This window comes from Sinohyriopsis cumingii, chromosome 2 (assembly GCF_028554795.1).
Source record: "Sinohyriopsis cumingii isolate HCF-2022 chromosome 2, ASM2855479v2, whole genome shotgun sequence".
NCBI classification, from domain to species: Eukaryota; Metazoa; Mollusca; class Bivalvia; order Unionida; family Unionidae; genus Sinohyriopsis; species Sinohyriopsis cumingii.
The window spans coordinates 42,657,296-42,729,384 of record NC_142962.1 but is presented as its reverse complement, the minus strand read 5'-3'; the positions used below and the strand labels follow the sequence as shown (position 1 = coordinate 42,729,384).

Sequence of the window (72,089 nt, the reverse complement as noted above, 5' to 3'; positions counted from 1 at the left end):
AACAAGCCATCACTGATAAGAAAAAAGCCCTCAATAAATTCAAACGCACTAAAAACTCTATTGATTTCACTATATATAAACAAAAGGAGAAAAACCTTAAAAACATAATTAAACAGGCAAAGGAATCGACTTGGCATAATTACTGCACGAATATCAATATCACAACTAGTACCAAACAAGTCTGGGATAAGATTAGATCAATTAGAGGGAAGATAACTAACACCACCCCAAAAATAGCTGGAGCCATTACTAAAAAAGAAAAAGCTGACCGACTAGCTCATCATTTCTCAGATATGAGTAGCAACACCAACCACACCCCATCATTTCAATTACATAGGGACAAAGTAGAAAGAACCCATAGTAATCTCTTTAAAGACCTCGGTCTCGAAGTCTCGAACCTAAATAAAGCCATCACAATTTACGAATGGGACATAGCATTGAAAACCAAAAACGAAACTAGCCCAGGGGAAGATCAAATAGGATACACAATATACAAAAATATCCCAAATAACATTAAACAAACAATTATTAAATTACTAAACCAAATATGGACCTCAGGCAAACTACCCGATAAATGGAAGCACGCAATAGTAATTCCAATACCCAAGCAAGGAAAAGACCCTAACGATATTAGCTCCTACAGACCCATTTCCCTAACAAACAACATTTGTAAGATCATGGAAACCATAGTCACCAACCGACTCAAACACCACCTAGAGAGTAATAATTTAATCTCCGATAATCAATGCGGATTTAGAAACAAAAGATCCACCACGGATCACCTAATACGGTTGGAAACCGCAATCAAATTAGCGTTCAACTCCATACGCAAAGCTGATAGGAATTTAATTGCAGTATTTATTGACCTCGAAAAGGCATTCGACCTTGTATGGACCAAAGGCTTATTAGCCAAACTCAGCCACTACGCCATCACAGGTCGAATGTTTAAATTCATTGAAAACTTCCTCGCTGACCGTAAAATATCAACCAGAGTCGGCGACACCTACTCTGAACCACACACACTTGAAAACGGTACACCACAAGGGAGCGTACTCAGCCCAACCTTTTTCAACATCACGATTAATGACTGGGACACCAACTTAACATCAAAACTAATTGAACTCTCACAATTTGCTAATGATAGTGGATTATGGAGAGCAGGAAACCCCTCCAACCACAAAGTAATCAGCGATATTCAAACAAGTTTAAAGAAAATAGGGAAATGGGCTGATAAATGGGGTTTCAAATTATCCCATGAAAAAACCATAGCAGTATTATTCACCACCAAACGTAAATTACAAAATCAGTTTCCAAAACTCACCATCCAAAATCAAGAAATTAAATTCGTAAAAGTAGCACGATTTTTAGGAATGCATTATGACTCCAAGCTAAACTGGGGACACCACATAAACAAACTAGTCAAAAGGTGCAATAAAGACCTTAACCTCCTTACAAACCTTAAAGGAATCACCTGGGGATCCAATCAAGAAACCTTACTAGCATTATATAAATCGTTGATTAGATCTAAACTAGATTACAGATGCCAAATTTACAACTCGGCACCCCAAAATAACCTCAAGAAACTAGACAACATACAAAGAAAGGCCCTAATTATTTGCACTGGAGCACTACCATCCACATCACTAGTGGAGCTTCAAATCTTAACTGGAGAACTGCCGCTCCACCTTAGAAGACAAGAACTCACCCTCAGATATGCAGCCAGGCTAACAACACACCCCGACCCCCCCCCCCCCGGCTAGCTATAAATAAATGCAACATACCTTTTAGAACTAAATTAACACAAAACATACCAGCAGGGAAGTTAGTCCATCAATTAGTTGAACAACTTCCTATAGACCTCCAAGCAGAAATTGCAAATCACTATGATAAAGAACCATGGATAAATATCAACCCCTCAGTTAACACCCTCATTACGAAATATGGCAATAAAAACGAACAGGAACTCAAACTAAACACAATCTGTACAGAAGAAATCAACTCAAAATATTGCAACTACATTAAGATTTACACTGATGGATCCAAAATAACAGAACCACCCAGAACAGCAGCAGCTTACGTAATCCCCGAACTTAACATTAAAGTAGGACGAAGACTACTTAACCTCTGCTCCATATACACAGCTGAATTATGGGGCCATACTTGAAGCACTCAAATGGATCAAAGAGAACAAAATACCCCAAGCGGTAATAATAAGTGACTCGCTAAGCGTCATAAACTCAATACTTAATAACAACACCAAATCAAGAGAAAACTATCTTAGGCAAACCAATTTATTGTTAAAAATACTGAACAATAATAACTTACAAGTAGAATTTATGTGGATACCATCTCATATTAACATACCAGGTAACGATATGGCAGATATAACAGCTAAACAAAAACTAAACGAAACCACTCACATCAACCTAGATTATAGCGTATGCGAACTCAATAGCATATCTAAAACCCTCAGTGATAATAAATGGCAGGAATTATGGAACACAAGCACTCAAGGCAGGAAACTAAAAACCATAATTAAAGAAGTCTGTAGAAATAGGAAACCACCCAAGACAAAAGGCAATGAACAAAAATTCATAAATAGAATACTCACGGGCAAAACCAAGCTGGCTAACAGCTTCGGACAGTACATAGGACCACAACCACATAACCCTAACTGCTACCACTGCAGGGTCCCAGAAGACCTAGAGCATATTTTTAACAACTGCCACACACTTGAAAAAGAAAGGGCTAAGTTTAAAGTTAAACAGCATAATATTGGATCCCCTGCAACATACCCAGAATTCTTGATGAACACAAACCCCAATATTAATCTACAATTTGAAAATATCATAAGTTTTATACACGAATCCAATTTAATCAAAAAAAATCTAAGAAAGTAAATCAAAGACCAGTCAAAAATATTACAAATCACTGTTTGGGAATTATGACGGCCGGCTCGGTCTTGTGGGTTCACAGACTGACACAGTCGTTCATAGCCCGAATAATAAAAACCAGTTAAGGACGAATATTACAAAATCACTGTTTGGGAATTATGACGGCCTGCTATGTCTCGTGGGTTCACAGACTGGCACAGCCGTTCATAGCCCGAATAATAAAAACCAATTAAGGCCACAAAAAATTAAGATAGGAAAATAGGAATTAATTAAAACAGGACTACATAATAACATACAAACAACCATAAAACAAGTTTTCACTCCAAACCAATAAGATAAGGAATCAAAATAAATAAGGAATTCAAGACGAAAAAACAATTAAAAGAAAAACAACAAAATATTTGTTTAAAAAAAAACAACAAAATTTTTTTTTTTTTAATTTTTTTATATTTTTTTATCTATACTGCCTTCCTGATCTACTCTTAACCGTCTCCTTGTCTCTTAAACAACATCTGGCATGAAAATTAACACCTCTACGAACTCACTCACGGAGCGAAAGCAGACCCAGTTACCACGTGACTCCAGTATTCCGACTCAGCAAGAGAACAAACTACAACAGTCTACCTCTCACACAACTACATCACAAATGGCCGGGATTGAGAATAAGACTGTCCATACCAATACGGACCAAGATCCGTTAGTAACTCAAGAACAACTGACTCAAATTTTAAATCAAGCTTCCCCAGCTATTTCTACTAACATACTCAGCCAAATCCAGGCAATGTTGGCAGACGACCCAGAAGAATATGAAACTACCACGCTGGCAGCGACCCTGGAAGTATCATCATCCAGCGGCGATGAAGCTGAGGAACCTGCACCACCTAAACAGAGTGGAAAAAAGGAAGGCTCTATCTACCGGAATATGGGACTGGGAAAGGCAATTGATGATATCAAAAAAGCGGGCCACTTCGCCAATGCAATCCAATACATTAATTGGCGCTCTCTTGGTGCACAGAAACCACGACCGGCACAATGGCATTATGGAGTCAGAATTTTGAGCCAATTCTATTATGAAGCTTAATCAGAGTTCTCCTTGCGCCAGCTGACCGAGGCGGCTAAATACATCGCTAAATTTCATGGTTATGCCTTTCCTGGGGAAACTAACGAAGAAAGCAAACAGCCCAGCTATGCAGGGAAGCAGAGGACAGACGGGGAACGTTTGACTAAAAACAAAAGCCCTTCTTAGGGCTACTAAAATTGCCTGTAAATATTTAATAGGGATCCATTTTGGCTTGGTATCCCTCCTAGATCAACTAAGCTTACATCTGAATTGATTTGTTTTGGTACCGCCGTTTAAATTCTTACACCTACTCTTTTACCATGCGTTACTCAATTGCTATAAGTCGTTTAGACTTGACCGATTGGTTTTTATTTTCAATAAGTATGTACACTATGTACGCTAAATTCAAACTTGTTCGGAAAATTTATTCAAAATGTATAACTCTTTATGATTTGATTAATTGCAGAGGTGGCTAACACATTATTGGTGTATTTTGTCCACTAGTAAAACTGGACATGATTTGGAATAAGTACGGGCTGGCGTTTGTTGGAGTACATGACATCCATGGTTGGCTTTCCGAGTACCTTTCCTCCTTTACCACGCTCGGACAACGTACACGTGGCAGTATGTGGAACGATTTCCACCTGCCACAAGACCAGGTGTCCTAATGTGACGTTATCGCTGCCGACCAATCGTAGCGGGCGTCACATACTGCTTGGGTTGACACCTGGGGCATTTCAATCCAACTAAGAAACATGAGTGTGTGGTGTGACTATTCCCACTCATGTTTATTAGCCTTTCAGTCAGGTTGTTAAGGACTAGTTAGTCCTACACCTGAGTGGCTAAATTAAAAAGCACTCTGTGAGTACATAAAAGCTTGGGAATGAGGCTCCTTTTCCTTCCCTCAGGAGTAATTAAAAATCACACAGTGAGTGAATAAACAAGTGGTACATGTTCAAAAGAACGAAAACCACTATAATCCAACTAACCAACCAGTCTAGCCATCCATTATCGACTCATCCTGCTACGAAGATGTACTCCAGACTAGCTAAGCTGAACGAAGCCTACGTGAATTTGCATAGGGTCAGATACAGTCTGATATCGAAGCCAGAAGAGATGGAGAATGTGAGAATGTTAAAAGTCACTGAAGACCTAATAGAAGAGCTCTTCAGAGAAGAAATTAACAGGGAGAAAGAAGAATGGACAGAGAAGTACAGACTTTAGAAACAACAGAGAGAGCAGCAACAGCAGCAGCAGCAGCAACCTGAACCTGACAGAGGCTTTGTCGACTGTCGTATCGATACCAAAGAGTTATTCTTCTCTTTCCGAAGAAGCAGACCTTATCCTGTGAGAAAGCCTATCGTCAGAGGTGGCCACCATCTTAGAACCTAAAAGATTGCCATAGCTTCAAGTTCACACACAAAAAACAGCCCTTTTCAGGGCTACCCCAACCTCTAGAAAAGAAATAACAATCAATTACCTATAATAAGTTAAAAAATAAGAGTGCGTGTATAAGCACATGAATTCTTTATCTTGCTTGGAAAATGGCTTGTCAAATTTTTTTAGAATAGTGATGGGTAGTATAAAAAGTGAGAGTGTTTCTTTTAGGTCCGCGCGTTTTTTGGTCATGATCTAGGTAATATAAGTTTTGGGTCTTAGGGGGATGTTTTCCTTCACGTCAGCGCTTTTCGTATAAATTGAAAAGCGCTCGGCAGTCTAGCTAACCTTGTTGATTGATCAACACTACAAAATGAACAGAAGGCTAGTGAAACATCTTGAACTCCATGTGCACCTGGAATATGCCAGGCTCATACTGAATGAGCTGGCCGCAGAGGCTATAGTGGAAGAAGGAAGGATGAAAGAGGAGGAGAAAAGAAAAAAAAGAAGAGGAGGAAAAGGAGAGAGGAATGGCTGTCCCACAGCCACAACAAGGAAATTTCAGAATCCCAGAGACAGAAGATTGGGATTCTGAAGCCACTCATCCCGCCTATGCACTCCCAGCGAAAAGAGTGAAAGGAGACTGGAGTAGGAGATGCGTTTGCGGTGCCAGGCCGGGGAGGTGCAACCACTAACAGGTGTCTGTGGAGTTAAAAAAAAATAGCCCTTTTCAGGGCTACCCCAACCTCTAGAAAAGAAATAGTAATCGATTTGCCAATGTGTGTATGTGGAGTAGTGTGAATATAAACACTCACTCCTTTCCTAGTGTGAGTGTATGTGTTGTGTTTGTAAGCGCTCACGTACGTTTGTGTGGATAGTAGATTATTGGGTTTTGTAATCGCTGACGTAAGTTTGTGTGAAGAGTATATTAGGGTTTGATTTTGATGCTTAACGTGTGCTGATAGCAGATTTTGATTTGTTTTTTGCTGCTTAGGGTGTGTGTGTGTGTGTGGATAGTAGATTTGGGTTTGATTTTGCTGCTTACGGTGTATGGATAGTAGATTATGGTTAAGTTTTTGCTGTCTCATTAAGTTAGTGTGGATAGTAGATAGTGTAAGAAGAGAAAAGTAGGGGATGTTTTCCTTCACGTCAGCGCTTTTTATATAAGAAACCACAAGGTTTGTCGTTCGCACCATTCCACGGAAGAACCCAAGAAAATGAGTATCGAACTATTAAATGAGCTAAAGGAGAGTTGGTACTGGATGACAGATGCAGCCTATGTGGTGGAAAGACTAGAGAAGGAGTGGATGCATGAAATTACGAAGGACTTTGTCAAAAGTCAAGTGACGAGTCTAAGACTTGCCAGGGATCTGATTAGGGACATGATTGAAGAGGAGGTTAAAAAGTTAAGAGGCTTCATAGAACTTGACTATGTGAAAGTGGGTAAACTGAAAGAGGCCCTTGATTATGCTATTGAAGTCAGGTGTTTTTTAACAGATATTTTGGAGTGGACTGAGTGGTCCTATGTGAAATGGGGTTTAAACCAACTGATGAAAGCAGAGGAGATGATGAGGAAAGTGATGAGAGAACAAGTCAAGAAGATAAAAGACATTTGGACTGTAGAAAGAAAAGAAAAAGAAAACAAAAAGAAAAAGGAAGAGTTTGAGCGGCTTAACAACAATTGGATAAAAATACAGACCAAGTTCAGAGCGTTGGGTCATCCTGATTGGATGCCGGAAAATGATGAGAAGAAGAAGAAGAAAGGAATAGTGGAAAAAGTCAGGAACTGGATAAAGAACTGCAGAAAATAAAAAAGAACAATAAGAAGAAACCCAAAGGCCCTTTTCAGGGCCACTCCCATGCCTCGAAAAGATATTCACTTTCATGCCTCTTTTTTTTATTTATAAAAATGTCTGTTGTCTATTGTTTGTGTTCTATTCCATCTCCCCTGTTAATTTTTCCCTTGACGCTAGACAGTCCCACCATGTTCAATTTTCCTTGACGATAGACAGTCCCACGATCTATTCCCATGTTAAATTCCCCTTGACGCCAGGGTACAAACTCTGTGCTCCCCATGTTAAATTTCCCTTGACGCCAGGGTACAACCCTCCTAAGTAGTGAATGGGGTGAGATTAGCGACAATGGGAATTAGCATTAAAAACACCCCCTGGGTAAGATTAGCGACAATGGAAATTTAACATTAACCACCCTGGGTAAGATTAGCGACAATGGAAATTTAACATGGGCAAAAAACCCTGGGTAAGATTAGCGACAATGGAATTTAACATTGGAGAAAGGAAAAAAAGGAAATATCCATTTTAGCGACAAAGGCATTCGAACAATGGAAAAAAAATATCGATTCTAGGGACAGAGGCAATTGAACATGGGGAATAGAGTTTGGGTCTGTCTAGGGACACGGGGAATTGAACATGGGAATAGAGTTTGGGTTTGTCTAGGGACAAAGGGGAATTGAACATGTTAGAAAAAAAAAACTACTTTAGGGACAAGGGGAATTGAACATGGGATTTTTTTTTAAAAAAAAATTTAAAAAAGGGGTAGGCAATCGAAAGGCTATCTCTTTTCGAGAAATGTGGGTGGCCCTGAAAAGGGCCTTTGGGTTTATGTTAATATTAATATTAACATAGACGGCATCTGTCACATCTTCTTCTTCTTAAACTCCTTCTAACTGCAGGTCCATACACAAGTACCCTCTTGAGGCATCCTTGTCTTTCTATGTAAACTCTTCTCATCCATAGACTAGTATCTATCCTATCAACAACAGTCCACTTGGACCGGACATACATGAGCATGTCCGTCCTAAACATCATTGAAGACACAAGGGTGGATGATTCAACTGTGGTCCACATCGTGAGGCGACGAGAACAGGTGAATCAATGCAGTGAACTGCGCTTATTTATAGGTAGAGGAAGGATTGAAACGGATTGAGTTCATTCACCAATCCGAACACGCGTTACAAAATTCAGTCAGTCCGCATCCAATCCGAAGAGAGCAGTCTGTGACGTCATGTGGTCTATATAGATTCGCTAGCGCCTGTGTGCTGTCAATCTATGCGACAGTGATTCAACATGACGGAAACTCAGAAAACGATCCATTGGGGTGCACCAGCAGTGGAGACCGCCCAAGGGAACCCGGACTTACTTTCAGAGGAGGTACATTGGGATTTTGTGGATTTTCTTACCTCGCAAGAATTTGTTCCGGAACCTTCGTCTCATTCTTCATAACCGCAAGTGGAGAATTTTAGACAGAGACAGAAAGAAGAATTGGAGAAATTTATGCAACGACAAAAGGAAGCGGAACAAGCTTTTTTCCTACAGCAACAGCAACAGCAAGAAGAAGAGGTAAGAAAAAAACAACAACAAGAAGAAGTAGCAGCAAAGAAACAAGAGGGTGAAAATCAAACGGACACGGTACTGTTGGACATTTTAGCGGAGTTAAGAAGTCTGAACAAATGTATCAGACTTCTTTATCACGACCGAAGAGAATACGACCTTCCCGAGCTAAACACGCCAACCCTGTGACTAAGCCTATCGTACCACCCTTAGTGATTTCAACCCAATCATCATCATCAGAAGTAGGCCTCGGCCGTGGCAAAGGCTTAAGGCAGTTAAAGTTGATTGCTTAAACTCACCCCTACACCAAAAAAGGCCCTTTTCAGGGCCACCCACTTCTCTCGAAAAGAGATAGCCTTTCAATTTGCCAATAACTCAAAAATCAACAACAAAAAAACCATTTTACTCTTATAGTACATGTCTGTGTATGAGTGCGTGAGTGTAGCTTCTTATTTAAAATCAAAACTCAAAGACACTTACCTTATATAATTAATGTATTCTTTTCTCCATAGTTACAATCCAATTCACAATTCACAACAGAACACTTTATAAATTACATTCACTTCTTCTGTTTCTTTTTTTACTCTCTCTTTCTTTTCAATTTCTTCACCGTCACAGTCTTTTCCTCCTCTTCCTCCTCACTTTCTTCCCTTCTTCTTTTCTTCTCCTGTTTCTTTTTCTTCACCTGGCTGCTTTCTTCCTCTGAAGAATCTCTCTCTTCTTCTGAAGAATCCCTCTTTTCTTCCGACTCCTCTTGTTTCTTTTTTGGGCAATCTGGAGACCAATGTCCTTTTTCTTTACAATAATAACAGGCATCTTGACTTTTCTCTTTTCTAGCCCCTGTTTTTCTTCTTTTTTGACGGTCTGGACACTCTGAAGACCAATGCCCTTTCTTCTGACAGATATAGCAAGTATCTTGACTTTTATCTCGAAAGGAAGGAGAGTAGTCCGTCGGCTGGTCTGAAGAGAATTTTCTAATGACCCCTCGCAAAGCTCTGATGAAACGTTCCATCTGGGTAGTCTCTTCCATCGTTCTCCTCGGTTTGAGAGTGAAATGAATAGTGAAAGGACAAGACACACACCCTTTTTATATACGCTGGTTTGCCATGACTATAAATTAGTCTATGGTGTTTAAACTTGAGTCATTTGACGTTTTGCACTCAAGATGAAACGATCCTATTCATTCGAGAAGAAAGAAGAAGAAAGTAAGAGGCAGAAACGTGATCTATCGCCTCGTACCAGAGCTGAAGTCTTGGCACAAATTCATGCCAGTGATTTTGAAGAGGACATGAGTGAACCAGAATCCGAACCCTCTAAACAAAGTTCACCACCCTTAGTCAACCCTGAAAAGTACTATTCCATTCGAGAGACGGAAAAGCGCTCCTCTAGAAAATTTAGAACCACGGCTTACACCTACACATTGAAGTTTAAAGATTTCAAGTCCGACGTACCATTGGAGAAAGCAGAAGGGTTTATCACCGAGATGTGGGATTCTTTGCTCACCGCACTCAAGCGACAATGTCAACCCAAAGAAGACGATCGATTGACACTATCCATAGATCACGACAGCTTGAAATCCCCTGTTTGGATCGAGTTTAGCAGACCCGCAGAACTAACCCCTTCCAAAGTCATGGACAAGATTCAACACGTACAACAATCTAATGACCAGTTTGACATCACCGATGGTAAAGCCACACTGAAAATGGCCCACGTCTCTCCTCCTCAAGGGACCGGACAACGCAATAAGGTGTTACTGGTGAACGACCTTCGCAACACCAAAAAGAGTCTCGTCCAAATTCACAATTTTCAAGACCAGATGTGTTTAGCCCGAGCCATCGTTGTGGGACGAACCTATGCCAACAAGAACGACACGGTAGAATGGAAAAGAGCCTGGAAAACTATTCAACGATCCGACCGAGCCAAACAACGAAACGAAGCAGAACTCCTGTTACAACAAGCCGGACTGTCCAAAGACACACCCTGTGGCATTCCTGAGATGCAGAAATTGCAAGATGTCCTAGCTCCACTCTACACCTTGAAAGTGCACCCTCAAGAAATGCGCGGACCTCTGTTGTTTCGAGGGAAAGACTTTAAAGACGGAAAATACATTCATGTCTATTATCACGATGACCATTTCGATACCATTACCACTATCACTGGATTCCTGGGATACAGTTATTACTGTGAGAAATGTGACTATGGCTATAACAATCGAGAGCAACACAAACATTGCTGATGGAAATGCCCAGGATGTTTGGCCTCTCCACCCTGTCTGAGCGAAGAACAAGAAAGAGTACATTGTCCTGCTTGTCTGCGCACGTTTGTCAGCCCTGCCTGTTACCAACAACATCTGAAGACGCAAGGTTCACAGCAGAAATGTGCTTCTCAACTGCTGAGATTGTGCCCTACGTGTCGACAAGGCCTACGTACCAACAGTACCAAGACACACGTATGTTCAGGATGAAAAAAATGTCACATTTGTCACCACATCGTGGACCTGCAACACGAATGCTACGTGCAAAAATACCAACCCCCACCAGCCAAAGAGGACGGTCACAAGAAGAAAGGCAATTTCATCTTTTTCGATTTCGAATGCATGCAAGAGACTGGCATTCACATTCCTAATTTCTGCGTGGCTCATCGAGCGTGCGAGAAGTGCATTCAAGAACCTATCTTCAGTCATTGCCCTCACTGCAGCAAGATTCCCGGAGGGCGTGAAAAAATCTTTCGAGGACCGAACACGTTAGCCGATTTTGCTCAATGGGTCTTAGATCCCATCGACAAGACGTGGAGCCACGAGTACATCGAACGTTACGGAGATTGTCATCGTCATGCCACAGTGATGGCTCACAATTTCTCCGGATACGATGGACAGTTTCTTCTCAGATACTATACGGAACAAGGCACCGAACGTCCAAAAGTCACTTTGAACGGAGCCAAAATCATTTTCATGCAAGTGGGACAAGTGCAGTTTAAAGATTCGATGAGCTATTTGGCCATGCCTTTGAGGCGAATGCCTAAAACGTTTGGAATGACAGAAATGGCTAAAGGGTACTTTCCACACTTTTTCAATACGGAAGCCAATCAACACGCCGTTCTACCCCATTTGCCTGAAGCTCACTATTACGACCCCGACAACATGCGTACCGAACAACAAGAAGCTTTCTACGCTTGGTACCAGACTCACGCCTCCGACCCTTTCGACTTTCAGGAAGAAATGCTAAAGTATTGTCGTTCCGACGTGGACATTTTACAGCGTTGCTGTGGAAAATTTCGAGAACTGTTCATGGAACACGGAGGGGTCGATCCTTTGAAAGAAGCTTGCACCATTGCCAAAGCGTGTTCCTTAGTGTATCGACAACGATTCATGCCTGAAAACACCGTGGCTGTCATCAGTCCTCAAACGACCCACTATGTCAAACGTCAATACTCGGTCAAAGCCCTACGTTGGTTACATTACTTGTGCGACAAGGAAGACAAATGGATTCAGCATGCCCGCAACGGAGGAGGCGAAAAGACAATCGGAACGTATTCGGTCGATGGCTGGGACTTAGAAAGCCCCAAGATCGTGTACGAGTTTAACGGTTGCTTATTTCACGGATGTCCCGTCTGTTACCCTGATCGTAGCACTAAAAATCAGTTTTTACAACGAACCATGGAAGACTTGTACCAGGACACTTGTCAGCGACGCCTAAAGTTAGAACAGCAAGGATACCAAGTGGTGGAAATGTGGGAACACGAGTACGATCACTTTATGAAAACCGATCCCGAGTTTAAACGTGCCGTGGAAAGTTACAAGCTGATGGACCCCTAAACCCGAGGGATAGTTTGTACGGAGGAAGGACCAATGCCACCTGTTTGCTGTACCAAGCCGACGAAGAGAAAGGAGAAGAAATCAAATACTTGGACATGTGTTCGCTGTATCCTTACGTGTGCAAATATTGTCCCTTTCCTGCAGGGCACCCACAATTGTTCACGGAACACATCGACCTGAAAAACATTCGACAATACGAAGGCTTGATCAAGTGTAAAGTTTTGCCTTCCACGAACCCGTACCATCGCGTCTTACCTCACCATTGTCAAGGCAAACTGACGTTTCCATTGTGCCGTACTTGTGCCGAAACGTGCAACCAAGACCAACCTTGTCAGCACACCCAGGAAGAACGGGCCTTGACGGGAACCTGGGTCAGCGTAGAATTGTTCAAAGCTCTGGACATGGGATACCAACTGTTAGAAGTGTACGAAATTTGCCACTTTCCCAAGACACAACAATACCACAAGGGTGACCCCACTCACAAAGGCATTTTCGCCGACTACGTGGATGCCTTTTTGAAACTGAAGCAAGAAGCCAGCGGCTATCCTTCCTCGTGTCACACTTCCGAAGACGAAAAGACATTCAAAGAGAAATACTATGAACAAGAAGGCATCTCTTTAGACCACATCGAGAAAAACGAAGGCAGGCGGTCGTTTGCCAAAGTGATGTTAAATTGCTTGTGGGGTAAAATGGCACAACGACCGTGTTTACCCAAGACGGAATATTTGACAGAACCTTCCCGCTACTTTCAGATGATTCACGACAAAACCAAATACATGAAACACGTGGACGTCGTTCGCGAGGATTTGATCTTGGTCAATTACGAAGAAGATCTGGACTTTGTACAAGACGACCCCTTTGGAAATGTCATCATTGCGGCTTACGTGACAGCTCATGCTCGCTTAAAATTGTACGAAGCTTTAGAACTGTTAGTGTAACGTGTCCTGTACTTTGACACGGACAGTTGCATTTACATCCATCACCCGAGTCAACAGCACCCTGACATCGAAGGAGACCGTTTAGGAGCCTGGACAGACGAACATCCCGACGACAAGATTCTAAGTTTCGTCAGTGGTGGTCCCAAAAATTACGGCTACGAATACCGGGACCCACAAGGAGAATTGCACACGACGTGTAAAGTGAAAGGATTGACTCTGAATTATCGTACCAGTCGTGTGGTGAACTTTGGGGTATTGAAAGAAGCCTTGCAATCGGGAGAGGATGCAAACTTTAAAGTGACCACCTATCAACCGAACAAAATTGTACGTTTACCCACTCACCACATCGTCAGTCGACCCTTGGAAAAAGTCTATCAAATCGTGTACCAGAAGCGAGTGCGACTTCCCAATCATTTCACCTTACCGTATGGACACGTCGGTATTGGTCTGTATATAAAAAGGAACCCTAGGCAAGATCGATAGTTCATTGTGTCTACCAAGACCGAGCGAACAAGATGAATACTTTCAGAGAAACACAAAACAAGTTTAGACAGCCACAATTCAAGTGTGGGGCTTCGGAAGTGGAATGCGATTGTGAGCCTTGCGACTTTTCAACCTGTGTTAGTGACGGTGCCAGAAGAACCCGTCACCCAGGACAGGACTGTCGTGGACAGGCCTGAAAGACCCTTTCGGGAGGACAATTGTGTGACCTTACTACCTATAGAACTGGTCAGAACATTACCCAAAACATGTTGTACAGACACTTGTGTTTATTCCACGTTAATGGTTATCATGTGCCTTTTATCCTTGTACTTAAGCCTTTGGCTTTTATGTATTTTTTTTTGTCTTTCGTATTCATGTTTGAAACATTCAATAAACGTGTTCTGAAAAAAGTATATAAACTCTCGTCTTGTTTGTTTTCGTGTTACAAGTGACATTCCAGACAATATGGCTGCCTCTACTGTCTCTGCTCCCTCTTCCTCTACTGTCAAAGTCATCGACGAACACTTAGATCGTGCCAGTTGGGAGGCTTTGTATCTTCACCATCCCTTTAACATGCTCATTGCTGGACCTAGCGGTTCAGGCAAAACCGAATTCGTCGAACGTTTGATCGAACATAAACATCATTTGATCGATCGACCTCTTCAGCGGATCGTGTGGTGTTACGAAGAGTGGCAATCGGCGTACAGCCTCTTGCGAGAAAGTCAAGGTGATTCCATCGTGTTTGTGGAAGGCATTCCTAAAGAAGACGAAGGCATCGTCTCTGACTCCCGTCAAACCCATTTGGTCATTTTTGACGACATGTTAGGAGAAGACGAAGAAGAAATTAAACTGTGGTTCACGCGCAAAGGGCATCACCGTAATGCCAGTGTCGTTTACATCACCCAAAATTTGTTTCAACAAAGTAAAGCCCATCGCACCATCAGTCTCAATGCGCATTACGTGGTCTTGTTTAAAAGCCCTCGAGATAAATCGCAAGTGCAAGTCTTAGCCAAACAGTTAGGAACGCCTTGGCTGACTCAGGCGTACGACGATGCCACTCAAACTCCACACGCCTATTTACTCGTCGATTTGAAACCTACGACCCCCGATGATTTGCGATTTCGTACCCACTTGTTTCACCACTGGTGCCAAGACGGAGGGCCTGTCCTGTACACGTCTCCGTCCTCGACTTAATTTCACTCCACAAAAAAAATCTATAAAAACCTCAGACCCTTTTTCGTCTGTCTCACACACATTTTGAACATGACGACCCTTCAGTCGCATCTTCCCGTCAAATTGATTCGTGCCTTGTATGACATCAGTCGAGAATAAAATCCACAAATACGAGCTCGTGTCTTAGAAGCTAGTCTCAAAGAAGTCTCACGATGGTTCACGGTGACGGCACGTCAATTACTCCAAGGGATCATTCAGATTCCTCATCAAACCAAACGCTTTTTTGATCGAAACAAAGTCGCTTTGGTCCAACTGGCCGATCCCTGCATCGACACTCAATCCAAAAAACAAATCATTTTGAAACCTGGAGGAAGCGGTACTCTAGGAGGGGTCATCATTCGCTCTCTCTTAAGATGGGATCCTAATGCCCCAAAACTTCTCCCCAAGAAAAAAGTCAAACGAAGCTCCAAGACGAAGAAAAAGACCAGGTCCCCAAGGAGAACTTCTCCAGTGGCGGGACCCTCCTCTTACCAGACACCACCACCCCGGAAAAAGAAAAGAAGCCCCCAGAAAAAGAAAAGTCCACAGAAGAAAACTAGTCGCAAGAGAGGCACTTCTTCGGGTAGGACGCAACTTTACACTCGCAAACCACGACCTGCCACGGCGGTGACTGCGTCTCCGTCAGCCTCACGTTCATCCACTTCTCTGTTGATGACACCAAGAACTGAAGAGTACTTGGAGACGTTGATCACACCAAGAACATCTCCGTTGATGACCACAAAAAGAACTTCCCCAGTGGCAGGACCCTCCAATTTAGTGGCAGTGGCTGCTGCTCACAAAGTACCTTCTCCCAAAATCAAAGTCCATGAAAGATCGGACATGTTACAAAGTTTACTGGATTTGTCCAAGCAAGAACTGGCTCGATTTAGTCCGTTACGTACCCCTGCACGACGTGTCATGCCTGTCCTCAAACTGATACGACGTAAAGACAATCAGTGGCGACGCGTTCCAGTATAAAAAAGGTCTGTGACCAAGTAGGGGTATCAGTGTTTTTGGTGCTGAAGACTCAAAGATGTCACCCTCCAGAAAACATCCCTCTTCTAAACAGCCCCAAGGAAAGAAAAGAAAAGGTCTGCCTCCTCGTTTAGTTAAACATGGGGACATGTTATCTGTCGTGTCCAAAGCTTCTCCACCCCTACGAAAAAAACTCATTCAATCGGCCTCCAAAGAGGTCATCGATAGCGTGTGCGAATGTTGTTTGAGCGTCTTGAAAGGCACGATCCCTTTGTCCAAACACCAGAAACAATGCTTAGGCAAACATCGTCACGTTCTTCGCCAAATGGTTCAAAAGAAAATTCCCATTCGTCAAAAGAAGAAGATGTTGGTCCAAAGTGGAGGCATTTTACCCCTCTTGTTAGGTCCCTTACTGAAAGGAGTCTTGAGAACCATGTTGGGAGGACTGGTGGGAGCAAGATAAAAAGGCCCTCGGAAGTCCCAAGATCTCAGAATCGACCCCTGACAACCCCATGGAAGGACGAAAACTAGCTTTAGTGCCTTACAAACGATGGATGGAATACCATCGTTGGCAAGAACAACGCACCCCGCATTTACCTCCCAATCCCCATTTGAGCGAGATGTCCCAGTTACAACACGAATTGCAGTCCTTGATGGATCACCAAGATTTGTCCGAAACAGAAAAATCGCAAAAGTACGGTCAACTCTTGCAACGACTGCAACTCTTTCACCAGAAAGCTTTAGACGAAACAGCTCTACCCACTCTGAAAGATATTAAGACCTTGATGAAAAGTCCAGCACCATCACCAGTACCAGTACCACCACTACCAGTGACCAAGACAGAAAAAGGAGAAGAAGAAGAAGGGTTTCAAACTCCACCAGAAAAAGTACGCAAGTTAACAACACCACCTACCTCCAGAATTGGATGGATTAAAAAGATGATGGCCACCCCTTTTTCATCACAAGAGAAAAAGAAAGTGAAGACAGAAGTGAAACAAGAACCGATATCCCCCGCTCAGACATCCTCCTCTTCAACACCTATTGCCGGTCGCACACGCAAAGCGTTGCAATCCAAGAAAGTACCCCAAGAGAAAAAGAGTAGCATCCTCCAAGAGTGGGTGTCTTATTAACACACAAACACAAAAAAATGGAAAAGGTCTTAGCCAGCATTTACTACGATCCCTCTCATCCTGCAGGTTACGCAGGAGTTCAAAAATTGTATCGTGCTGCCAAAACTCGATTGAAAAGTCTCCGTTTACCTCAAGTGCAACGATGGTTACAAGAACAAGCTACCTACACTTTACACAAACCCATTCGACGCAAGTTTGCCAGAAGTCGCACCCGAGTGGAAGGCATCGATCATCAATGGCAAGCCGATTTCGCCGATGTCTCTCATTTGGCCAGCTACAATCGTGGCTACAAATATTTGTTTTGTGTCATCAACGTCTTTTCCAAATTTGCCTGGGTCGTGCCCTTGACTTCCAAATCGAGCAGCGAGTTAGTGCGAGCCCTGCAACGAGTGTTGAAACAAAGTGGCCGTCACCCTCTTCGATGGCAAACGGACAAAGGCACCCAATTTCTGAACCAAGCTTTCCAAAAAGAATTAAAGAAACGTGACATTCATTTTTTTACCACCGAGAATCCTGAAACCAAAGCCAGCATCGTGGAACGTTTTCAACGCACTTTGAAAGAACGCATGTGGAAATATTTTACGCATCACCACACTCTGAAGTACATCGACATCTTACCGCACCTGATGCAAGCGTACAACCAATCTTACCATCGAAGCATCGGACGTGCCCCGCAAGAAGTGACTCCCGACAACGAAGTGCTGGTGTTTGAGCGTCTGTTTGGTATGTCCCCGACGAGGGCTGTCCCCAAGAAAAGTGGAGAGTTGGCCGTAGGAGATTGGGTGCGCATTGTCAAAACCAAATGCACTTTCGACAAAGGTTACTTACCTAACTGGACGACCGAACTGTTTCGTGTCACTGGACGAGTGCATGGCCGTCATCCTGTCGTCTATAAATTGGAAGACATGAACGGAGAAGTGCTCAAAGGAACGTTTTATTTGCATGAGTTACAACGTGTCACCAAAAAAGAAGACGACGTGTACGACATCGAAAGCATTCTCGAACGCAGAACCCGTAAAGTGGGCAAACGACGTATCAAAGAAGTCAAAGTACGTTGGAAAGGATATCCACCCAGTTTTGAATCTTGGATCGACGCTTCGCAAGTCATCGACTATAAAAAGAAGTGACCATCATGCCCTTTCACACAGACGCAGCTACGTCGACCACTCCTTCACCTAGTTCTTCTCTGCAAGATTTACAAAAACAACCCTTGTGGGTGTGGTGCGGAGAACGTGTGCCTAAAACGCAAATCGTCTTTTTCTGCCAAAACTTCGTGGTGTATTGTGTCATCGGGGCAGCCATTGCCAATTTGAGTTTGCAACAAGGAGACAAACAATTGTGGACCATTTTATTGAGCAGTTGCATCGGTTACCTGCTTCCCAATCCCTCCCTGAAATTCTCCTCGAACTGAAACCACGGGAACCTTGTGTCCAGGTCCAGTGTCAGTGCCAGTCACCACTCCAACCACAACCAGAACCCCATTTTGAGCGGAGACACGCCTCTGACGTCCAGTAACCCCTTGGACAGCCACAGAACTCTGGAATTATGAGTCACCAAAACCAATTTTACTTAACCTTACCCAGTGACAGTTCCATGGAGGTGTTTCCCCACAACACGTTGTGGTGTTACACGGCCAAATTACCTCAGGCCATCCCCTTAGATCACGAAGCCCATTGGGAAGTGGCTTTGGTAGAAATGATTCACCCAACACAAATCAAAAACATCACTGAAACTCAAAACACTTTTGACGTCGAAATTCTGGACCCAACAGTGCAGCAAACCATGACGACCACTTCTCAACATAAATCACTTCCCAAGACCCCAATACCCCGCAGCAGCAGTGACACTTCTCCTCCTTTTTACATTTATCTCTTTAAAATTAATTCAGGCCATTATTTTAGTGGTCAACATCTGGTGGAGGCCATCGCTGACAAATTCTGTGCAGCCTTTGACAAAGTTCTGACCGGACTAAAAAAACGTGTCACCATTGAGTACCACAAACTGTCTCACCGTCTACTCATCAAATTTGAAAGTGAGGAAAAAAGTATACGTATTAAATTTTGCCCTGAATTGTATGACATTTTGGGTGGAGACCTCAATATGGTCACGGATAAGCAGACCAAAAAGATTCACATAGCAGACATTGACAACAAGGGGCATTTTGCGAGGTATTTTCGTCTCCCGGTAGAACTGAACCAGGGACTGAATTTGATCTTTGTGTACTCCGATGTGGTGGAGTACAACGTGGTGGGACACACCTCCGTGCCGTTATTTCGTGTCATTCCTTTCAAAGTAAATTCTGCCACGGTCACTGACGAGGAAGGTGGAAACACTTATCACGTCCACCGCGAATTTGTCCATCCTCACTATTTGCCTGTCAGCAAGTCGTATTTAGACACGGTCAACATTGCTACAAAAAGGAGATTTGGGACAAAATATTCCATTCACCGAAGGAAAAGTCACGGTGAAACTCCATTTTCGAAAACGGTTCTCTCACGACTCGTAAGTCATGTATCCAGTGTACCGAGGGGTTGCTCGACAGCGAGGACACGGTTTAGGAGATATGTTAAAATCGGCCTTTCGCTCGGTGGCTCCGGTGTTGAAACCGATGGTGACACGCGGATTGCACGCCTTGAAAGATGCGGCACTGACGCAAGGCAAAGAATTACTCCAAAATGTCATCATGGACAAACAAAACCCTAAAGAAGCTTTCATGAGGGCAGGCAAAAATGTCTTGCTGCAAACGGGTAAAGACCTTTTGGGCCAACGAGACACACCTATAAATGCCCTGCACGCTACCGAGTCAGGCATTCAGCAAGGACAAGGCAGAAAGAGACGACGAAGAAAACATCCTTTCACCAGACTTCACACGTCTAAAGCGAGAAAGATCAAGAAAAGAAGAACCGTTCGAGACTTAGACGTTTTCGATTATTGAGACACAGCAACAACAAAAAACTGATGCACCGAGAGTCTTGCGCCTGTTCCAAGTCGGAACTGGGTCTGTTTGCCATGCCCCCCACCATGATGACGATGCAAGAATCCCAGTGGGTGGAATTTCATCCCGTCTCCTCATTGACGGATTCCGCTCCCATCGAGTTTGAAATCAAGGGACAGCCCGAAGATTACATCGATCTGAATAGTAGTTACTTGTACTTGAAAGTCAAAGTTCTAGATAAGGGAGGAGATTCTATAAGCGGCGAAGAGAAAGTAGCTCCCGTCAACAATTTCATGCATTCCTTGTTCAGCTCAGTGGACTTGTACTTGAATAACAAACTGGTCAGCAGCAGCATGGATACTTACCCTTACCGTGCCTACCTGGAAAATCTTTTGACGTACGGAATAGATGCCAAGAACACCCATCTCAATGCTTGCGTGCTATGGGAACCTGACGAAGCGGGCGATTTTGATAAAACAGGTATTAGTGAAGACCCCCCCAGAAAAGCAGACACCAATGAGGGATTTGTAGAACGAAGAAACAAAATATTAAGTGGAAAGAGTTTAGAACTGATGGATCGTTTGCATTTGGACATGTGGTTGCAAGAGAAATATTTGCTGAACGGTGTAAATGTATCGCTTGAGACTGAATCGCAGCAGTGCCGCTTTCCATTTGTTGGCTGATGGTGATGCTACTACTGGTGGCAATCCCAAAAGCAAAATCGAGGAGGCCAAACTCTACGTACGACGCGTGGAGGTGTTACCTAAAGTGGGAAACGACATCAGTCAGACGTTGAGCAGAACGACCGCCAAGTATCCCATACGACGTGTGGAAGTGAAAACGTTCACCATTCCCGCTAACCAACAATCCATAATCGAAGATCATCTGTTTCAAGGACAGTTACCCAAACGTTTAATCCTTGGTATGGTCCTGAATTCAGCCATCAACGGAGCCTTCACTCAAAACCCTTTCAACTTTCAACACTTCGACGTGAAGAAAATCGAAGTCAGTCGCGATGGCAAGACCTTGTGTACCCGACCTTTCGAACCTAACTTTGACAAGAAGAATTACTTGAGGTCGTACTTGTCCCTGTACGAAGCCACCGGACAGTTAGGAACCAACACCAGTCACGGCATTACGTACGAAGATTACGCAGAAGGCTATGCTTTGTGGGCTTTCGATTTCACTCCAGACCAGGGCAGCGACGAGGGACATTTCCACCCTATAAAATCCGGCCAGATTCGTGTGGAACTTCAGTTTACAGAACCACTGAAAGAGACAGTGAACGTCATCCTGTATGCAGAATTCGATAATACCATAGAAATCAACAGTTTGAGAGAAGTCATTCTAGACTATTAGAAGCTATGGAAGACTGTTCTCCCGCTTTACCTAGTGGAGAAGCTTTGAAGATGGAATGTAAGGAGACCGTGGAAGGAGAATCCCAACACAAAGACGAAAAGGACATCGTGATCAAGTCGAGATGTCCAGAACAAGAACAGCAATTGGTCTCCTACTGTGCTACATACCTGGCAGACACAATTACGATATGGATGAATCATGATTACTATGGATGTCAAAACATCAAGCATGAAGAAAAATTCAACGAATATCTGGACGAAGCTTGGAGTCTGTTTAAAAAAGACGTGTTACGTTGGTGGTATAAAGACTTGCGTGAACATTTCTGTCCTCCATTAACGACTCAAGACATCCATTACATCAATGCCCTCTTTGACAAATTCAAAGAGAAAGTCGAGATCGAAATTGATCACTTATTATCAGCAAAAGAACATTTAGTGACTTATTTTGATCGTGATTTTTCTAGAAACGATGAGAAAGTAAATCGTTGATTTTGTGACTAGTATGCTTATTTTGTTGTCTTCGGCTAGGAAACGTAGTGTCCATCCATGACTCAATGACTTGCAACAGTGGAAATCACAATTTCATTCACAACTTGGCCAACCCTGTTTAAAGTAGAGTGTAAATTGAAAAAAAATGTTTGTCATTTGAAAAAAAATGTTTGATGTTATATTGTTGGATTATTGTTAAAAAATGTTAGAGTTGTTGGTTAATGTTAAGTGATTTTGAATAAAAAATGTTGTGTTTTGAAAAAAATGCCTTTGTGGTTTGTTTGGCTATAAGAATGTTGATTCATGCTCTTTGACTTCTTACTATCCCTCTCATGACACTCAATGAACGTTGCGGCTCGAAAACCGTAGAGGGATGTTTTCCTTCACGTCCGCGCTTTGACTTTAAGAACCGGGTTGTTTCCAGTCTAACCATCCATTGTCGACTCATCCTCCTACGAAGATGTGCTCCAGACTAGCTAAGCTAAACGAAGCCTACGTGAATTTGCATAGGGTCAGACACAATCTGATACCGAAGCCAGAAGAGATAGAGAATGTGAGAATGCTAAAAGTCACTGAAGACCTGATAGAAGAGCTCTTCAGAGAAGACGTGAACAGGGAGAAAGAAGAATGGACAGAGAAGTACAGACTTCAGAGACAGCAACAACAGCAACAACAACAACAGCAACAGCAGCAACAGCAGCAGGAACCTGAACCTGAGAGAGGCTTTGTCGATTGGCGTATCGACACCAAAGAGTTCTTCTTCTCTTTCCGAAGAAGCAGACCTATCGCCAGAAAGTCTATCCTCAGAGGACATCGCATTCTTAGAAACTAAAAGATTGCCATAGCAAACAAAAAAAACAAAAAAACAGCCCTTTTCAGGGCTACCCAATACTCTAGAAAAGAAATAACCATCAATTTGCCAATGTGTGTAGGTAGAGTAGTGTGAATATAAACACTAACTCTTTTTTTAATAGTGCGAGTGTATGTGTTTGTGTATAGGATTGTGTGTTTGTAAGTGCTCACGTACGTTGGTGTGGATAGTAGATTAAGATCATGTTTTTGACTGTTTGAGGTGTAGGGAGAGTAGATTTAGGGGTTTGATTGGATTGCTTTGCGTATGTCGATAGTATATTGAAATGATTAATGAATTTTTTTTAGAATAGTAATGGGTAGTATAAAAAAGTGAGTGTTTCTTTTAGGTCCGCGCGTTGTTTGGTCATGATCTAGGTAAGATCAATTTTATGTTTTTAGGGGAATGTTTTCCTTCACGTCCACGCTTTCACTATAAATTGAAACTCGCTGGACAATCTAGCTACCCTTGTTGATTGATCAACAATAAAAATGAGTAGCAGACTTGAAAAACTTTTTGAACTCCAGATGCACCTGGAATATGCCAGATGCGTCCTGAACGAGCTGGCTGCGGAGACCCTTGTGGAAGAAGCCAGGATAGAACAGGAGGAGGAAGAGAGAAAAATGAAAGAAGAGGAGGAAAGAAAGAGAGAGATCAGGTGTCACCCTATGATGAACCCTGTGTGCAAGGTGACACCTAAGGCAAGAACATCTCCCCAACCTGTAGCTACACCACATTTACAACAGGAGGTAAGGATGCCAATTCATCCTAGAATAAGAAATAGAAGAAGAGAAAGGGAAGTCTTCACTATTCCAGAGACAGAAGATTGGAATAGTGAAGCCACTCAACCCGCCTCTGCGCTTACAGCAACAAGGGTGAATTGGCAAGGAGACTGGATTCGAAGATGTGTGTGTGGTGCCAGACCAGGAAGGTGCCAGCATTAGATAGGTGCATCTGGAGTTAAAAAACAGCCCTTTTCAGGGCTACCCCAATCTCTAGAAAAGATATAACAATCGATTTGCCAATGTGTGTAGGTAGAGTAGTGTGAATATAAACACTGACTCTTTTTTTCTTTTGTGTGTGTGTGTGTGTGTGTGTGTGTTTGTAAGCGCTCACGTATGTTTGTGTGGATAGTAGATTTGGGTTTGTTTATTGTTTCTTAGCGTATGTGGAGAGTATAGTTTGGGTTTTGTAACCGCTCACGTACGATTGTGTGGATAGTAGATTATGGATTTTGTTTATTGTTTCTTAGCGTATGTGGAGAGTATAGTTTGGGTTTTGTAACCGATCAAGTACGATTGTGTGGATAGTAGATTTGGGGTTAGTTTATTGCTGATTCACTTATGTGAATAGTATATTATATGAAATGAGAAAGTAGGGGGATGTTTTCCTTCACGTCCGCGCTTTCACTATAAGAATCCACAGTATCCGTCGTTCAAACCATTCTACAAAGAATAAAAAAAGAAGATGGCTTCGAACCAGCTCGAAAACATTGCAAGACGTCCTGGACAATTTAGGTATGATGGAGCAAATGTTAGTGAGGTTAAAAGAGGATCACTATTCTTATAGCCCACAGAGAGTGAAGATGGAGATTAACAACTTAAGAAAAGTAAAGGAAATGATAAGTGCTGTGATGAAAGAAATAAAGGAGGAGAAGGAGGATGAAGAGGAAAGGATAAGGATGAGAGTATGGAACGAGAAAATTGAAAAGGAAGAAGAAAATGAGAAGAGGAAGAAAGAAGAGGAGGAGAAGCAGAAAGAAGATAAAAAGAAGGAAGAAAAGAAAGAAAAGAAGAGAAAGAGTGTAGGAGAGAAAATAAGAAGTTGGTGGAGAAATAGAAGAAATTAGAAGAAGAAGAAAACCAAAGGCCCTTTTCAGGGCCACCCACATTTCTCGAAAAGAGATAGCCCTTCGATTGCCTACCCCTTTTTTAATTTTTTTTTTTAAAAAAAATCCCTTGTTCAATTCCCCTTGTCCCTAAAGTAGTTTTTTTTTTTTTTCTAACATGTTCAATTCCCCTTTGTCGCTAGACAAACCCAAACTCTATTCCCATGTTCAATGCCCCTTGTCCCTAGACAGACCCAAACTCTATTCCCCATGTTCAATTGCCTTTGTCCCTAGAATCGATATTTTTTTTCTATTGTTCGAATGCCTTTGTCGCTAAAATGGATATTTCTTTTTTTTTTCCTTTCTCCAATGTTAAATTCCATTGTCGCTAATCTTACCCAGGGTTTTTTGCCCATGTTAAATTTCCATTGTCGCTAATCTTACCCAGGGTGGTTAATGTTAAATTTCCATTGTCGCTAATCTCACCCAGGGGGTGTTTTTAATGCTAATTCCCATTGTCGCTAATCTCACCCCATTCACTACTCTCCTATTTTAACATTAAAATCCCCTTGACGCTAGGGTATCCCACATAACTACTTACCAGTCCTAATAAAACCCTCTTAATCGTGAGTGCCAAGCGAGGCAGCACATCTGGTGCCATTTGTATTAGTCTTTGGAATGACTCGGTCGGGGTTCAAACCCGCTAAGTCCCGAATCCCAGGCGGACGCTCAAACCACTTGGACAAACTGTGCGGTAGCGAGCAAAGTAAAGGTGTCCAGATTGTTGAACTACTTTGTTATACCTTGACATGCATATGTGTCCGCTGAGCTGGTTGGCGTAGGTAGAATGTACAAATAACATGAAGAATCACCAGACAGCAGCGGCCCTTATAGTGGCAGTGATGCAGAATAGATTACTGACTGACTACAAAACCGGGATGAGGAGTGATTTACAATCTTATGTGTTTTTTCCAAATCTACGGGGTATTCATTCCCGCAGCTCATGCCATGTGATACATTGGGAAGATAAACATTGAACTGATATACAATCACAAGAGACGACCTCTAAGATTACTCAACCTTTAATTGATATACAGGACTCTAAACTACAACAAGGTTTATTATGATTCTTATGAACACTATTAAATCGTGCATGCAAAGCTCAGGCAATAAAAAATGAATCGCAGAAAATCCTTTAAATGACACAGCTATTTCAGGAATGAACAACAATTACCACGTTTCTAGTAAATGTTGGTCTGATATTTACAATACGAAATAGATATATCACAATAGATTACAAGCTTCACTCTGCAAAAGTTCTAAAAACTCAGCTGATATGCTGAAAACTATATATTTGTTTGAACGTAGGAATGGTCTGAAAATAATTGATGTTGTTGTTATTGTGGGATTTAACGCCATTTTTCAGCACACGATAGGCTATACATGGCGGCCAGAATTAATAGTGGAAGAAGAACCAGGGAAAACCCCCGGAAAGAACCACCGACCCACGAGAAGCTACTGGCAGGCTTTCTCACATACCCACATTGGCCGAATCTGGGACTCGAACCTACGCAGACAGAGGTGAGATGGGACTGATCCGTAACGGAGAGCGCTTTAGACCACTTGGCCACTCGGGGCCCCGAAAATAATTGAAACACCGGCACGGATGTATTTGGATAAATCAGGTATTGATATAATGCACCCAGCTTTTTATGGCATTAGATTTTTCAAAATGTCTAAGGTTTAGATTTCTAAGGCAGCTGTGGTACAGCTTTGGTTAGATAACGTTTTGTTCACACTTGGATCAATTTATCAGATCAGCTCAGGTTAAATAAGTCACAAAAGAGTGCGCAATCCGCAACGTCTAAGATATTTTTCGTCACGAAATAATGTAATTTGAATATATTATATTTTTTTTATTACAAATACACATAACGACATGTACCTTTTCCTATATCAACCTTTATCAGATTAGAATTTCGTAATGCATTCACACTGACGGCATTATGATTGCATTTAATCAAAACAATCTTCAACTGAAGTCCAGTTTAAACATAAAATCTCATTGCTCCAAGAAATTATGTTCAATTTAATTTTAAAAGTCTTACCGATCAATTTAAAAAAGTAGCATATTAGTTTTAATATATGTCTTTATTCATTCAATCAAGGATTGCATGAATAATGTAATTATGTATTTGAGTTTTAAACGCTTTATGAAATCAGTTTCATAATTATGAATATAATATCGCGAATAATTATAATCCTTACTTAATACTTTTCTCCTCCCATTCCCATTAGCAGTAATTTGTAATATTCATGTTGCCTCTAATTAAAATTATATTATATTCATCAGAATCTTATTGTTTACTGATCAATATTTTTTTTTAAAAATTGCATTTTATTCATGACTGGCTGATTTCTTTAACGGCAGCTAGCAGCCGATGCTTGACTTCCTCCAGCGTCCATTAGTGCTTCATACAAATGTCTATCAGATGCATGTATTTTAGCTTTGGGTGTGCATATATAGTTAGATTCCCCGGTCTTATTTGAGGGCCTTACAACTTAATTCACTGGCCAAAGCGACATGAAAAGGCCTCGCATAAGCCCAATAACCTATTTCTAAAGGTTTGATCCGTTTGCATGGTTTTCGTGTGTTTTTAAACCGCTTTGCATCTTCAAATGTGCCTTAAAATTCGTGAATCATGGAGTAAAGGATTGTCTTTGTCTGAATTGGAACAGATTTTCCATTTAGAGGTTTTACAAGTCCAATAAATGATTTGATTATATGCGTCAGTGCTATTCAGAGATAAAAACATCCCACGCTCTCTAAATTCTATTAGGATAATGTTTTTGAAATTGTAATAGACCCCCTACAAACTGCAAAATACACTGTGATGAGTTCAGTAACTGTATCAACGAAGGATCATGTACCTATCACGGTCAAACGTCTGTCAGTGAAATATCACAGCTGGTGTCCATTCCGTATACTAAACTGCCTATTCTAAAGTGACAGGCTGGTTTATATATCTATATCCCATGCAAATTAGGAAAGTATCGTGCTTGCAAACCTTGAAAGACGACCCATTATGGTCGGTCGGCTATTTCATTAACGTCGAGCATTACAATTAACCCTACGTAAGTTGAATTCTATTCGGTTTCTCGTGTACCCTTTTCAACGGAAAACAAACTAAACCATCAACAGCTCATTCGTTATGACACGTGCTTCATACAGCCCGCGTATTGTCTTTCACAAACTTTACTCTTTCTGAACAGTGCCTCCGGACATTTTACCTTCAGCTTCAATGAAATATATCCTACATTGATTGTATACAAATATCTTTGAATCGACTCAGTTTTTGGGCATGTTATGAAGACTACAACAGATACATTCGGAGACTGATGGTATAGCCGTGTTCGTCAGGTCGAACGATCATACGTACGACTGTAAGGTTCATAGATTCGCCTTGTTCTTCAGGTCAAAAAGTTGGAAGTATGATGGTAATATTCATGTAATAGCCATGTACTTCAGGTCGAACAATCAGAAGTATCATGGTAATATTCATGTAATAGCCATGTACTTCAGGTCGAACAATCAGAAGTATGGTGGTAATATTCATGTAATAGCCATGCATTTCAGGTCGAACAATCAGAAGTATGATGGTAATATTCATGTAATAGCCATATACTTCAGGTCGAACAATCAGAAGTATGATGGTAATATTCATGCAATAGCCATGTATTTCAGGTCGAACAGTCAGAAGTATGATGGTAATATTCATGTAATAGCCATGTACTTCAGGTCGAACAATCAGAAGTATGATGGCAATATGCATGTAATAGCCATGGACTTCAGGTAGAACAGTCAGAAGTATGATGGTAATATTCATGTAATAGCCATGTACTTCAGGTCGAACAATCAGAAGTATGATGGCAATATGCATGTAATAGCCATGGACTTCAGGTAGAACAGTCAGAAGTATGATGGTAATATTCATGTAATAGCCATTTACGTCAGGTCGAACAGTTAGAAGTATGATGGCAATATTCATGTAATAGCCATTTACTTCAGGTCGAACAGTCAGAAGCATGACAGTAAGATCCATAGATAAGCCATGATCTTCAGGTCGACCAATTAGAACTCTGATAGTAAGATTTATAGAATAGTACTTCAGGTCGACCCAATACATAATGGTGTCTAAACTCTTCGATATTTTGCTCGTAGGAAATCATATTTGTATAACAATTGTAATGGAATGTAAACCAGTTCAATATGTCGTAGAAACTGAAAAGCTACACAAAAGGATCAACCTTCATAGATCTGATTGGATAACAAAGAAGTTGAACAGAAACCCGGTCGCAGAACACTTCTCCTCCCCATGCCACACATTCAGTTATATAACACTTATTGCAATTGCTCACAACCCAATCTAGAATCCCAAAACTAGGAAAGAAAAGACATCTTACACGATACGCCACATTAGAACATTGAAACCAAGCGGTTTCAACCAAGAAGACTAGAAAAAGAAAACCATGCACAAATAAAATCATCTTTTGCGGCCGACACATTTTCTTTTAAATAATTCTCTATATTTGCTTAATAGCCTAAGACTACCATAACAATGAAATATCCGTGATAAAATTTGCGCTTACATAAATTTACATACAATAACAGATGTCGTTATGGCTCATCAATTTCTAGGTCGATACAAATATTTTCCAGTATCAGCAACAAGTTGAAATAAACTAGTCGAAACATAGTAAAGTTACAAGATTGAATTTCTGTAGAACAGCCATGTAAAATATTGCAAACATAACCGTTCTTCTGTTTTATTTGTTTGTCTTGTCTATATTTTGTATTTGCCTTTGAAAAAGACTCATTGAAGAGTCGAAAGCGCTCCGTCTAGCTAGATAATAGTTACGCAGTGTTCGGTGTCAGTATACACACACACACACACACACACACACACATATATATATATATATATATATACACATATATACATATAGATATCTATAACGTCCAACCTGTTACATTTAGACAAAAGGGTGAATTAAAGTGGACGATTTTGTTTGCAGTCCATTGATGCAACAAGACGCATGGATGCATGGGGATTTACTAACAAAGATATAAAATATTACTAGATCATATGTCATACTGAGCAGAAGCAGTAGTGTACTATAAGTTGTTTTGTTAATTCGTTCGATAACCTTCAATCAGTTTCAACCCGCGATTGCTTGAATATACAATTTTGTCATCTTGCTTTTTCATTGGCATTTCACGAAGTTAAAACTCAATGGGGGAAAATATAAAATAAAACGGTTCAATTTTGAAATGTGTTTTAAAGTGGAATACAACACTGCTTATCGTCTGGTTTAGTTGCTTTTTTGCTGCGTGAAAATTAAATAATATTGTTAACTGCACTAAGTTAATCATGCCGTTTAATAGCAGCTAATTCAGTGAACTGCACTTAGTTGAAATGACTGTCTAAATATTAGCTGAATACAAAATCAGTTCAAATTTTTTTCTTTTCTTTTTTTTTTTTTGGGGGGGGGGGCGAGTAATTTGTTTAATCTTTGATTTATTCCTTCTGAAAACCTACAGACTGGGCTTTACCATTTCTTGTAGTTTGGCATCGCCCCGCTCTTTGTTTAGCATGCAATGACCATAGTCTATAATGTGATAAATTTGATCATAATTAAATCTGTACTATAACTTATGTCGCTGAGTCAGAAGAAGCATGCAAAACAACATTATTTAATTACAGAAATTCTAGAATTTTAACTCATTTATAAACGGTTCATATTTTACATGCCAGTGACATTTCATTTAGGTTTTCAGTGTTTGAGACACCAAGTTAAGATTTTTTCTTGCTCAATGAACACTATATCTATATATATTTCTAAGAAAGCATATTGATAACACAACATATAACTCAAGTTACACTGTTGGTTAAAACAAGCAAAAAAATATCACACATTGACTGATACAGAAAGATAATAAAAATCAACACTTTTGTCCAGTTTGAATCAAGAATTCTTACACAATCTACCAATTAGTATTCAACACAAATAAGGCTTGAACTACGTAATTATACAACAAAATGCGGGGAAAAGAAAATATGTTAAGTGCAAAATGGGATGTAGGTGTGGGAGCCTCATAATGCCAAATACGTGGTTTGCATTGTTTTCAACGGAGTTCTGATGTCATTTACAACTTGACGGAGAAAAATCTTTCATGTGCCAGCTGAAATAAGATATAACCCGAAGTTTCATTTCGTTGCATGAGATTAATTTAATTAAATGTTTGTGTCAGGCACTATAATTCACGAAATGCATTCTCTAGTGCCCTATTTGTACAGCCATTTAGTCAGCACTACGTTTCTTGGTGCGGTTCTGTGCCCTCCCCTGCTGCTAGGGAAAGGAGAGAAACATTGCCAGTCAAGCTTACCGACCTATGCAGAATTTCATTAGACTTCTAACCTACACTGAAATGAGTTAACCAGTGTAATAGAGTTCATACATTCATTAGGCATGTGTTTACAGTCGAGTCATGATGCATGGCAATATGGTTTCTCTTTTCTTAAAGGAGTTAGTAGATGACTAATGAGAGTTTAATGAGAGTTTCTGAGCACAAGTGAAATTTAGAATAGAATACTGTGATAATGCTGATTGAATGCTAAAATGGGATGGGGTCAGGGGCGTATTAACCATTAAGCAGACTAAGCACGTGCTTAGGGCACCAGGGCTAAAGGAGGCACCACAAAGTTGAGAAAAGGGTGAAAAGAAAAAAAAAAAAACAAATGAAGATTTGTAAAAAAAAAAAATGATAAAACTAGTACAAATTGATCATAATGTTCTGTTTCTTGATCATAGTGCACCCTAGGGTTATCTTCCCAGGTGTACGTGGAAAGGAGGGGGGCACCAAGATTTGTCAGTGCTTAGGGCACCAGTGAGCCTTAATCCGCACCTGGATGGGGTCACGACATGTTGAGGACGTAAAGTGAGGATAAAGTACAGTCAGAGTTACATATCATGTATATACAAGCCAACAGTTTATATGGATGGACAATGGCCCAATATACGCAGGTTATACACTTTCTATTGATGAGTGATGAACAAATTAATCAAAGAAACATTTTTTAAACATCCTTAATGTTAATGAGACAGGGTGAATGTTAAGGAAAGCTTTGGAGATGGCAAAATGTCTACACGACCATTTCGAGGACTACACTCTTATTCCAGTGAAATTAAGTAATGATTACAATGTTTGAACCCACTTGCAAAATAGATTGTCAATTATTGCAAGGGTACTAAATCGACTTTTCCAAAACTAGTGTGTGCATTAACAGTTTCAGTCACAGTTGGTTGTAAAGTGAAAACGATATCCATAGTTGTTTTGATTGATAAGTGAACTTCGCTGAAATCTTATATAGAGTTCAAGACAGGTTTGAGACGAAAACTAAACCTAATTTCGAAAAAACGTATCTGATGAACCATTCGGTCATTGTTTTAGTGAACCTCTCAGAAAAAGGACAACAGTGTAAAGATGTCCAGATGTATATACGCTGTTGAAGTTCCCAGATGATATATCATTGGTCAGTAGGACAATAATAGACGGTATTGGTCAGTAAAGAGCAAACGATCACAATGATCAAATATGTATGTAGTGAATCTACAGTATTAGAACTATCCAATGGAACAGCAAATAATGTGATAGGCTGAGGCTATTGGCAACAGAGACATTGTCATTATGCATTCATACAGAGACATGCAATTTGTACGGTGACATGAAGGATGACGTAAAGTTTTGACACCAATGAATTAATCGGCATACAACGTTTTCACAGGAGAGTCAAATGGCACACAGTCAGAGTTACGTCGTGTAATGGCAAAAGCTCTACTCAAACATGACAGGCAAATATAGCAAAGTTTGCAAAAGAATGAATGAAGGATTCATTATTGAAAAAAAAATATTTATATTGATATATACGAAGACATTGAATCACGAGAAAAAGTAACAGGTGATGTATTTACTCAGGTCATAAATCACCAGACGTATAGCATCACAATGAACAAAGCAGCGTTATTAATGTGCGATGACAGGAGGCTTTTGACTGACAACGTCAACACATGAATTGAACTGTCCGTTCAATTACCTTCGATTCAGTTTCATCTACAGTGTGCTCGTTTCGTTCCATTTCTAAATGCCTACAATATCTAACTTAATTTCGTCTAGAACTAAATAACCTCCATTGTTGTTAAAGACTGATATAAACAACGCATTCTCCCTGAAATCGTTTATCACAGAGTTGTACATCTGTACGATCACCATTACATAGATTTAGAAACGGTTGCCACTAAATGCCAGTTCGGTTAGTTTCATGTATACGTCGTCAAGATTGACACAGTCTTTACTTGGTTTTATTTGTGTCGCCAGGATTCACAGGTGTTACTTTTTGTTTTATTTTCTCTGTCGTCAAGATTCACACGCTTTACTTTGTTTTATTTATATGTCGTCCAGATTCACACATTTTTCAGTTACAAACAACATATTAGTTTCATGATGCATATAAATTAGTAACTTTAACTACTAATTGATTTTATTATTTTAGTCCATCATGATCACCTTTTATCGCTTGATATTCACATTGTATCGTATATATTGTTTAGCATAGATTTGAACACGATTATAACGAGGTGATCAAAATAGCATTTATATGTATCCTCTAATAAATTTAGAGCAAACAGCATTTTACCACAATTCGTTGACTCAATTAATATTAACATAGAGCGGTTCATCAAACTACGCGTCTTCGTGTCTACAAAAAGAATTGATTTGAGCTGATTGTTTTGAATGCTAACGTGACCTTCACAAAGGAAATATATTAAGTTGATTTGAAAACAGAATACCTTTTTGCATATTAGATAATTTTTTAGTGATACCATGTACACTGTTATCGGGAGTATTTATCGGGTCAAGCCAAATACAGTGAATCGCGGTGTAATAATTTCTGAACTCCAGCCGAATATAGCGAATTGCGGTGTAATATGTTCAAGCAATTGACAGTGAATGGCGATATAATAATTGTTGATACTTACATTACTAGTTTTGTATGCTTTCTTGGCCATTGTAGAAATATTTAGTGGTTTCTGTAAACTCTTAATTGAATGTCCCGAGTAACAAATGATCGTAGCGACATTTTTTGTGACAGGATTGAAGCGATGGGTTTGGGTCTAGCGAAAACGCTATATACGGTTACATGAATGAGAGGCTTATATTAATAATGCATACCAACGATGAATGAGTCTGACACCTACTCGTGTAGATAATGTCCAACAATGGATGTAGCAAACTGATGAGCATAATGCCCAACAATGGATATAGCACAATGTTACACACAAAGTTTAATAATGGATACAAGAAAATAAAATGGAAACGATCAAGTTAATTAAATAAGAAGTTGAATGAACAATTTGGTGTTTGGTAAAGTCAACCTCTCAGAAAAAGGACAAGGAGAAAATATCGACAAACAAACACACACGATCCTGTATATCAAAGTGTATCTGAATATCACCACATAGGATTATATTGAATTAAGAAGTGTGGTTGTCATGCGATTCTATCAATGCACTATGATATGCACGAAATTCATAAACAAGTATGATTGATATATGGTTTATCAACAAGTATGATTGATATATGGTTTATCAACAAGTATGATTGATATATGGTTTATCAACAAGTATGATTGATATATGGTTTATCAACAAGTATGATTGATATATGGTTTATCAACAAGTATGATTGATATATGGTTTATCAACAAGTATGATTGATATATGGTTTATCAACAAGTATGATGGGTGTGTTATTGATTTTCATTCATATAGTGACACTGAATCTTGATTTTCATTCATATAGTGATACTGAATGAGTTCTAGCGGCGCCCAGTCGAAGATCATATTTACGATTTCACAGCTCCTGTCTAATGGTGAAGGAACGGCCTCGTGTACTCCCTTCCCACGACCTTCCAACGGGTCCCTCAAGAGCCTCCTTATTCAACAGAACCGCTAATCAAGAAGCTTTGGCCTCTCACACTGAGAAAATCAGACTCGTCCATCAAAACCAACGTCACCATTGACTGCTGCATCCGAGTTACGCGAAACTCCAGAGTTCGATGACTCCACGTGAAAGATTGCTTCCGTTATGTGGGTCACTTCTTGACTAAAAAGAGAGATTCTGAGGTTTTACGTACCTGGTTGTAATCAAATCCACCACCAGATAACTGGAGGTAATCGTGTTTCTCACTACCGGCATTTTGCACGTGCAACAGCGGGTGAACCTTTTTCAGTATTTTGAAGTAGTTACGGCTGAAATTTTACACCCCCAGTGTATTATACACAGCACACGGCAAAGAAACCCATGCAACTTTCCTTTTACATATAATGCAATTTAAGGTCATTACATACTATTTTGCGTGACTTTAATGTCACCGAGATTTTCTGAATTGCATAATTGTCAAACAATCTCGGGATTATTTTGGTTAGCCTTTTTGCACAATATTAAACAATCTCAATTTCATTATGTGGGACTCAAGAATAATGTTAGTTAATTCTCTCTCTCTCTCTCTCTCTCTCTCTCTCTCTCTCTCTTGTTATGTATTCATAAAATAAAGTCAATTTCTGTACTTGTCATTTACCAACCGAGCAATGTTTTTAGATCTGTTAAAATTTCTTAGTTTTAGTTCCACCTTTTGTCATTTCAGATCATTTGTTTTCTAGTGTAATCTTGAATCCGAAATCCTGTGGAAGAAAACGTGAATATAGTAGACAATAGATTGTCAGTAGCTGACGTCATGTAGTGTCAAAAACTTCTTTCTGTACATTATAAGCTGTGCAGCTTCGGCACCAGCAATTTGCCTGGTGGCAGCACCTGCTCAAATCATTCTTAATTTATCATTGATGACGATTTGATTCATTTATTTGTCCCAACAGATTCATGCATTCTGGCCGAATTGTTTTTAACTGAATTACTAGTATTCCCATTTATTTGTCCCAAGATATATAGGTATTCTGACCAACTTGTTTCTCACTGAATTGCTAGCTTTCACATTTACCATCATGGAAAATGACACCAACAAAATAATGCCAGGTACAGTTATGGTATTTGGGCTCAGCTATGACTAACAAACTTGGTCTGGTGTAGTGTTGCTTGGCGTGCGACTGATACAATGATGTGTTTTGAGTTATTTAACTCCTTGATATATTTTCTACAGGTTTAAAAGTAGCTATGCAATTACGTATGTCATCTTTTGTTTTTTATTGTCCTAAAAAAATTCGTACAAAAATTTTCTGAGTGACATAAACATTAATAACCTTCACGATTGCAGTGGAAACATATTTGCAATTGGCTTCTTTAGCTGAAGGTTGGCAAAAATAATTAATGCTGGTTGTCTTTCCTTTTTGCACTAAGGTTAATTTAAACCATTAATATCGTCATCATTGTGTGTATAAGAGTATAGATTCCAAACAATGTCCATGTTGTTTAAACTCATAGTAACAAAAGATCTTATTTTCTCATTTTTTCTTTCAACTAGGCAATCAACTTTACCATATTTACATTGAAGTCTACGATTGTTGAATGGTAGTCGTCCATCGCAATGTTGTTTCTATTTCGTTCTTCGATTAGGATCAAATACCTTGACACATAGTTTATTAGTCATGTCTTCAAGTAAAATGTTTGGATTATGTTTAATATTCAAATATTAAAATATCGATCTCTGCCAGATAAAAATGTCCGAGATTGATTTACAATATATAGCTGGTATTCTCTATCTGGATGATACGTATATACAATCGTTTATCATTTATCTATAATCCTGGTCAGAAGTAAAAATACATGATAATTGGTTTAGGATTAATGTATATGTTGATAAATATTTTATGCAAGGTACACTTTTTTATCTAAATGACATGATATTGTGTATCACCTATTGTTGTGTAAAATGTTTCATCAAACATGGTGGTACATAAATAAATTCATAACTTTAAGCCAATTTTTGAAGCGTAGCTTCAAAGTTAAAATGTTGCAGCAAACCTTTCATTGCTGGATATTCGTAACGAGTACAATAACTTGTCTTATGTTACGTGTTCGGGTTCGAATAAACAGTAACATAAGAAAGAGTGAAAACAACAAGTTTTGAAAAATATTTTTAAAATATTATTTCCCTGGAACAATTCTATAAAAATGAAATATATAAACTGACGGTTTCCAGAATCAAATCCCCCCCCCCCAAAAAAAAATAAAAACCCAAGAATAATCCACGAATACAATTTTTGAAGTCCTAATATTGAAATGTTCTAATGATTCCAAGTTCGAATCCCGACGAAGAATCCAAGATGGAAGGAGATGAAACATACGGTAACCTGTGCTGTGCTGAAGTCTATATTTCCTTGCAGAAACACAATAATTAATCCTCCTTTTTGGAAATCCAAATAAAAACTTTCAGAAACGTCCTTGTTCAAGAATCCTGTAAGAATACAATAATATTTCCAGAGAAACGAATTAATATTTTAGAATCCGAAAAATTAAAATAAAACTCAAAACTAGTCACAGCAGAAAAAAAAATAACTTGACATCAGGTGTTTAAAAGCCCCAAAATTCTGATCTCTCTCTCTCTCTCTCTCTCTCTCAACATTACCATTAATACTAAGTGTTTCGTAATTTTGGAAATGCCTAATTGCGAAATAGCGAATTACGTAATCATGTTTACATATAAAAAAAATCACGTACCCCCCTGTATGTCCTTGATAAGATCCTATCATTTTACTCCGAGAATAAAGTTGTTTACTTGACCATCAATTAAGGCCATGAACTAAGTCAAACACTGAAATAGTTTTTCTATGATTAGGTATCTAAGGAAAAATTCAGGTCAAACTGAATTTCCTGGAAAATATCAAATTCCTAGAAAACAAAATTACATTACATTGACATGTAAAGAAAATAAAAAGATTCCAAAACCCACAAACAATCAAATCAATCAAATACAAATTAAATCAAATAGAAATTAAATCAATAGAAATTAAATCAAATACAAATTAAAGCAAATAGAAATTAAATCAAATACAAATTAAAGCAAATATACGTAACACTTGGTACCTATACCTCATTCAAAATATATATATATATATATATATATATATATATATATATATATATATATATATATGTTCGTTCCAACATTTACGTTAATACCATCCGGAGTCTCATGATTCGGATCATTGTGGAAATAATACTATCCGGAGTCTCATGATTCGGATCATTGTGGAAATAATACCATCTGGAGTCTCATGATTTGGATCATTGCGGATATAATACCATCCGGAGTCTCATGATACGGATCATTGTGGAAATAATACCATCCGGAGTTTCATGATTCGGATCATTGCGGAAATAATAACATCCGGATTCTCATGATACGGATCATTGTGGAAATAATACTATCCGGAGTCTCATGATTCGGATCATTGTGGAAATAATACCATCCGGAGTCTCATGATTTGGATCATTGCGGAAATAATACCATCCGGAGTCTCATGATACGGATCATTGTGGAATTAATAGTATCCGGAAGTAGTGAAGGGGGTAGGATTAGCCTCAATGGGAATTAGCATTAAAAACACCCTTGGGTCAGATTAGCCTCAATGGAAATTTAACATGGAGAAAAATCGTGGGTAGGATTAGCCTCAAGGGAAATTAACATGGAGAAAATTGTGGGTCAGATTAGCCTCAAGGGAAATTTAACATGAAGAAAAATCGTGGGTCAGATTAGCCTCAAGGGAAATTTAACATGGGAATAAATTGTGGGTTAATATACGTACAAGGGGAATTGAACATGGGATTTTTTTTTTTTTTAAAAAAGGGCTAGGCAATTGAAAGGCTATCTCTTTTCGAGATATATGGCTGGCCCTGAAAAGGGCCTTTGGGTTTTTCTTCTTCTTTTAACTTCTTAACTTTTTCCACCATCCTCTTATTTTGTCCATCATTCCTTTCTTCTTTTTCTTTTCTGTTTCCGGCAGCCAGTCCGGGTGGCTCATGGCCCGGAACTTCTCTTGGATTTTCATCCAGTTTGTGTTCAGTTTTTCGAATTCATCCTTTTTTCTTCTATTTTCTACGTCTTTTCTTTCATTGGACCACTTTTCTTTGATCTTCTTGACCTCTTTGGTCAGCACATTCCTCATTAGTTCTTCAGCTTTCTTAAGTTTTTCTAACCCCCACTTCGCGAAACACCAATCTGTCCATTCTACAATTTTTTCTAGAAAGCACCTTGCACTCGTCACATGATCTATCGCTTCTTTTAACTTACCCACTTTGACATACGGTGGGTTAATTAAACCTCTGATTCTCTTCTCCTCATCCTCTATCATTTCTTTCACGATGTTTACGGATAAGTGTAGGCTGGTTACTTGTCTTGAGACTAAGTCTTTTGTCACTGCATACCTCCATTCATGTTCAACCCTTTCTGCTACACTCAATCCATCTACCATCCAATACCAACTTCCCATAAGATCGTTGTATAAAGCTGAAGCTGCTGGCATCTTCTTGTTTGCTTATTCCGTAGAATGGGTTCCAATGGCCAACACTGTTAGTTTTATACTGAAAGCGCGTACGTGAAGGAAAACATCCCCCTAAAACATAAAATTGATCTTACCTAGATCATGACCCAACAACGCGCGGACGTGAAGGAAAACATCCCCCTACTTTCTCATTTCATATAATACAACTCTAACTATACTCTTCACATACGCTAAGAAACCCATAATCTACTATTCACACAAACATACCTGAGTTCTTGCAAACACAATCACACCAACACATACCCTCACACGATCTTATAAAAGAGTTAGTGTTTATATTCACACTACTCTACCTACACATTGGCAAATTAATAGTTATTTCTTTTCTAGAGTATTGGGTAGCCCTGAAAAGGGCTGTTTTTTTTTTTAACTCCAGATGCAACTATCTAATGATTGCACCTTCCTGGCCTGGCGCCGCACACGCATCTTCTTCCCCAGTATCCTTTCACCTTTCTTCTGGGGAGCGAAGAGGGAGGATGATTCGCTTCAGCACCCCAATCCTCTGTCTCGGGAATATTGAACGACATCATCTCTTCTCTTTTCTTTTCCTCCTCTTCCCTCTGTCTTCTCTCCTCCTCTTCCTTCTTTATTCTTTCTTCTTCTATTATAGCCTCCGCAGCCAGTTCATTTACCAGGCGCCTGACATATTCCAGATGTATCTGGAGTTCAAGAAGTTTGCTTATTCTGCTACTATTCATTCTTGTGTTGATCAATCAACAAGGGTAGCTAGACTGCCGAGCGAGTTTCAATTTATACTGAAAGCGCGGACGTGATGGAAAACATCCCCTTAAAACATAAAATTGATCTTACCTAGATCATAACCTAAGAAACAACAACAACGCGCGGACCTAAAGGAAACACTCACTTTTGTATGCTACCCATCACTATTTTAATTTTTTTTATGAATCACTTCAATAGACTATCCACATACGCAAATCAATTCAATCTAACCCCCAAATATACACCTCAAACACCTAAAATTACATATTTTAATCTACTATTGACCTAAACTTACGTGAACTGTTACTAACACTAACACACAAACTCATACACTCTCACTATCAATAAAGAGTTAGTGTTTATTTTCACACTACTCTACCTACACACATTGGCAAATTAATAGTTATTTCTTTTCTAGAGTATTGGGTAGCCCTGAAAAGGGCTTTTTTCTGTTTGCTATGGCATTCTTTTTTAGTTTCTAAGAATGCGATGTCCTCTGAGGATAGACTTTCTGGCAATAGGTCTGCTTCTTCGGAAAGAGAAGAAGAACTCTTTGGTGTCGATACGGCAATCGACAAAGCCTCTGTCAGGTTCAGGTTGCTGCTGCTGTTGTTGTTGTTGTTGTTGCTGCTGTTGCTGCTGTCTCTGAAGTCTGTACTTCTCTGTCCATTCTTCTTTTTCCCTGTTCATTTCTTCTCTGAAGAGCTCTTCTATCAGGTCTTCAGTGATTTTTAGCATTCTCACGTTCTCTATTTCTTCTGGCTTCGGTATCAGACTGTGTCTGACCCTATGCAAATTCACATAGGCTTCGTTGAGCTTAGCTAGTTTGGAGCACATCTTCGTAGGAGGATGAGTCGACAATGGATGGTTAGACTGAAAACAACCCCGGTTCTTATAGTGAAAGCGCGGACGTGAAGGAAAACATCCTCCACACGGTTTTCGAGTCGCAACGTTCAATGAGTGTTAAGGGAGGGATAGTAAGAAATGAAAGAGCATCAATCCAATATTTTTATAGCTAAACAAAAGACAAAGGCATTTTTTTTCAAAATACAACATTTTTTATTCAAAAATCACTTAACACTAAACAACAACTCTAACATTTTTAACAATAATAACATCAAACAATTTTCTTCAAAACATCAAACATTTTTTCTTCAAATACAAACTACTTTAAACAGGGCTGACAACGTTGTGAATGAAATTGTGATTTCCACTGTTGGAAATCATTAGGCAATTGATGGACACTACGTTTCCTAGCTTGAGACAAAAGATAAGCATAATGGTCACAAAACCATCGATCTACTTTCACATCGTTTCTAGAAGAAGAACGAGGATCAAAATGAGTCACTAAATGTTCTAAGGAATAGCCCAGGCTGCGATGATGCAGAAAATACACACAGTACTGTCCACACACCAAGGAATCTGTGCCTTGTAATTTCACATTATTGAATTGGGTGGTTTGAGCATTTCTTCTCATAAAGTCGATGATATCGTCTTCCAAAGGGGGCAATCCGTACGAATCGAAATATTTCACACATCCTTCTTGAGGAAAGTAAATGGCTACCCAGTGGGTTCCTGGGAGATGACTGTCGTCCGTGTTGATCACGTAAGCTTGATGGTCTTTAGGTTTGCGATGAGGGAGTTCATCTTTAGCACAGACGACAGGATTCCAAGAAGCCGTATACGAACTGTGGTTCAAAAGGTAATAAAGTTCCCAGGTATCCATTGTTTTGTGTGTGCTTTTTTCTTCTTCACAGGTAATAATAAGTCGTCAATTCGATCCTGACTTTTTGCTTGAAAATGTCTGACGAATAAACGGTTATTCGTTCTGTTTCCTCACTCTGATTCAGGAGAGCTTCGATACGATGGATCTCTTGAGTGGTTAATGGTGGACAAGAATGTTCACGCAAGTCTTTATACCATTGGTGCAACACGTCTTTGTCCGAGATGAGACTCCAAGCTTCGTCCAGATACTCGTCCAATTTTTCTTCTTGACTCAACATCAGGCATTTATCGTGTTGAATTTGACTGGGATGATCGTTTTGACATCCATAGCAATTTTTCTTGATCAATTCCGTCATTTTGTCGACCAAGTGTTTGGCAAAACAGGAGACTAAATGGGCTTCTTCTTCTGGCCATCTTGACTTCATCATGATCACTTCTTCTTTTTCCACGGTCTCCTCACATTCCATGTCCAAAGTTTCTCCACTAGGCAAAGAGGGATAACAGTCTTCCATGGTTTCTAATAATCTAGAATGACTTCTCTCAAACTGTTGATTTCTATGGTATTATCGAATTCGGCATACAGGATGACGTTCACTGTCTTGTCAAGTGGCTTTGCAAACTGAAGTTCCACACGAATCTGGCCAGATTTTATAGGGTGGAAATGTCCCTCGTCGCTGCCTTGGTCTGGAGTGAAATCGAAAGCCCACAAAGCATAGCCTCCTGCATAATCCTCGTACTCAATGCCGTGACTGGTGTTGGTTCCTAACTGACCGGTGGCTTCGTACAGGGACAAGTACAATCTCAAGTAATTCATTTTTTTTGGGATCAAAGTCAGGTTCGAAAGGTCGGGTACACAAGGTCTTGCCATCGCGACTGACTTCGATTTTCTTCACGTTGAAGTGTTGAAAGTTGAAAGGATTTTCACCGAAGGCTCCGTTGAAGGTTGAATTCAAGACCATACCCAGGATTAAACGTTTGGGTAACTGTCCTTGGAACAGATGATCTTCGATCATGGAATGATGGCTAGCGGGAATGGTGAACGTTTTCACTTCCACGCGTCGTATGGGATACTTGGCGGTCGTTCTGCTCAACGTTTGACTGATTTCGTTACCCACTTTGGGTAACACTTCTACGCGCCGTACGTAGAGTTTGGCCTCTTCGATTTTGCTTTTAGGAGCCTTAGCAGGATCAGCCTGCAAATGGAAAGCGGTACTGCTGCGATTCAGTCTCAAGCGAACATTCACCCCGTTCAGCAAATATTTCTCTTGCAACCACATGTCCAAATGCAAACGATCCATCAGTTCTAAACTCTTCTTGTCTAAGATTTTCTCTTCTCTTGCCTCAAAGCCGGAATTGCTTCCATCCATTGTGTCGAACTTGCCCGCTGTGTCAGCTACCCACAGCACACAGGCATTGAGATGAGTATCCTTGGCATCTATTCCGTACGTCAAGAGATTTTCCAGGTAGGCACGGTAAGGGTAAGTATCCATGCTGCTGCTGACTAGTTTGTTATTTAAGTACAAATCTACTGAGCTGAACAAGGAATGCATGAAATTGTTGACGGGAGCTATATTATCATCGTCTTTTACTGGATTCTTCATCTTTATTTGCAACTTGGACTTTCAAGTACAAGTAACTGCTATTCAGATCGATGTAATCTTCGGGCTGTCCCTTGATTTCGAACTCGATGGGAGCGGAATCGGTCAATGAGGAGACGAGATGAAATTCCACCCATTGGGATTCTTGCATGGTCATCATGGTGGGGGGCATGGCAAACAGATCCAGTTCCGTCTTGGAACAGGCACAAGACTCTCGGTGCATCATTTTTTTCTGTGTTTCAATAATCGAAAACGTCTAAGTCTCGAACGGTTTTTCTTTTCTTGGCCTTTCTAGCTTGAAGTCTGGTGAAAGGGTGTTTTCTTCGTCGTCTCTTTCTGCCTTGTCCTTGCTGAATGCCTGACTCGGTAGCGTGCAGGGCATTTATAGGTGTGTCTCGTCGGCCTAAAATGTCTTTGCCCGTTTGCAGCAAGACATTTTTGCCTGCCCTCATGAAGGCTTCTTTAGGGTTTTGTTTGTCGATGATGACATTTTAGAGAAATTCTTTGCCTTGCGTCAGTGCCGCATCTTTCAAGGCGTGCAATCCGCGTGTCACCATCGGTTTCAACACCGGGGCCACCGAACGAAAGACCGATTTTAACATGTCTCCTAAACCGTGTCCTCGCTGTCGAGCAACCCCTCGGTACGCTGGATACATGACTTACTTACGAGTCGTGAGAGAACCGTTTTCGAAAATGGAGTTTCACCGTGACTTTTCCTTTGGTGAATGGAATATTTTGTCCCAGATCTCCTTTTATAGTAATGTTGACCGTGTCCAAATACGACTTGCTGACAGGCAAATAGTGAGGATGGACAAATTCGCGGTGGACGTGGTAAGTGTTTCCACCTTCCTCGTCAGCGTTCGTGGCAGAATCCACTTTGAAAGGAATGACACCCAGTAACGGCACGTAGGTGTGTCCCACCACGTTGTACTCCACCACATCGGAATACACAAAGATCAAATTCAGTCCTTGGTTCAGTTCTACTGGGGCACGAAATAACTTGCTAAAAGACTCGTTGTCGTAAACGATGGGTAATTCGTTGTTATTGAGTATGGTCGTTCTCATGTTCATGTCTCCGCCCAACATGTCATACAATTCAGGACAAAATAAAATGGTCAGGATTTTACTTCGCTCAAATTTCATCGAGAAGCGACGAGCTACTTTGTGATATTCCATGGTGACACTTCTGTTGTTGACATGCTCCAAAGCTTTCCCAAACACTCCATTAAACTTGGTAGCTATGGTGTTGACCAAATGTTGACCACTGAAATAATAGCCTGGGTGAATGAACAAGTGGTAGGTCCACGTTTTAGTTTGCTCAGTATAGGTTTTTTTAACGTCAGATGTTATGGGTCTCTTATCCAATTCCTGTTCCAATGGCACGTCATTAACTTCCACCGTAAAAATATTTTGATTGGGAAGGACATTGAGGAGTTGGGTCGGGTGAATCATTTCCACCAAAGCCACTTCCCAATGGGCTTCGTGATCTAAGGGGATGGCCTGAGATAATTTAGCTGTGTAACAGCACAACGTGTTGTGGGGAAACACCTCCATGGAACTGTCACTGGGTAAGGTTAAGTAAAATTGGTTTTGGTGACTCATAATTCCAAAGTTCTGTGGCTGTCCGAGGGGATATTACTGGACGTCAGAGGCGTGTCTCCGCCCAAAATGGGGTTCTGGTTGTGGTTGGAGTGGTGACTGGCACTGGCACTGGACACAAGGTTCCCGTTCGAGGAGAATTTCATGGAGGGATTGGGAAGCAGGTAACCGATGCAACTGCTCAATAAAATGGTCCACAATTGTTTGTCTCCTTGTTGCAAACTCAAATTGGCAATGGCTGCCCCGATGACACAATACACCACGAAGATTTGGCAGAAAAAGACGATTTGCGTTTTAGGCACACGTTCTCCACACCACACCCACAAGGGTTGTTTTTGTAAATCTTGCACAGAAGAACTGGGTGAAGAGGGAGTGGTCGACGTAGCTGCGTCTGATGTGTGAAAGGGCATGATGGTCACTTCTTTTTATAGTCGATGACTTGCGATGCGTCGATCCAAGAATCAAAACTGGGTGGATATCCTTTCCAACGTACTTTGACTTCTTTGACACGTCGTTTGCCCACTTTACGGGTTCTGCGTTCGAGAATGCTTTCGATGTCGTACACGTCATCTTCTTTTTTGGTGACACGTTGTAACTCGGGTAAATAAAACGTTCCTTTGAGTACTTCTCCGTTTATGTCTTCCAATTTATAGACGGCAGGATGACGGCCATGCACTCGTCCAGTGACGCGAAACAATTCGGTCGTCCAGTTAGGTAAGTAACCTTTGTCAAAAGTGCGTTTGGTTTTGCCAATGCGCACCCAATCTCCTACGGTCAACTCTCCACTTTTCTTGGGGACAGCCCTCGTCGGGGACGTACCAAACAGACGCTCAAACACCATCACTTCGTTGTCGGGAGTCACGTCTTGCGGGGCACGTCCGATGCTTCGATGATAAGATTGGTTGTACGCTTGCACCAGGTGCGGTAAGATGTCGATGTACTTCAGAGTGTGGTGATGCGTAAAATATTTCCACATGCGTTCTTTCAAAGTGCGTTGAAAACGTTCCACGATGCTGGCTTTGGTTTCGTGATTCTCGGTAGTAAAAAAATGAATGTCACGTTTCTTTAATTCTTTTTGAAAAGCTTGGTTCAGAAATTCGGTGCCTTTGTCCGTTTGCCATCGAAGAGGGTGACGACCGCTTTGTTTCAACACCCGTTGTAGGGCTCGCACTAACTCGCTGCTCGATTTGGAAGTCAAGGGCACGACCCAGGTAAATTTGGAAAAGACGTCGATGACACAAAACCAATATTTGTAGCCACGATTGTAGCTGGCCAAATGAGAGACATCGGCTAAATCGGCTTGCCATTGATGATCGATGCCTTCCACTCGGGTGCGACTTGCGTCGATTGGGTTTGTGTAAAGTGTAGGTAGCTTGTTCTTGTAACCATCGTTGCACTTGAGGTAAACGGAGACTTTTCAGCCGCGTTTTGGCAACACGATACAATTTTTGAACTCCTGCGTAACCTGCAGGATGGGAGGGATCGTAGTAAATGCTGGCTAAGACTTTTTCCATTTTTGGTGTGTTAATAAGTCACCCACTCTTCGGTGATGCTACTTTGGGTGGGACGAAAGGGTGGTTTGGAACCGGATTTACGTGTCCGATGGGCTACGGGAGTAGAAGTCGAAGGTAGTGGTGGTGAAGGTGGAGGTGGTAATGGAATGGCTTTGGTCTTCTTTTCTTTTTTCACTTCTGGTTTCCCTTCTTTCTTTTTCACTTCTGTCGAAGGAGGCGTAGACATCATCTTTTTAACCCAAGCTTTCATTTCTTCTCGTTGGGGTGTGGGGGACGGGGTCAACAAGGATGCTGCAATCTTACTCGAAATGGGAGCTGCTGTCGGTGTTTGAAACACTTCGCGCATCTCTTCTTCCTCAGGTCTTTGTGGGGTAGCATCTCTGGTGACCCTTGGGGATGGTAGTGGTGGTGGTGGTAATGATGATGGTGCTGGACTTTTCATCAAGGTCTTAAAATCTTTCAGAGTGGGTAGAGCTGTTTCGTCTAAAGCTTTCTGGTGAAAGAGTTGCAGTCGTTGCAAGAGTTGACCGTACTTTTGCGATTTTTCTGTTTCGGACAAATCTTGGCGATCCATCAAGGATTGCAATTCGTGCTGTAACTGGGACATCTCGCTAAAATTGGGATTGGGAGGTAAATGCGGGGTGCGTTGTTCTTGCCAACGATGGTATTCCATCCATCGTTTGTAAGGCACTAAAGCTAGTTTTCGTCCTTCCATGGGGTTGTCAGGGGTCGATTCTGAGATCTTGGGACTTTCGAAGGCCTTTTTATCTTGCTCCCACCAGTCCTCCCAACATGGTTCCCAAGACTCCTTTCAGTATGCGGCCTAACAAGAGAGGCAAAATGCCTCCACGTTGGACCAACATCTTCTTTTTTTGACGAATGGGAATTTTCTTTCGAACCATTTGGCGAAGAACGTGACGATGTTTGCTTAAGCATTCTTTCTGGTGTTTGGACAAAGGAATCGTGCCTTTCAAAACGTTCAAACAACATTCGCACACGGTATCGATGACCTCTTTGGAGGCCGTTTGAATGAGTTTTTTTCGTAGGGGTGGAGAAGCTTTGGACAGGACAGATAACATGTCCCCATGTTTGGCTAAACGTGGTGGCAGTCCTTTCCTTTTCTTTCCTTGGGGTTTTCTGGAGGGTGACATCTTTGAGTCTTTAGGAGCACCAGAAAAACACTGATACCCTACTTGCTCACAGGCCTTTTTTATACTGGAACGCGTCGCCACTGATTGTCTTTACGTCGTATCAGTTTGAGGACAGGCATGACACGTCGTGCAGGGGTACGTAACGGACTAAATCGAGCCAGTTCTTGCTTGGACAAATCCAGTAAACTTTGTAACATACCCGATCTTTCATGGACTTTGATTTTGGGAGAAGGTACTGTGTGAGCAGCAGCCACTGCCGCTAAATTGGAGGGTCCTGCCACTGGGGAAGTTCTTTTGGGGGTCATCAACGGAGAAGTTCTTGGTGTGATCAACGTCTCCAAGTACTCTTCAGTTCCTGGTGACATCAACGGAGAAGTGGACAAACGTGAGGCTGTCGGAGACGCAGTCACCGCTGTGGCAGGTCGTGGTTTGCGAGTATAAGGTTGCGTCCTGGCCGAAGTGCCTCTCTTGCGACTAGTTTTCTTCTGTGGACTTTTCTTTTTCTGAGGACTTTTTCTCTGTTTCTTTTTCCGGGGTGGTGTCTGGTAAGAGGAGGGTCCTGCCACTGGAGAAGTTCTTCTCTTTGGGGACCTGGTCTTTTTCTTTTTCTTCTTGGGGCTTCGTTGAACTTTTGTCTTGGGTATAACTTTGGGGGCATTAGGATCCCATCTTAAGAGTGAGCGAATGATGACCCCTCCTAGAGTACCGCTCCCTCCAGGTTTCAAAATGAATTGTTTTTTGGTTTGAGTGTCGATACGGGGATCGGCCAGTTGGACCAAAGCAACTTTGTTTCGATCGAAAAAGCGTTGGGTTTGATGAGGAATCTGAATGATTCCTTGGAGTATTTGACGTGCTGTCACCGTGAACCATCGTAAGACTTCTTTGAGACTAGCTTCTAAAACACGAGCTCGTGTTTGTGGATTTTTTTCTCGACTGATGCCATACAAGGCACGAATCAATTTGACGGGAAGATGCGACTGAAGGGACGTCATGTTCACACTGTGTGAGACAGACGAAAAAAGGGTCTGAGGTTTTTATAGATTTTTTTCATGGGGAGTGAAATGAAGTCGAGGACGGAGACGTGTACAGGACAGGCCCTCCGTCTTGGCACCAGTGGTGAAACAAGTGGGTACGAAATCGCAAATCCTCGGGAGTGGTAGGTTTCAAATCGACGAGTAAATAGGCGTGTGGCGTTTGAGTGGCATCGTCGTACGCCTGAGTCAGCCAAGGCGTTCCTAACTGTTTGGCTAAGACTTGCACTTGCGATTTATCTCGAGGGCTTTTAAACAAGACCACGTAATGTGCATTGAGACTGATGGTGCGATGGGCTTTACTTTGTTGAAACAAATTTTGGGTGATGTAAACGACACTGGCATTACGGTGATGCCCTTTGCGCGTGAACCACAATTTAATTTCTTCTTCGTCTTCTCCTAACATGTCGTCGAAAATGACCAAATGGGTTTGACGGGAGTCAGAGACGATGCCGTCGTCTTCTTTAGGAATGCCTTCCACAAACACGATGGAATCGCCTTGACTTTCTCGCAAAAGGCTGTACGCCGATTGCCACTCTTTGTAACACCACACGATCCGTTGAGGGGGCCGATCGATCAAATGATGTTTATGTTCGATCAAACGTTTGACGAATTCGGTTTTGCCTGAACCGCTAGGTCCAGCAATGAGCATGTTAAAGGGATGGCGAAGATACAAAGCCTCCCAACTGGCACGATCTAAGTGTTCGTCGATGACTTTGACAGTAGAGGAAGAGGGAGCAGAGACAGCAGAGGTAGCCATGGTGTGAGAAATGTCACTTGTGACACGAAAAACAAACAAGACAAGAGTTTATATACTTTTTCAGAACACGTTTATTGAATGTTTTTTTTCAAACATGAATACGAAAGACAAAAATACATAAAAGCCAAAGGCTTAAGTACAAGGATAAAAGGCACATGATAACTATGAACGTGGAATAAACACAAGTGTCTGTACAACAACATGTTTTGGGTAATGTTCTAACCAGTTCTATAGTAGGGGGTAAGGTCACACAAGTGTCCTCCCGAAAAGGTCTTTCAGGCCTGTCCACGACAGTCCTGTCCTGGGTGACGGGTTCTTCTGGCACCGTCACTAACACGGGTTGAAAAGTAACTTTTTTCCTTGAACAACTCTCGTGCATACTGGGCCACTTCTTGGGTCCAAGCCTCAAAACCCCATTCTTTCCAGGCACGGACATCTGTCCAATGGGGATGTAAGTCACAAGCTACACACACATCGTCATACACGTCTTGGGTAGCTAAAAGTTGACGAATCTTTTTTTCCTGTTGAGGTCGAGAAGTATCCAGATGAAACCGCAAGGCTTTGAGCAAAAGGAGTTTTTCGTGACCATTTAAGGCCATTGAGGTGGTAAGTACTGATCGTAAAGAGTCCACAAAGAATCGGCTGGTAAACGAAATCCCAGAAAACAAGTCACTAAGACACACACCACTTGTCCCAAATTGAATGGATATAGTTCTTGTAATAATCGATGGTAATGATCCACAGTTTGAATATGGTCATTGAGTTCCTTCCACGGAATCTGTTGGATTACATACGACATAAGTCGTGGCATAGCAGCCTGTTTTTATAGTCTCTTTGTTTCGAAAAGAATACACGTACATTCTAGCCAGTGATCTTCGTTCTCCAGTTGGGAATGCAAATCTTGCATACTGTAACCGAAACGTCAGAGTTCGATTAGAAGTTTCCTCTTCCGCTAAGTAGATTCCACGTAACAAATGTTGGTAATCCTTTACCTCGTCTTCCTCAAGGGGTTGCTCTAGGTGAATCTCGAAGTAACCAAAATGATCAACACGTGAATCATCGGGGGCCTGGAAGTATTGAACAAGGTCTGACCATTGAAACAATTTCTGACGAATCAGTTCTCTTATACCATTCAGGTACCAGTGGTTAAAGATCTGGTGACGTAACGGATGCAATTGTTCTTTACGTTTCACTTGTATTTTCACCAGCTCTCGGTAAATCCTTTCTCTCAACTCCTCAGGCAAGCCCAAAATGTTCTCTTGTAAAGTATCCATAAGTATATACACTGTTTTTGGAATCGTTGGATGGTGACCAATAGCCTCGTTTACCTTTGTGCCTAATGTAATATCCACTCATAATCAGTCTTCTTGTACTTTGGAACATAGCATAATTTAAAAACGGACGAATCACTTTGAGTTTGCGTTTCACTTGTATTTTGATCAGTTCTCGGTAAATGCGTTCTCTCAACTCCACAGGCAAAGCACGAATGTTCTCTAGCAAAGTATCCATGAATAGGTCATACTAAATCCTCTTTGGTCTGCCACAAGAAATGTACTCTTTGCACAAACATGGTTTTACTTCAGTGTCGAATTTAAATCGTTGAGTCACTAATCTACACATTACAATTCGTTCAAAAGTTTCCTCTTTCACCAAGTTGACATAGTGTTTAAGATGTTGGTAATTCGTTAACTCTTCCTCTGGAATTCGATGCAGTACGTTTACAATGATGTAGGTAGAATCGTCCATACCAAACCAATCCTTTTGAAAACTAGAGGATCGTTGATCAATGTCTGTCCGATGGAACACTTTCAATTGAATCAATCCTTGTATAGCCTTCAGGTACCAGTGGTTCAAACACCGGTGACGTAACGGATGCAATTGTTCTTTACGTTTCACTTGTATTTTGACCAGCTCTCGGTAAATGCGTTCTCTCAACTCCACAGGCAAAGCACGAATGTTCTCTTGTAAAGTATCCATGAACAGATTATTATGGTAAGAAGTTACTTCAATGTCTCGGTCCCACTAAGGGTAAATAATGACAATTCGGTGACCATCGAGCATGTTCTACATAGGCCGAATCTTGCGGTTCCCAGTGGTGAAGTGACACACCGCAACTGAAGCACTTGACTTTATCTCCTTCGCCCAAGTAGAAAAATCCGGCTCTGGCTAATTCTTCGGGGGTCGGTCCTCCCAGATACTTTGGCCATTTTCCTTTGAACGATTGAAGACGATTTTCAAAGTCGCAGTATTCCGACAAACGCACAGGGAACGAATATTCGTCTTTCACAGGTTCGTTTCGATGAGGGTTGAGTGACATGGGTAGGAGTTTGCTCAGGGCTAGATGACATCCGTAGGGAGGGTAGACGTGAAGGTGAACATTCCCCTTTAAAACGAAACCCAGTAAAATGTCCAAGAGGACGAGCGGCATCACTTTCGCATCCCACAGGTTTGACACGCACAGCATCACTTTCCATGATAGGGGTAGGGACACTAAAGTTCCCATGATGCTTTACGGCATCGCTCAGGTCACAAGGTACAGCATCGTACCCATCGCAAGGCTCACAATCGCATTCCACTTCCGAAGCCTCACACTTGAATTGTGCCTTTCTAAACAACTTGTTCTGTGTTTGTCTGAAAGTATTCATCTTGTTCGCTCGGTCTTGGTAGTCACAATGAACTATCGATCTTGCCTAGGGTTCCTTTTTTATATACAGACCAATACCGACGTGACCGTACGGCAACGTAAAGTGATTGGGAAGTCTCACTCGCTTCTGGTACACAATTTGATAGACTTTTTCCAAGGGCTGACTGACGATGTGGTGAGTGGGTAAACGTACAATTTTGTTCGGTTGATAGGTGGTCACTTTAAAGTTTGCATCCTCTCCCGATTGCAAGGCTTCTTTCAATACCCCAAAGTTGACCACTCGACTGGTACGATAATTCAGAGTCAGTCCTTTCACTTTGCACGTCGTGTGCACTTCTCCTTGTTTGTCCCGGTATTCGTAGCCGTAATTTTTGGGACCGCCACTGACGAAACTTAGAATCTTGTCGTTGGGATGCTCGTCTGTCCAGGGTCCTAAACGGTCTCCTTCGATGTTAGGGTGATGTTGAATCGGGTGATGGATGTAAATGCAACTGTCCGTGTCAAAGTACAGGACGCGTTCTTCTAACAGTTCTAAAGCTTCGTACAATTTTAAGCGAGCATGGGCTGTCACGTAAGTCCAGATCTTCTTCGTAATTGACCAAGATCAAATCCTCGCGAACGACGTCCACGTGTTTCATGTATTTGGTTTTGTCGTGAATCATGTGGAAGTAGCGGGAAGGTTCTGTCAAATATTCCGTCTTGGGTAAACACGGTCGTTGTGCCATTTTACCCCACAAGCAATTTAACATCACTTTGGCAAACGATCGCCTGCCTTCGTTTTTCTCGATGTGGTCTAAAGAGATGCCTTCTTGTTCGTAGTATTTCTCTTTGAATTGTATTTGGTCTTCGGGAGTGTGACACCAAGAAGGATAGCCGCTGGCTTCTTGCTTCAGTTTCAAAAAGGCATCCACGTAGTCGGCGAAAATGCCTTTCTGAGTAGGGTCACCCTTGTGGTATTGTTGTGTCTTGGGAAAGTGGCAAATTTCGTACACTTCTAACAGTTGGTATCCCATGTCCATAGCTTTGAACAATTCTACGCTGACCCAGGTTCCCGTCGAGGCCCGTTCTTCCTGGCTGTGCTGACAAGGTTGGTCTTGGTTGCACGTTTCGGCACAAGTACGGCACAAGGGAAACATCAGTTTGCCTTGACAATGGTGAGGTAAGACGGGATGGTATAGGTTCGTGGGAGGCAAAACTTTACACTTGATCAAGCCTTCGTATTGTCGAATGTTTTTCAGGTCGATGTGTTCCGTCAGCAATTGCGGGTGCCCTACAGGAAAGCGACAATATTTGCACACGTAGGGATACAGCGAACACACGTCCAAGTATTTGATTTCTTCTCCTTTCTCTTCGTCGGCTTGGTACAGCAAACAGGTGGCATTGGTCCTTCCTCCGTACAAACTATCCCTCGGGTTCAACGGGTCCATGAACTGGTAACTTTCCACGAGACGTTTAAACTCGGGATCGGTTTTCATTCGGTGATCGTACTCGTATTCCCACATTTCCACCACTTGGTATCCTTGCTGTTCTAACTTTAGGCGCCGCTGAGAAGTGTCCTGGTACAAGTCTTCCATGGTTCGTTGCAAAAACTGATTTTTAGTGCCACGGTCAGGGTAACAGACGGGACATCCGTGAAATAAGCAACCGTTAAACTCGTACACGATCTTGGGGTTTTCTAAGTCCCAGCCATCGACCGAATACGTTCCGATGGTCTTTTCGCCCCCTCCGTTGCGGGCATGTTGAATCCACTTGTCTTCCTTGTCGCACAAGTAATGTAACCAACGTAGGGCTTTGACCGAGTATTCACGCTTGACATAGTGGGTCGTTTGAGGACTGATGACAGCCACGGTGTTTTCAGGCATGAATCGTTGTCGATACACTAAGGAACACGCTTTGGCAATGGTGCAAGCTTCTTTCAAAGGATCGACCCCTCCGTGTTCCATGAACAGTTCTCTAAATTTTCCACAGCAACGTCGTAAAATGTCCACGTCGGAACGACAATACTTTAGCATTTCTTCCTGAAAGTCGAAAGGGTCCGAAGCATGAGCCTGGTACCAAGCGTAGAAAGCTTCTCGTTGTTCGGTACGCATGTTGTCGGGGTCGTAATAGTGAGCCTCAGGTAAATGGGGTAGAACGGCGTGTTGATTGGCTTCCGTATTGAAAAAGTGTGGAAAGTACCCTTTAGCCATTTCTGTCATTCCAAACGTTTTAGGCATTCGACTCAAAGGCATGGCCAAGTAACTCATCGAATCTTTAAACTGTACTTGTCCCACTTGCATGAAAATGATTTTGGCTCCGTTCAAAGTCACTTTAGGACGCTCGGTGCCTTGTTCCGTATAGTACCTCAAAAGAAACTGTCCATCGTATCCGGAGAAATTGTGAGCCATCACCGTGGCATGACGATGACAATCTCCGTAACGTTCGATGTCCTCTTGGCTCCACGTCTTGTCGACGGGGTCGAAGACCCATTGGGCAAAATCGGCTAACGTGTTCGGTCCTCGAAAGATTTTTTCACCCCCTCCGGGAATCTTGCTGCAGTGAGGGCAATGACTGAAGATAGGTTCTTGAATGCACTTCTCGCACGCTCGATGAGCCACGCAGAAATTAGGAATGTGAATGCCAGTCTCTTGCATGCATTCGAAATCGAAAAAGATGAAATTGCCTTTCTTCTTGTGGCCGTCCTCTTTCTCTGGTGGGGATTGGTATTTTTGCACGTAACATTGGTGTTCCAAGTCCACGATGTGGTGACAAATGTGACATTTTTTCTTTCCTGAACATACGTGTGCCTTGGTATTATTGGTACGTATGACTTGTTCACACGTAGGGCACAATCTCAGCAGTTGACAAGCGCATTTCTTCTGTGAACCTTGCGTTTTCAGATGTTGTTGGTAACAGGTAGGGCTGACAAACGTGCGCAGACAAGTTGAACAAGGCACTGGTTCTTCGCTCAGACAGGGTGAAGAGGCCAAACATCCTGAGCATTTCAATCCACAATGCTTGTTTTGCTCTCGATTGTTATAACCATGGTCACATTTCTCACAATAATAAACATATCCCAGGAATCCAGTGATACTGGTAATGGTATCGAAATGTTCATCGTGATGATAAAGGTGAATGTATTTTCCGTCCTTAAAATCTTGCCCTCGAAACAACAGAGGTCCGCGCACTTCTTGAGGGTGCACTTTCAAGGTGTATCGTGGAGCTAGGACATCTTGCAATTTTTGCATCTCAGGAATGCCACAGGGTGTGTCTTTGGACAGGTCAGCTTGTTGCAACAGGAGTTCTGCTTCGTTTCGTTGTTTGGCTCGGTCCGATTGTCGAATAGTTTTCCAGGCTCTTTTCCATTCTGTCGTGTCGTTCTTGTTGGCATAGGTTCGTCCCACCACGATGGCACGGGCTAAACACATCTGGTCTTGAGGGTTGTGAATTTGGACGAGGCTCTTTTTGGTACTGCGAAGTTCGTTCACCAATAACACCTTATTGCGTTGTCCGGTCCCTTGAGGAGGAGAAACGTGGGTCATGTCCAGTGTGGCTTTTCCATCGGTGATGTCAAACTGGTCATTAGATTGTTGTACGTGTTGAATCTTGTTAATGACTTTGGAAGCGGTCAATTCTGCAGGGGTGCTAAACTCGATCCAAACAGGGGATTTCAAACCGTCGTGTTGTATGGAAAGTCTCAAGCGATCGTCTTCTTTGGGTTGACATTGTCGCTTGAGTGCAGTGAGCAAAGAATCCCACACCCCAGTGATAAACCCTTCTGCTTTCTCTAACGGCACTTCAGCCTTGAAATCTTTAAACTTCACCGTGTATTTGTAAGCCGTGGTTCTAAATTTCCTAGAGGAGCGCTTTTCCGTCTCTCGAATGGAATAGTACTTTTCAGGGTTGACTAAGGGTGGTGAACTTGGTTGAGAGGTTTCAAATTCTGGTTCACTCATGTCCTCTTCAAAATCACTGGCATGAATTTGTGCCAAGATTTCAGCCCTGGTACGAGGCGATAGATCACGTTTCTGCCTCTTACTTTCTTCTTCTTTCTTTTCAAATGAATAGGATCGTTTCATCTTGAGTGAAAAACGTCAAATGACTCAAGTTCAAACACCATAGACTAATTTATAGTCATGGCAGACCAGCGTATATAAAAGGGTGTGTGTCTTGTTCTTTCACTATTCATTTCACTCTCAAGCCGAGCACAACGATGGAAGAGACTAACCAAATCGAACGTTTCGTCAGAGCTTTGCGAGGGGTCATTAGAAAATTCTCTTCAGACCAGCCTACGGACTACTCTCCTTCTTTTCGAGATAAAAGTCAAGATACTTGCTATATCTGTCAGAAGAAAGGGCATTGGTCTTCAGAGTGTCCAGACCGTCAAAAAAGAACAAAAACAGGGACAAAAAAAGACAAAAGTCAAGATACCTGTTATTATTGCAAAGAAAAAGGACATTGGTCTCCAGATTGCCCAAAAAAGAAACAAGAGGAATCAGAAGAAAAGAGGAATTCTTCAGAAGAAGAGATGGATTCGTCAGAGGAAGAGAGAGATTCTTCTGAGGAAGAAAGAAGACAGGTGAAGAAAAAGAAACAGGAGAAAAAAAGAAAAAGGGAAGTAAGCGAGGAGGAAGAAGAAGAGGAAAAGAGTGTGACGGTGAAAAAATTCAAAAAACAGAGAGACTAAACAAGGAGAAAGAAGAAGAAGTCAATGAACTTTTTATTAAAGTGTTGTGTTGTGAATTGTGAATTGGATTGTAAAAAAAATGGATAAAAGAATAAATTAATGATTTAAGGCAAGTGTCTTTGAGTTTTGATTTTAAAATAAGAACGTACACTCATGCACTCATACACAGACACGTACTATAAGGGTAAAATGGGTGGGGTTTTTTTGAGTTATTGGCAAATTGAAATTGTATTTCTTTTCGAGAAATGTGGGTGGCCCTGAAAAGGGCCTTTTTCTTCATGGTGAAGGGGTGAGTTTAAGCAATCAACTTTAACTGCCTTAAGCCTTTGCCACGGCCAAGGCCTACTTCTGGACTGCGTAATGTTGATGATGATGATAATGATTGGGTTGAAATCACTAAGGGTGGTACGGTAGGCTTAGTCACAGGGTTGACGTGTTTAGCTCGGGAAGGTCGTATTCTCTTCGGTCGTAATAAAGAAGTCTGATACATTTGTTTCAGACTTCTTAACTCCGCTAAAATGTCCAACAGTACCGTGACCGTTTGATTTTCACCCTCTTGTTTCTTTGCTGCTACTTCTTCTTGCTGTTGCTGCTGTTGTTTTTTTCTTACCTCTTCTTCTTGCTGTTGCTGTAGGAGAAAAGCCTGTTCCGCTTCCTTTTGTCGTTGTATAAATTTCTCCAATTCTTCTTTCTGTCTCTGTCTAAAATTCTCCACTTGCGGTAATGAAGAAGGTAACGAAGGTTCCGGAACAAATTCTTGCGAGGAGAGAAAATCCACAAAATCCCAATTCACCTCTTCTGAAAGTAAGTCCGGGTTCCCTTGGGCGGTCTCCCCTACTGGTGCACCCCATTGGACCGTTTTCTGAGTTTCCGTCATGTTGAATCACTGTCGCATAGATTGACTGCACACAAGCGCTAGCGAATCTATATTGACTACGTGACGTCACAGACTGCTCTCTTCGGACTGGATGCGGGCTGACTGAATTTCGTAACGCGTGTTCGGATTGGTGAATGAACTCAATCCGTTTCAATCCTACCTCTGCCTATAAATAAGCGCATTTCACTGCATTGATTCACCTGTTCTCGTCGCTTCAAGATGTGGACCACAGTTGAGTCATCCACCCTTGTGTCTTCCATGATGTTTCGGACAGACTTGCTCATGTATGTCCGATCGAAGTGGACCGTTGTCCACAGGACAAACACCAGCCTGTGGATACGTAGGATCTACGTTGAAAGACAAGGATGCCTGAAAAGAGTGCTGATTTACGGACCAACAGTGAGACGTAGCCTAAGGACAAGAAGAAGACCAATGCGGTGCCATTTATGTTAATGAATACATTAACATAAACCCAAAGGCCCTTTTCAGGGCCAGCCATATATCTCGAAAAGAGATAGCCTTTCAATTGCCTACCCCTTTTTTTAAAAAAAAAAAAAATCCCATGTTCAATTCCCCTTGTACGTATATTAACCCACAATTTATTCCCATGTTAAATTTCCCTTGAGGCTAATCTGACCCACGATTTTTCTTCATGTTAAATTTCCCTTGAGGCTAATCTGACCCACAATTTTCTCCATGTTAATTTCCCTTGAGGCTAATCCTACCCACGATTTTTCTCCATGTTAAATTTCCATTGAGGCTAATCTGACCCAAGGGTGTTTTTAATGCTAATTCCCATTGAGGCTAATCCTACCCCCTTCACTACTTCCGGAGTCTCGTGATTCGGATCATTGCGGAAATAATACCATCCGGTGTCTCGTGATTCGGATAATTGTGGAAATAATACCATCCGGATTCTCATGATACGGATCATTGTGGAAATAATACCATCCGGAGTCTCATGATTCGGATCCTTGTGGAAATAATACCATCCGGAATCTCATGATTCGGATCATTGTGGAAATAATACCATCCGGAGTCTCATGATTCGGATCATTGTGGACATCATGCAGCAATATACATGCTGACTTCTGTGTTGATTTTTCAGCACACTTTTGTTTTATCGATTTCATTTTTAATTCATGTTTTCTAACTCGCATATTAGTGCTCTTTACACCTGTTCCCTCTTCAATGCGATTTGGAACGCCTCTGTATTTACGTTGTTTCATTGTATATTTTACCAACGGTACCACTTAATGCGAGTATCATTTTTTTCTTCTTCAGATTAATGCAAGCGGTAATTATATCAATTCTACATTATAACTCGAGTGTTTTTTTATCTACTTTAGTTTTGAATGCTTCAATAGATATTGTAATCATTTGCACCAAATAAAAATTAAATCTTTCTTAGCTCGTGAATTTTTGGGGCATATTACCTCAGTGCGACTCTGCCCTACCCCTGTATTAGTGACAATTCATATACTATACCTTTATAGTAATTTTATATAGTCAATATACTGTAACTTTATATCTGTTTTATACAGTTAATTCTCAGAGTGCAATGTGTTGCAAAATTCTAAGAGCATACAGTTTCTACATCATCAACAAAATGTAATATGGCCGTAGGTTATTCTCATTGATCTAATCGTACACATCTTGTTATTTCTGAGATCAACCTCTTTTTGTTGCGTTTTTGGTTATTTCTGTAAATCCATTCTTCTTCTGCGAATCTGCCAATATATTAGTTTCAATGATTGCTGGAAAATGTTTTATATCGACTTAGAAATCGATTAGCCATAACGACAGCTGTTATTTTATGTAAATTTATGTAAGCGCACATTATGTCACGGGTATTTCATTGTTATCATAATAATTATAGGCTACTGAGTAACTAATAAGCAAACTTAGAGAATTATTTAAAAGAAAATGTGTCGGCTACAAAAAAGATAACTTTATTTGTGCATGGCTGTCTTTTTCTAGTCTTTTTTTATATAATCGTATATACTTTATATACATATACTTATATATGTTATAAAAGCTTTCACATATGGAAGAAAGGAAAATTGGTAAACTGATTTCGCTATTGAATTTTATTTTCATATATTACGTATCTATGGTCTTAACCTTTGAAACAGGAAAGAGCGAATAGCATCAAGCTTTGTTTTTGTTGTCGTTGTAGGGTTTAACGCCATTTTTCAGCACACGATAGGTTATACATGGCGGCCAGTATTAAACTTTGTAAAAATCAATCAATTTCTCTAGAACATAAAGTAATAACATTTTTAAATAAAGAACTTACAACGTTGCGAATTAAATCCAAATTATTTTAGAATTACTAAAGAAAGTCCAGTTCTGAATAATCTTTAGTGGTATTTGTGTTCCAAATAATATCCCACGCTGAAGATGTTGATGTGTTTGTAGAATTTCTAAAATTCTCGTTAGCCAAATGTTACATATATCTATATCACATATATTATTTGATAATGTAGTTTTATTATTTGGTTAATTATATATTTTTGAATTCTTTAATTTCCATGACTAGCCTGTGCGGTAGGAATATGCACTATTTCCATTCGTAAATCAAGGTCAAATCGCCAAGTTCACGTGAACATTACATGTTCGTCTAAATAGGTAATGATTATTGAATACAGATCAGATCATCATTATATGATCTAGGGAGTACATTTGTACTGAAGAAACGTATGTGTCATAGCTGGTGACCGGTTAAATTATACAAAATCTAGTGCTGACTGAATAATTTTATTTTTAAAATATTTGGAACTATATTCTTGTGATTTCGATTTGTTTATCTACTTCGTAAATAGCTATCATATTAAGGACTTAAACACGTAGCGTTCTCATTCAACAATTAGCTGGCTTGTAAGAGATATGACAGGAATTTTGATTTATTTATAATTTGTTAACTGAAATTGCGGAGCTGAAACATTTATTCTAAACACACAGTACCTTACTGGATTATTGTGAAATTATTCAAGTATTTGATATTTTTTAATTTCATTTGGTTACTGTGAGACGTTCAAATTTCATTGGATTTACCGTGAACAAGTTAAATCTCTTCGATATCAGAACATTAGCACATAAGTGCGTTAGAACTCTCATTCGGAATACTTTTGGAGCGTTTCCAGATTAATGTGAAAATGATAGTACATTTACGAAATTCTAGGAATCCATATCATAATGTAAGTTATTTTTAATTCTTTGATTTTGTTTGACTTTATATTTTAGGGAAGTAAATACATATTTTGGATTATAGAATGCTTGTTGGGTTCTTGCTTTTTTTTTTTTTTTCTTATTTCGTAGCTTAAGCCCCTAGGACGTTGTTGTTGTTGTTCTAGGGTTTAACGCCATTTTTCAGCACAAGATAGGCTATACATGGCGGCCAGTATTAATGGTGGAGGAAGAACCCTGGAAAACCCAGGTAAGAACCACCGACCCACGAGAAGCTACTGGCAGGCTTTCCCACGTACCCACGCTAGCCGAGCTTTGGACTCGAACCCACGCAGACAGAGGTGAGACGGCAGTGATCCGGAACGTTGAGCGCTTTAGACCCCCCCCCCCCCCCCAGGACGTAACACATCTAATGAGGTTAAAAATTAACGTTAAAAAGCTTGTAAAGATCAGATTGAAAGTGAATGATTCTTCATTCGTGTCTTTGTCAGATACAAAACTGACAAGTGTTGGGACCTAAAGAAGTCAAGGCAATAGTCAGATGTGCGGAATAGGAAAAGAGAGCATAATATTTATTTGTGGAAAGGGATGCTATGAATAACTGTTGTTGTTTTTTTTAATTTAAAGAGTGTGGCTATTATGATAGCATATGTCGGTTTTGTTTCATTGTGATATACATTGCTGTTACCCACTAAATGGTTGATATACAGTGCAGTTACCCACTAAATGGATTTAATATGGCTGTCGAAGGGATGTACAATCTGCAGATGAAAAGAAGATAAAGACAAATCGGAACCAGTTTAGATAGGAGACGGAGTTGTTCGGAACATCGAACTCTTACTGCAGGTTGGACTGTGCATGAATCAGATGACATTATATTGACAGCTACGTGGTTAACCTATTGTGTGTTATATGCAGAACGTATTCATAACGATTCAAATTAAACGTCAGTAAATGGGAAAGTTTGGAACTAAACATTTGCAAATTATTACTTGCTATTTATTTCATAGTACTGTGGTTGTTTTTTTAATACATAACACTAGCTGCATATAATATAACAATATGTGCTCAGCTTTAAATAATAAACTATAGACACGCATTTGACGCTTAGCATTAAGAATAAGTTTGACAAATCTCCATCCCCCATTCAGTCTCTGGTCTTAGCGGGGTTCTGAAACGTATTAACAAAAGGCAGCACGGTTGATATTAATTGCTATAACATATACTTTACTATCTTTGTTGACAGAGCTGCACTGAGTGTATTTTCGTGATGGCTAAAAGTTTGAATTAAACAAAAACTAGGTCATAAGTGAAAAATGAATTCCCTCGGCTTGCGTGAGCAGCATTAGAAAATATAGATGCGTATAGAACGAATGCATTAATCACACTTGTCTTATAGTTTCGGTTGAAATATGAGGACTGCTCCCTGTCTCTACCATTATACTCTGTGCAGATATGTCTTTATGTGCCATGATATTCATTTTCAGATAAAGGGAACCATCTGAATGCTATATTGTCTGGTTTTTCTCATTTAACATTCATTTTTATTCACTTTATGATTTCCTTTTTTAAATTGGAAGGTGTCATTTTTCATACAGTTAGATGTTTGACGAAAAACAGGGTCAGATAAATCTCAAGTCATTATCAAGTGTTCACTAAATGGTTGAACGCTCAACATTTTCTTTCAACTGAAATTTTGAAAAGATTATATTGTCTAATTTAAAAGGCATCATTAAATAATATATTTCTAATTCTGCTAATTGAGAATTTTTCATAAATTCAGGCTAATAAATCCAATTCTATGAAGAAAAAAAAGGTTTTTAAACTCAATAGGGAAATACTTTATCGAATACGTGGTAAATGACACAGGTATCTAGATGACATTTTTTTTCTTCTTTCCATTACAAGCTACTGAGGTGAGAATTAACTGTAAATATTACAAATCATCGCCAAAGACAAAGAACCGGATTTTGTTTATTAATGGTATAAGATAATTACATTTGGGTTATTCTTATTTCTTGTTTAAAAAATGAGCCAAATTACGTGCTAAAAGCTATTTCAATGATCGGCATAAAACTATTTGAATTGCCGTATTCATTATGCTAAGCCAACAATGAAATAAGATAATATTCTTGTCACTTTTTATGTATGGTTGTTTCTAATGCACATAGGGAATGAGTGATTTAAGTACACTAATGATCGCTAAATACTTAAGTTTTCAGTTCGTGCACTCAATCGGAAAAGAAAGTTTCTGAAGTACATAGTGTGTTCATCTGAATTGGGCTACATCTTATAATGTATTTTCATTGGTATTGTAAATTAAATTACATTAGTTAAAAGCCATCTACGCTAGTATAAAAGTTGAACTCACGATTTCCCTGGAGCTGGTCCCTTTGTTTTCCTTCCCTGTATATATCTTTATGACATATACTTCCTTCCTCAAACACTAGGTCTTGCGACTGATTTCTATATAATGGTCCCTAAATTTAAGTGATCTTGACCAAGGATCAATCTTTTGTGTTGTGTGTGTTATATGTGTATACTATATTGTTTTAATAATGTAATATCGTGCTTGTGTTAGGAATGATTATTTTATATATTTTAATTTGCACTACATTTTTGTATCTACTTTGTTTATTTGCGTTAAAAAAGTAAGGTATATTAATTGGTTCTCTGGTTTCGGTCTAGTTATTATGTTTTACTATTGACGAGATCGGCATTATCGTACATACTATATATATAGTGTTACGAGTCTAGGCTCTTACAAAAAGTAACAGAAAAGAGCGAAGGCAACAAGCTTTGTAAAATTTAACAAATAATTTTTTTCCCTAGAATATCAAGTGAAAGATGAGAAAACAGAACTTAAGATTTACGAGTAAAATCCCCAAAAAATTAAAGAATTAAAAAATAGAAATTCTAGAAATAAAATGTTTTGAATGAAACTGAGTTCGAATCCCGATGAAATCCAGAATGGAAGACGATGAAGTCTGTTGTAGCCTGCGAAGTGTTGTTGTGTCTACAGTTCCTTGTTGACTCACAGAAACTATTTTTTCAGTTTTGAATTCAGTATAACTTCCAAGAATTTTGTAGTAGCGGTTATACATGTATTTCCAGGGAAAAGATTCACTTGAATTTCAATAAAATAAAATTTCATTTCAAACTGGTAACATCATATGTTTAGAGCCTGACTGACAATACTTTATCATAATATGAGTTATAAGACTAACTACAACGCAAAACAGATTCCCCTTATGGGGGTAAAGAGTTCATCTTTCCAGAAGGAATGGAAGTTTGTTACATGATCATTATCACGCGGTCCACGTATAGCCCTGACATACTTAATGATTCTTACTCTAGAAAGAATTTTTAAAAAGTTGTTTACCGAGACTGTCGATGGTCTGAATCAAGGTCAGAAACTAGATACAGTGTTTTTTAATAGTTGTTCATAAAATTTAAAATTTCAGGTCAAACAGAACTGAAACGAATCTCTGGAAAATGTCAAATCCAGTAAATAAAGTTACAATACAATAACACGTAATGGAATTAAAAAATTAAGACTAAGACACAAACAATTAAGTATACATGACTATATATATATATATATATATATATATATATATATATATATATATATATATATATATATATATATATATATATATATATAGAGAGAGAGAGAGAGAGAGAGAGAGAGAGAGAGAGAGAGAGAGAGATTTTCTTCATTTCGTCGCTATATACATACGCAGTTCCCCAGTTCTTTCCACCATAGGGGCCCCGAGTGGCCGAGTGGTCTAAAGCGCTCTCCGTTACGGATCACTGCCATCTCACCTCTGTCTGCGTAGGTTCGAGTCTCGGATTCGACCAATGTGGGTATGTGAGAAAGCTTGCCAGTAGCTTCTCGAGGGTCGGTGGTTGTTTCCGGGGTTTTCCCTCGATCTTCCTCCAACATTAATACTGGCCACCATGTATAGCCTATCGTGTGCTGAAAAATGGCGTTAAACCCTACAACAACAACAACAACTTTCCAGCATAATACTTGTATGCTGTGAGAGGGGCCAGAAATCACTCATGCGTCATGATTAACATACCTAAGTACAAAACACTTGGCAAATATTCGTTAGTGACGATAGCAGTTATCTTCTTGTCCAGCGGCTCAATTACTTGCCGGATGTAGTAAATACCTAATAAGAGAGGGAGATAACTCGGTTACCGGAAAGTTCTATATGATGCAGTCAGTTGATTCATTCATTCATGTATTTCCCAAAATATTTCGCATTTCTTGTAACAATTTACCTTATACGTCATAGCGCTCCACAAGATACACTAAACTGGTTTTTTGCGTGTAGCACGAAATTTGCCAGTTGTTTGAACAAGTGGAAACTTATTCCTGGCTGGAGTGATGATACCTAAATGCGCTAGATGATTTGCAAAAAAAGGTACATGTGTTTTATCGAAAAATGTACCTGTGTTTTATCCAGCCATTTCAATACAACATGCATTTGACTTTTATGGCAACATCAGAAGTAAATTTATACGTTCAGGTTTAATTGTACTTAAACAGGAATGTGTTTCACGAATAAAACGACAACTGTGGTTAGGCTTGAAAGGCATAAGGCAGTATCATCTCATGTACATCAGGAAATATATATAAATTTATTGGCAAATCTTTATCAGATGTTTTGGTGGATAATTTGGTTATTTTGCACGAACGTTTGTTTTTCTTGGTACTCCGCGCAAAGGGTGCGTAAAAATACAGATCACTTACTTTTACTAAACAGGCTCGTAGCTAGACCATTTTCGTCATATGCTAACATCGAATGAAGAAGGCATTCCCCTCTTCGCGTAGCTTATATATTGTTACAAACCAAGGGTTCTTGCTTGACCGAGCGGTTGTCAAACCCTGACGCGATTCTCGCTAGAAGTCATAAGTTTACCCCAACTTTTCAAAGACTTCTATACAACTTCAGTTGTAAATTAGAAAGCCCGACGTGTCCATTCTATACCTAAATTTTACTCTAATTACTGTAAGACCACAGATAAAACAACCTGTCAAATATCTATCAACCGCACATGTGCATGGTTTATCTTCATCATGTTTCCGTACCGCCAACCGTTCACGCCTTAGAAAATATACGGGTATCCCCTAACACTGGGAACTATTTTAACTCCGCCACCTTAGGCCAGTCAATATATGCTTTCCAGGCACATTTCGCCAATATAACTGCACCACATTTGCCCCCATGGCGACATAAACGGTATCTGCCTAGTCCCTTCTTATTTATTCCCTTGTGTAATTTACCGGTTTCCTACCGTAAATACTGCCACTGCGGTCACGCCACCAATGTATACCAGTGGATTTTAATATGGACTATCGTACGACAGGGACATTCATTCGGTTTTGGCCTGAATTCACTACTAGTGAACCATGGCATCATGGAAACTCACTAACACTTCACTCCGTGACGTTTGCTGCTAATAAAATGCTAATTATTTCGGGCTAGGGATATTTCCATTGCGCCGAATTCCAATAATCACACAATCACACAAATCTAAGAATTGCTTAGAACGGGGCGCTATAACCAAATGCGCATACTCCATATTTATTACAATATTCACTGTAAACACTGGTCATGAAGTGATGGAGCTTTTTTCTCTCATATAATAATTGATTGCAATTCTATCAGATCATTACAATAATAGGTTTGAAATACATTTTTTCCTAGTCAACATGTTCATACGCAGCTACATTTCGACTACCTAAATCTGTTCAAGAAATGGAGTTAACGCGATGCTTACAGAGTGACTTACAGAGTGAAATGCACACACACACACACACACAGATATATATATATATATATATATATATATATATATATATATATATATATATATATATATATATATATATATATATATAACCCTCAAGTACCCCAATACCCCTTTTAATACAGTATATAGCGTCATCAAGTACCTCAACCCCTCCCACCACCACTTTTGATACAATATCACTTTCTATATTACATCCTTTCTCCAGCTCTCTGGCCGCTATCTTATCGGGCTACAAGACTTTCGAAACAAAGAATTTCATTTGCGTTTGACATTGTCAGCCAGAAATTATTATTCTAATCTAACTTGAAATTGATCTACACGCTCAGAATAACTAGGCTCTCATTTTGTCAAGGTTTGAAGTTTTAATTTCGTATCTTGGTGAAATATTGATTCTATAAACAGAGATGATATACCTACTCGAACCTGTTGCAATATATTCAACACAATGATGATGCCAAACGATTACATGATACCACATACCCAATGATACGAAAATAATCGCACGAGGCGGATTAAGAGAGAAGTTGACATTTAGAAATAACTTGGCTTTAATCCAGGTATGATACTTGTCTTCGATCTATTGTGTCCTTGATATATCAAGTACGAATGGGCCAGCGATGAAAGACTCAAATAGGTGATGAAAATCTAGGTTAGGGACTATTCAAGTATGGCTGCTTAGGCCTTTTGTGATAAGTGTAGCAGGAATAATGACTATACCCGACGAGGTGTCCCTATAATATCACCAATCTGATGGCGGCTGTAAATATCTTTTAGTATTTACACCCCATTGAACAGGTTCATCGACTTATTTCATGGTAGATAGGACATCCTATTCTGTTTCCAGTGCAAACTGAAATTTATAACCACACTAGCTGGGCTCGGATCATTTGCCATGCGTGCTGAAGTTGTATTATGTATTCTGAGCATGAGGCATATACTTTCTGCAAAGTTGTCGGTATCTGACAGGCAAGGTCTCGCTCAGCTATTTACAGAACTGCTTTTGGCCCCAATCCCTTAAGACATATGTGATAGCAAATCCAAAGCATGGCCATGCTTCCATCTTACCAGATATTAAATAATCCTCGTGGTGTTACGAGAGGAGAAGAAATGTCAGTCTTTCTAACCCAAGCTCGCCAAACACTTCATTTTCATGGATGACCATACAACAAGATTGACAAATAAGTATCATCGTCGTAAAATTGTCTTTAAAATCTACAATCATCCAGAATGTATGTGTGTGTGATTTGAACCTTTTAATCTTCGCTTCAACAATTGTTCAGACGTATCGCTACGATGTCTGCATTGTAGCAGTTTATGCTGATGTCTAGAACTGGGACATCCTGCCGCAGGCACGTAGCATTATGGCATATTATCCTGACACCAGGCTGACCAGCGCTAACATTAACCTCTTACTGCTGAGCGCCAAGCGAGGTAGCTGTTAGTACCATTTTTGTAAGTCTTTGGTATGACTCGGCCGGGGATCGAACCCACGACCTCCCGCATCCCAGTCGGACGCTCTAACCACTAGGCCACCTGAGCGCTTCCATCGAGAATGTAAGAATCCCTGTAATTGATCTATAGTGCAAAGTTTAGATACATTCACCTCTAACCCTTTTTCGCAGGCACTATGCCTCCTCTCATCCAGATCATCTGCTACATCTACATCCCGTGAGAGTTCAACAACTTACACCAAAGTTTACATAGGGCCAGGAATATTATATTTTGTACAATCTAACCATGATGAGATGGCAATGATGGTTTTTGTTAAATCTACCCCTGTTGACATGACAAATATATGCAGAATATTTGATGAATGTTATTGCATAAAGATTTTCTTCACGTTTATTCCTCATGTTTCTTTTTAAGTATTATATCGCGTTGACTCCCAGACTTCGTCTATGGCAGATCAAGAACAAAAATGACTGTATTTCACAATCTCGTCTAACATTTAAACTGTAACTGTCCATTATATTTTTTTTTCTGCTTTACTGGAAACAAGTCCGTTGTGACCTTACAAAAGTACATTTTTATGTAGCATCAACTTGAGGTGCAAGGCAACTAAGTATCGAAAAGATATAAAAAAAATTTACTCTGATGAAATAAGCGTGCAACATCGTAAAGCCCCACTAATATGACGAAGAAGAGAAACGTGAGTTTTCCAAATTTATGAAGGAAAATTATGGGAAACATCAAAACTTGCTTTCGATATTCAGACTGAGAAATCTAAAATCTTGGGTATAAATGATTCACATTCGAGGAATATTGCAATGAGGAAGTGCATTCGTTTGCTTTGTAGGGAAGTCTGGCTTTAAACAAAGCTATTGTCAATAACAGTGTAACCCTTTCAAAGTAAGCCAATAAATCGACACGAATTTTATGTGCATTATATTTAATCAGTTATATGTGAACAATATCGTATCAGTGATAACATACTAAACTAACGCGTAACAATACCTGCTAGGCCAGGACATGACATTTTATTCAATCTAGACCCCAAAAAGTATGGACATAGCTATTTTAGTTTGAAGAGGAAAGACAAACAGAAACCGTAATCCCTGACACCTGCGTGATTCCCTATTTAACCCATTCAGCCTTAAAACCCTCTGATTCGAAACAAAGCATATCGAAATCTGTTTCGCGCGTTGAACGGCTTTAAGAAAACAATTTGAAATCAGCTTTATTCTAATTTAAGCCAGGCGCGTGTATAGCCGGCCCTCGATAAATACCATTCCTGGGTCAGACGGGTATAAAGCTATCTAAAATCCGACACCGATGCTTGGAGATTCGGTATCACTTGTGAGGTTTGGCATGGGTTAGATGCTGTGTGGTACAGCAATAAATAAAGGTTATTTGGTGTCCAGTCCATTGGAGTAATGTGCCTAAGGGAACAAAACAGCAACTCACACGAGATGATCCGATAGTAGAGCTAGCGAGTCCTGCACGCATTAGAAAAGACCACGTCATCGCGGCCTCAAATAGTGGCGTAAATGAAGCAAACTACATCTCCCGGCCAGGAACAGCGAACACATCACATCACATGGTAGCACGTACAATATTTATATACGCCAGTCTCTGTTTTAACCGTTTAATACTTTGGAACATCTTTTCACATAATAGTTTAAGTGTCAAAAGCACCAAAGAGATCCTGTACAGGAAAGTCACACTTAATTCCTCGTATCCCAGAAAGCTTAATTTCAATACGCTTCAAAACAAACACGCTTATCTTGATTCAGAATCTGTGCATGTAATTTGATGGACGTTAAAATTACTGTCGTCGAAATAAAAGTTTTTGTACTTATTTTATATAGACTCTGACAAGAAATTACAGGAACTCGAAAATAGGATGATATTGGTGTACAATACTATCTCATAAACTGTAAAAGAAACTATCAATGTAAATGCAAATATATCTCATGATTCGTTTCACTTGGCCAAACAGTTTATTTAAAGGCAGCTTTTGTTTCTTTCAGTTATTGTTTATTTTATGACGCACATTATTACGTTGACCAATCAAATTTTAATGAACATTTTATGGTTCGAAAATAATAATATAATTTCGACATTTAATTTCTTTATCTCGTTTATATCTACAAACCTCTGCCAAAAGTCAGATATGCCGCAATTGTATCCTTTAATTACCCCTAGCTATAGTAAAAGCAGTAAGGCTCCCCTAGCTATAGTATAAGTAGTAAGCTACCCCTAGCTATAGTAGAAGCAGTAAGGCTATCCCTAGAAGATAGTAGAAGCAGTAAGGCTACCCCTAGCTATAGTATAAGCAGTAAGGCTACCCCATTCTATGCTATAAGCAGTAAGGCTACCCCTAGGTATAGTATAAGCAGTAAGACTACCCCAGGCTATACTATAAGCAGTAAGGCTACCCCTAAATATACTATAAGCAGTAAGGCTACCCCTAGCTATACTATAAGCAGTAAGGCTACCCCTAGCTATACTATAAGCAGTAAGGCCACCCCTAGCTATACTATAAGCAGTAAGGCTATCCCCAACCTATATTATAAGCAGTAAGGTTACCCCTAGTTATAGTATAAGCAGTAAGGATGCCCCTAGCTATATTATAAGCAGTAAGGCTACCCCTAGGTATAGTATATGCAGTAAGGCTACCCCAAGCTATAGTACAAGTAGTAAGACTACCCCTAGGTATACTATAAGCAGTAAGGCTACCCCTAGGTATAATATATGCATTAAGGCTACCCATAAATATACTATAAGCAGTAAGGCTACCCCTAGCTATACTATAAGCAGTAAGGCTACCCCAAGCTGTAAGGCTACCTCTAAATATACTATAAGCAGTAAGGCTACCCCTAGGTATACTATAAGCAGTTAGGCTACCCGTAGATATACTATAAGCAGTTAGGCTACCCCTAGCTATACTATAAGCAGTAAGGCTACCCCAAGCTATATTATAAGCAGTAAGGTTATCCCAAGCTATAGTATAAGCAGTAAGGCTACCACTAGGTATACTATAAGCAGTAAGGCTACCCCTAGGTATAGTATATGCAGTAAGGCTACCCCTAGGTATGATATAAGCAATAAGACTACCCCCAGCTATAGTATAAGCAATAAGGCTACCCTTTGGTATACTATAAGCAGTAAGGCTACCCCTAGCCATAGCACAAACAACAAGGATAACCCCTAGCTATAGTACAAAAAGTAGGACTACGCTGGCTATTATACAGGCAGTAAGGATAACCCCTAGCCATAGTATAAACTGCAAGACACCCCTTGCTATTGTAAAAGCAGTAAGGATAAACCCTAGCTACAGTATAAACAGTAAGGCAACACCCACCTAGCTATTGTAAAAGCAGAAAGGATAACCACTAGCTATAGTAATTATCCACCCCTCCCTTTCTGGGATGAACCCAAGATTCACACAGCTAATACTTCCATGTGATATCAAGTATGTACAGTATTGAAAGAACTTAATATACGCATTTGAGTGTGCTTAATGCAGGTTACATCCAATAATTCATAGAAAACTAGGTTACAGTCACTATACCTAACGCTGTTTTATTTTTACAGACATAGCATACGAGGTTGGTCTTACTCTCCAAATATAACAATAAGAGTATTACGTTAATGCTCTTCGCCAATTATTACGTTATTATTTGTGTCGAAGCTACTTTAAAAATACAAATCTCTCTCTCTCTCTCTCTCTCTCTCTCTCTCTCTCTCACACACACACACACACACACACTTTGTTTTTTCCTGCTTCTTATGTCTGCATGATATAGGTATTCGGATTTTCCAATGACTCCCATACAGATTTAATGGTGGGAAACCCTCGGATCGAAAGAGAGAAATATTTATGACATTCTTTCCTCCCTTAGGGAGGTATATATATATATATATATATATATATATATATATATATATATATATATATATATATATATATATAACATACGATTCTTACCTAAGTCATAAAATTATAGAATTTC

The 72,089-nt window shown here is 40.3% G+C and overlaps 1 long non-coding RNA gene across 1 annotated transcript; it reads right to left on the bottom strand.

The window, feature by feature from the left end:
- Positions 1–35,998: 35,998 nt before the first annotated feature.
- On the bottom strand, positions 35,999–64,967 carry LOC149804724 (uncharacterized). Its single transcript, XR_016414207.1, has 2 exons — positions 64,893–64,967; positions 35,999–37,223 (listed from the first exon to the last, which is right to left on the bottom strand). It is a non-coding gene; the product is annotated as an uncharacterized LOC149804724 (long non-coding RNA).
- Positions 64,968–72,089: the final 7,122 nt, after the last annotated feature.